The 72,089-nt window shown below is 32.2% G+C and overlaps 1 protein-coding gene and 1 non-coding gene across 2 annotated transcripts; both read left to right on the top strand.

Annotated features, from left to right (window-relative positions):
• Positions 1–44,132: 44,132 nt before the first annotated feature.
• On the top strand, positions 44,133–47,405 carry LOC139854224 (uncharacterized). The gene is made up of 3 exons (XM_071843541.1): positions 44,133–44,541; positions 44,629–45,220; positions 47,402–47,405. The coding sequence occupies exons 1-3, from the start codon at positions 44,133–44,135 to the stop codon at positions 47,403–47,405; spliced, it is 1,005 nt and encodes a 334-aa protein (XP_071699642.1).
• Positions 47,406–53,122: 5,717 nt separating this feature from the next.
• LOC139856512 (small nucleolar RNA R71) lies at positions 53,123–53,229 on the top strand. Its single transcript, XR_011761989.1, has one exon. It is a non-coding gene; the product is annotated as a small nucleolar RNA R71 (small nucleolar RNA).
• Positions 53,230–72,089: the final 18,860 nt, after the last annotated feature.

The following is a 72,089-nucleotide window of genomic DNA, read 5'->3' as shown; positions in this document are numbered from 1 at the left end:
AGTCCAGACTCACTAATGCATCCTAACAAATTCGGTTAGACACACTAATGCAAATTTCTGGTTCTCTAAGACCAATGCTCGGATACCAACTAAAATGTCCCGTTCATATTGATTATAAACGTTCCATATTAATTGATTTCGTTGCGAGGTTTTGACCTCTATATGAGACGTTTTTCAAAGGCTGCATTCGATTTTAAAACAAACCATAACTTTTAAAATATTACGATGATTATCAAATAATGATAATCTAAAATATAGCGTTCTCACACGACGATTACATAATGGTTTACAATAATATTACACATCAATATATGCCTTCGAATGCAGTTTTTAAACAATATTATACAAGTATGGAATCCAAATCTTGTCCTTAATTTGGTATGCAACAGTGGAAGCTCTTAACAATCACTTGAGAATAAACATGCTTAAAACGTCAACAAAAAATGTTGGTGAGTTATAGGTTTAACCTATATATTTATCAAATTGTAATAATAGACCACAAGATTTCATTTCTCATAAATACACATCTCGTATCAGGCATTTCGCAAACTGCATAGAGATAAAAATCATTCATATGGTGAACACCTGGTAACCGATATTAACAAGATGCATATAGAATATCCCCTATCATTCCGGGACACCCTTCGGACATGATAAATTCGAAGTACTAAAGCATCCGGTACTTTGGATGGGGTTTGTTGAGCCCAATAGATCTATCTTTAGGATTCGCGTCAATTAGGGTATCTGTTCCCTAATTCTTAGATTACCACACTAAAAAGGGGCATATTCGGTTTAATAATTCAACCATAGAATGTAGTTTCATGTACTTGTGTCTATTTTGTAAAATATTTATAAAACTGCATGTATTCTCATCCCAAAAATAATAGATTTAAAAAAATGGGACTATAACTCACTTTCACAGATTTTTACTTCGTCGGAAATTTAAGACTTGGCCACGGATCAATTCACGAACCTATAACAAATATGTACATATATATCAAAGTATGATCGAAATATATTCACAACATTTTTTATTACATTTTAATGATTTAAGTTTATTAAGTTAGCGGTCCAACTTTAGTAATCTACAACTAGTTGTTTACAGTTAGTTGTACAGAAATAAATCAATATATATTATCTCGAATCAATCTACGACCGAGTGTATATACAAGTCTCAGGCTAGATCACAACTCAAAGTATATATATTATTTTGGAATCAACCTCAACCCTGTATAGCTAACTCAAGCATTACTGCATATAGAGTGTCTATGGTTATTCCAAATAATATATATAGATGGGTCGATATGATATGTCAAAACAGTGTATACGTGTCTATGGTGTCCCAAGATAACATATTATATGTTAGAATACATGTATAATACAATATAAGTTAGTTAAGTTATGGTTAGTCTAGATTTGTTACAAAATTTTCGTAGCTAAAACTAGCAAATTTATCCAATTTTGTTTTGACCGTCATTTCTTCATTTCAAATCCGTTTTGAGTGATTCAAGTTACTATGGTTTCATAATGAACTGAAATTTATGAAACTAAATAGAAAAAGTATAAGTTTATACTTAGAAATGCAGGTTTGTGTTTAACATACTTCAACTTTGTGTTTAACCATGATTTTTGGATATAGTATCATATTCATATGAAATATCATTTTTCCAGAAAACAAACTTCCAATTCAAAGATTAAGATAGTTTTTATTTTTCTAACCAAAACATCCCCCGGTTTCACTACGACGTCGTATTTATGGTTTTACGGTGTTTTTCGTGTTTCCAGGTTTTAAATCATTAAGTTAGCATATCATATAGATATAGAACATGTGTTTAATTGATTTTAAAAGTTATGTTAGAAGTATTAACTTTGTTTGCGAACAAGTTTAGAATTAACTAAACTATGTTCTAGTGATTACAAGTTTAAATCTTCGAATAAGATAGTTATATATATATATATATATATATATATATATATATATATATATATATATATATATATATATATATATATATATATATATATATATATATATATATATATATATATATATATATATATATATATATATATCGAATGATGTTATGAACATCATTACTACCTTAAGTTTAGTAGGTAAACCTACTGGAAGTGAGAAAAATTGATATAGCTTCAAAGGATCTTGGATGGCTTGAAAGTTCTTGAAGTAGAATCATGACACAAAAATAAGTTCAAGTAAGATTTTTACTCGAATTAAGATAGTTTATAGTTATAGAAATCGAATCAAAGTTTGAATATGAATATTACCTTGAATTAGAATGATAACCTACTGTAAATAACAGAGGTTTCTTGATCTTAGATGATTACTTGGAATGGATTAGAAAGCTTGGAAGTAGACTTGTAAACTTGAAAGTATTCTTGATTTTATGAAACTAGAACTTATAGAATTTATGAAGAACACTTAGAATTTGAAGATAGAACTTGAGAGAGATCAATTAGATGAAGAAAATTGAAGAATGAAAGTGTTTGTAGGCATTTTTGGTCGTTGGTATATGTATTAGATATAAAGGATGTGTAAGTTTGTTTTTTTGTAAATAATTCATGAATGATTTATTATATTTTTTGTAATTTTGTGATATATTTCATACTAGTTGCCAAATGATGATTCCCACATATTTAGGTGACTCACAAAGGATGCTAAGAGCTGATCATTGAAGTGTATATATCAATAGTAAATCATCTAGAAGCTGTGTATTGTACGAGTACGAATACGGGTGCATACGAGTAAAATTGTTGATGAAAATGAATGAGGATGCAATTGTAAGCATTTTTTTTAAGTAGAAGTAATTTTATATGTGTCTTGAAGTCTTTCAAAAGTGTACTAATACATCTAAATACACTACATGTATATACATTTTAACTGAGTCGTTAAGTCATCGTTAGTCGTTACATGTAAGTGTTGTTTTGAAACATTTAAGTTAACGATCTTGTTAAATGTAATTAATTCATTGTTATTATACTTAAATGAGATGTTAAATTGTTATGTTAACATGATAACATGGTGTATGAATATATCTTAACATCAAATATATATGTTAAAATACTATTACAACGATAATCGTTACATATATATATTGTTTCGAAATTCTTAAGTTAGTAGTCTCATCTTACTTGTATAGTTCATTGTTAATACACTCAATGATATACTTAATTATCATTTTATCATGTTAAATATAGTATATCAATATCTTAATACAATACATATGTATTTAGTAAGACGTTGTTATAACGATAATCGTTATGTATATCATTTCGAGCTTTGATAATGCTAAAAACGAACATATATTTCATGGCATTATCCCTCAAGAAAGACAAGCTTTTAGATGCAATTGTTCTATTTACAAGTGATATTCGTTTAAATAATAAAAGGTGAAGACAATAGACAGATTCGACGAATTGAAGACGCAAATGACCAAAAAGCTCAAAAGTACAAAGTACAATCAAAGAGGTTCCAATTATTGATGAGAAACGTCTCAAAATTACAAGAGTACAAGATTCGAAACACAAAATACAAGATATTAAATTGTACGCAAGGACGTTCGAAAATCCGGAACCGGGACCAGAGTCAACTCTCAACGCTCGACGCAACGGACTAAAAATTACAAGTCAACTATGCACATGAATATAATATAATATATAATTAATTCTTAAAATTAATATATATATATATATATATATATTATATTATATTATAAAAACCGTCGGTAGAAGAAAACAACAACATGTGAGCCTCCCCAGCTGGCCATGCGATTGCATGGCCTGGAGGAGCAAAACTCATGCGATCGCATGAGCCCCTTTTCCAGCCCACATGCCTATAAAATTCGCAGTTTGGTGAACATCAAACACATCATTTTCCTTCTTCTTACTCAACGTATAATATATATATATATTATAATTATAATTATAATTTTAATTTTAATTCTAATAATAAGGGTATGTTAGCGAATGTTGTAAGGGTGTAAGTCGAAATTCTGTCCGTGTAACGCTACGCTATTTTTAATCATTGTAAGTTATGTTCAACCTTTTTACATTAATGTCTCGTAGCTAAGTTATTATTATGCTTATTTAATACCGAAGTAATCATGATGTTGGGCTAAAAATATTAAAATTGGGTAATTGGGCTTTGTACCATAATTGGGGTTTGGACAAAAGAACGACACTTGTGGAAATTAGACTATGAGCTATTAATGGGCTTTATATTTGTTTAACTAAATGATAGTTTGTTAATTTTAATATAAAGATTTACAATTGGACGTCCCTATAAATAACCATATACACTCGATCGGACACGATGGGCGGGATATTTATATGTACGAATAATCGTTCATTTAACCGGACACGGGAATGGATTAATAGTCTATGGAATTATTAAAACAGGGGTGAAATTATGTACAAGGACACTTGGCATAATTGATAACAAAGTATTAAAACTTTGGGTTACACGCAGTCGATAACCTGGTGTAATTATTAAACAAAGTATTAAAACCTTGTTACAGATAAAGTCCCCAATTAATTGGAATATTTGACTTCGGGTATAAGGATAATTTGACGAGGACACTCGCACTTTATATTTATAACTGATGGACTATTATGGACAAAAACCAGACGGACATATTAAATAATCCAGGACAAAGGACAATTAACCCATGGGAATAAACTAAAATCAACACGTCAAACATCATGATTACGGAAGTTTAAATACGCATAATTCCTTTATTTTCTTATTTAATTGCACTTCTAATTATCGCTCTTTTATTTATTGTCATTATATTTAATTGCACTTTTAATTATCGTACTTTTTAATTATCGCACTTTTATTTATCGCAATTTTATTATCGTTATTTACTTTACGTTTAAAATTAAGTTGTATTTATTTTTAATATTTTACATTAGGTTTTAACTGCGACTAAAAGTTTAAAAAAAATCGACAAACCGGTCATTAAACGGTAAAAAACCCCTTTTTATAATAATAATATTACTTATATATATTTGTATTTTTATAAATTAAAACTAATATAGCGTTAAGCTTTGTTTAAAAGATTTCCCTATGGAACGAACCGGACTTACTAAAAACTACACTACTGTACGATTAGGTACACTGCCTATAAGTGTTGTAGCAAGGTTTAGGTATATCCATTCTATAAATAAATAAATATCTTGTGTAAAATTGTATCATATTTAATAGTTTTTCCTAGTAAAATATAAGCTATTTCATATACACCTCGCATAACATCAAGTATTTTTGGCGCCGCTGCCGGGGATACAATTCTGCTTAAACGCCGGAAGCGCAACGCTATATATATATAAAAAAAAATATTTTTATTAATTTTTAGTTTCCTTTTGTAAAAATACGTTTTTGTAAAAATACGTTTTAAATTGAAAGAATATAAAAAGAAAAACAAAAATATAAATATTTTTAAGAGTTTGTTAAATATATTAGTTCTATAAAAGTTTCTTTATCTTTATTTTATAAAAATATAAGTTTTATTTAATTTATATAAATATATTATAAATATATAAATCATTAAAACAGAAAAAAAAATATAAAAACTCTCGGCCTGGTACTGTAGCAGCCCGTAACCTGGCCCAAAACCCTGGCTCATGCGATCGCATGAGCCCGAAGGCAATTTCTCATACGATCGCATGAGTGTGTCTGACACGCCAACAGGAAACCCTATTCTGCATTAATTACGGAGTATATATTATTATTATTATCTAAACCCTAATTAGGGTTGTTTTTTTAATATTAATATTTAGTTTAAGTTTTTATTAATTAATTTATATATTTAGTTATATTAAGTTTTATTAAATATATAAAATTAATAGTTTTATATAAAAATAATATTTTTATAAAAATTGTACTTTTTACAACTTTTAGTATATTTTTTATATTTTGTATCTTTTTATTCGTTTTAGCGTAATTTTTGTATTTTTCTCTCGTATTTAGTTTTAAGTCATAGTTTTTGCCATAGTTATTTTTACTTCTAGATTTTTAGGCTTTGCCGTAAAATCCCTTAAGTGCTTTTTCTTTAGACTAAGATTTAGGTGCTTTAGAATTTTGCGACGCTGTTCTAAGTTTTTAGTACCTTTTTAAGATATTGCCATTTGGGATATAGTTTTTCTAATAAGCTTTAATATTTTTAGACGCAACTTTTAATTTTTAGTTTTTAGTGCCTTTTTAAGTTTAGACGCTCTACTTTCTTATATTTATTTTTCGACGCCTATTATTTTTCGCCTTTTTATTTTTCAACGTTTTTCGACGCGCTCTTTTTCTCTCTTATTTCTTGCCATTCTAGTTTTTAGGACTTAGAATTTTCTCTATTTCTTATCTAATATTTCTTTAAATTTCAAACGAAAAATTGTTTTAAGTGGTTAAATTGATAGACATCAAAATTTTCAGGTTCGTAGTAATAGTTGGATTTGTACGTGGACCGGGTTATTGGAGCCAAACAGTACTCAATTATATTGAGACCAAACGAATCATGCTCCTCTGCTGCATCTTTTGGCTATTCGAAACGTGGGCAAAATCAGAAAAGTCTATTAATTGGATAACTTATATAATTTTTCTTTCTTTTTAAAAGCTAATAGGATATTCAGTGAATGCACCGAGCAAAACGTTCACCACCTTTTGTACGATCACCACCTATACTCCAAGACATCTAGCAAATATTGTCGCCGTTGATTTTTCTTTAGAATCGTCATCCAGTCGACCAAGTACTCCAATTCAAATTTCCGATAATCTATTTTTTGAACCCGACCTCACAATTGAGAATCTGGAGGATATTCAGGGACAATTCAGAGATCCTGAACCATTAATCTTTCGTCCGGAACCACCAATCATTCAAACAGAGATTGTTAAGGAACCAACCATTAAATCAGAATCCTCTAGTGATTCAGATTCAACAAATTCAATCATGGAAAATCTGGAACCTCTAAGTATGGAAGACCAAATGAGAGCTAAACGCACCAGCCAAGGTCACGCAATTACTTAACTAGACATTAATGCGCCAGATTATGAAATCAAAGGACAAATTCTACACATGGTAACTAATCAATGCCAATTTAGTGGTGCGCCGAAGGAAGATCCAAACTAACATCTTCGTACCTTTAATAGGATCTGCACTCTATTTAAAATAAGAGAAGTGGAGGATGAACAGATATATCTCATGTTATTTCCGTGGATTTTAAAGGGAGAAGCCAAAGATTGGTTGGAATCGTTACCTGAAGGGGCGATTGATACATGGGACGTTTTAGTTGAAAATTTTCTTAAACAATTCTTTCCGGCATCTAAAGCCGTAAGACTTCAAGGAGAAATTGTTACGTTCACACAGAAACCAAATGAAACTCTATATGAGGCGTGAACCAGATTTGGAAAGTTATTGAGAGGATGTCCGCAACATGGTTTAGACACCTGTCAAATAGTACAAATATTCTACCGAGGATGCGACATCACTACAAGGAAAGACATAGACATAGCAGCTGGTGGTTCCATTATGAAGAAAACAGAAACTGATGCTTATAAAATTATTGATAACACTGCTTCCCACTCACATGAGTGGCACCAAGAAAAAGATATCGTTAGATCATCTAAAGCAGCTAGAGCCGATTCTAGCCATGATTTAGATTCCATTTCTGCAAAGATAGATGCTGTCGAGAGATGAATGGAAAAGATGACTAAGGATATACACTCAATACGAATTAGTTGTGAGCAGTGTGGAGGACCACATTTGACAAAAGATTGTCTCAGTATTGAACTAACAATGGAACAAAGAGAGAATGTTTCATACATAAACCAAAGGTCTGGAAATAATTATCAGAATAATTATCAACCGCCAAGACCGATCTACAATCAAAACCAGAATTATAATCAAAATGTTCCATACAACAACCAACAAGGTCCTAGTAATCAACAAGTATCCAATAATACTTACAATCAGCAAAGACCTAATTTTCAAAACAAACCACCACAAACCGATGATAAAAAGCCAAATTTAGAAGATATGATGACAAAGCTAGTTGAATCTCAAACACAGTTTTTCACATCTCGGAAACAAACCAATGAACAAAATGCTCAAGCATTTAGAAATCAACAAGCTTCTATTTAAAATTTGGAACAAGAAGTAGCAAGGTTAATAGGTGAAAGAAAACCGGGAAGTCTACCTAGTGATACAAATGCTAAGCCCCGGAATGAAACAGCTAAAGCCATTACCACAAGAAGTGGTATTACACCTAAACCACCTGAAATACCTGTAATTTTTGATGAAACTATTCCTACTTCACAAGAACCACAACCTGAACAAGATAAGGAAAAAGAACCGGCAGTTGAAAAGGTTAATGAAGATAACACAGTTAAGGCTAAACCTTATGTTAAACCATACCAACCACCACTTCCTTACCCGAGTAAAATGAGAAAAGAGAGACTTGAAGCCGAGCAATCCAAATTCTTGGATATGTTTAAACAAATAAATGTAAATCTTCCTTTCATTGATGTGATTTCAGGAATGCCTAGATATGTTAAATTTCTGAAAGATCTAATCACAAATAGAAAGAAAATGGAAGAACTCTCGGCTGTTACTATGAATGCTAATTGTTCAGCAGTGCTGTTGAATAAGATACCAGAAAAATTATCAGATCCAGGAAGTTTCACAATTCCATGTTTTCTGGGTAGTCTTAGTTCAATAGAAGCATTGGCAGACTTAGGTGCTAGTATAAATTTAATGCCGTATTCACTATACGCTAAACTAGACCTTGGAGAATTGAAACCAACACGAATAAGTATACAACTAGCCGATAAATCAGTAAAATATCTTAGAGGGATAATGGAGAACATGCTAGTTAAAGTTGGTACTTTAGTATTTCAAGTAGATTTTGTTATTCTGGACATGGAAGAAGATTCTCGAGTTCCTCTCATATTAGGAAGACCATTCTTAAACACGGCTAAAGCAATAATAGACGTGTTCGGTAAGAAATTGACCCTAAGTATAGAGGACGAGAGTGTTACCTTTTCAGTTGATAGAGCAATGCAACAACCTCAATCTGCAGATGATACATGTTATTATATTCAAACTATAGATTCACATGCAGAATTGTTAGAAGAATTTCCATAACTACAAGGAACAGGAGAATGTTCTTTAGGGGAAAGTACTGAACCAATTGATGAAACTGAAATGTTAGCTACACTTATGGCCAATGGATATGAACCAACAACAGAAGAAATTCAAATGCTAAAAGAAGAAGACAGATATCGATACAAATCAATGATAGAAGAACCACCGACATTAGAGTTAAAGCCACTTCCAAACCATTTGGAATATGCTTATTTACATGGTGAATCTGAATTACCTGTAATAATATCGTCTTCTCTTACTGAAAATGAAAAATCTCAACTCATTTCTGTGTTAAAAGTTCATAAACCAGCTATTGCATGGAAGATTCATGACATTAAAGGAATAAGTCCTTCGTATTGCACACATAAAATCCTTATGGAAGAAGGTCATAAAACGTATGTGCAACGCCAACGAAGATTAAATCCTAATATGCAAGATGTTGTTAAGAAAGAAATTATTAAACTGCTTGATGCAGGTTTAATTTATCCAATTTCTGATAGTCCATGGGTAAGCCCAGTTCAATGCGTGCCTAAGAAGGGTGGCATGACTGTCATCACAAATGAGAAAAATTAGCTTATTCCTACAAGAACTGTAACTGGATGGCGTGTTTGTATTGATTATAGAAAATTAAATGACGCCACCAGAAAAGATCACTTTCCCTTACCTTTTATTGATCAAATGTTGGAAAGATTAGCCGAAAATAGTTACTATTGTTTTCTTGATGGTTTTTCCGGATATTTTCAAATTCCAATAGCACCCGAGGATCAAGAGAAAACCACATTCACGTGCCCTTATGGTACTTTTGCTTACAAACGCATGCCATTTGGACTTTGCAACGCCCCTGCAACCTTTCAAAGGTGCATGATGGCGATTTTTCACGACATGATAGAAGAATGCATGGAAGTTTTCATGGATGACTTTTCAGTCTTCGGTGATACTTTTGAATCATGTTTAGTTAATCTTGAATGAATGCTTATTAGATGTGAACAATCAAATCTAGTTCTTAATTGGGAGAAATGTCATTTCATGGTTAAAGAAGGCATCGTTCTTGGACATAAAATTTCAAAGGAAGGAATTGAAGTGGATAGAGCTAAAGTAGATGTAATTGCTAAACTTCCACATCCCACCAATGTTAGAGGAGTTAGGAGTTTTCTAGGGCAAGCCGGTTTTTACCGACGTTTCATAAAAGATTTTTCTAAAATTGCCACTCCTATGAATAAACTCCTAGAAAAGGATGCTCCATTCATCTTTTCAGATGAATGTATTAAATCTTTTAATATTCTTAAAGAAAAACTCACTAATGCGCCGATCATGATAACACCAAATTGGAATTTACCGTTTGAACTTATGTGCGATGCAAGTGATTTTGCAATGGGAGCCATTTTAGGACGAAGGATTGAAAAACGATTTCAACCTATTTATTATGCTAGTAAGACATTACAAGGAGCACAAACAAATTACACAACTACTGAAAAAGAACTCATTGCTATTGTCTTTGCTTTTGACAAATTTCGTTCATATCTCGTTCTAGCTAAAACGGTGGTCTATACCGACCATTCTGCTCTTAGATACCTATTTTCGAAACAAGATGCTAAACCAAGATTAATCCGTTGGATCTTACTCTTACAAGAGTTCGATATTGAAATCCGAGATAAAAAGGGAGCAGAAAATCTCGCCGCTAATCATCTTTCTCGTCTTGAAAATTCCGAATTAGAAGTTCTAAATGAATCGGCCATACAAGACAACTTTCCTGATGAATATCTATTGAAGATAGATTATAATGAAATTCCATGGTTTGCAGACTATGCAAACTACTTAGTATGTGGATTCCTTGAAAAAGGATTGTCGTACCAAAAACGAAATAAATTCTTTAGTGATATAAAACACTATTTCTGGGAAGATCCACATTTGTTTAAAAGTTGTCCCGATGGAATAATACGCCGATGTGTATTCAGAGATGAAGCTAGTCAAATCTTAAACCATTGTCACACAGGACCAACAGGAGGGCATTATGGGCCTCAACTAACAGCAAGAAAAGTTTACGATGCTGGATTCTATTGGCCTACAATTTTTAAAGACGCACACCTTCTTTGCAAATCCTGTGATGCATGTCAAAGGGCCGGAAAAATAAGTCAACGTGATGAAATGCCACAAAATGTCATTCAAGTATGTGAAGTATTTGACATTTGGGGTATTGACTTTATGGGTCCATTTCCAAAATCTCATAATAATCTCTACATTCTCGTAGCCATTGATTATGTATCTAAATGGGCAGAAGCACAAGCTCTCCCAACTAACGATGCACGAGTTGTAGTCAACTTTTTAAAACATCTTTTTGCAACGTTCGGAACACCGAAAGCTTTAATAAGTGATCGGGGAACTCATTTCTGTAATAATCAACTTGAGAAAGTTCTTAAAAGATATGGAGTAACTCATAAAATCTCCACTGCTTATCATCCACAAACAAGTGGACAAGTTGAAAATACCAACCGAGCTTTAAAACGTATTCTAGAGAAAACCGTAGGATCAAATCCGAAGGAATGGTCCATAAAATTGGAGGATGCACTCTGGGCTTTTAGAACAGCCTACAAAACTCCAATTGGAACAACACCTTTTAAACTCGTTTACGGAAAAGCATGTCATCTTCCAGTAGAAATTGAACATAAAGCATTTTGGGCTTTGAAGACATGTAATCTTGATTTACATGAAGCTGGACGTCTACGGTTAAGTCAACTAAACGAATTAGAAGAATTAAGACATGAAGCATACGAAAATTCGTTGATCTATAAGGAAAGAACGAAGAAATGGCATGATAAAAGAATTAGAAGTTCAAAAGAATTTAAAGAAGGAGACAAAGTTCTTCTTTTCAATTCACGATTCAAGCTATTTCCTGGAAAATTGAAATCAAGATGGTCTGGACCATTTATAGTCAAAAGATTTTTCCCATACGGAACAGTAGAATTAATAAATTCAAATGGGATTGAATTTAAGGTTAATGGTCACAGAGTTAAACATTACATAGATAGTCCGATGGAAGTCGACAACGAAGTTAATCACAATTTTGACACCACAGCTAACTAAGTGTGGGGAGAATCAAGTCTTTAAAGGATAATATGTATTTCTGTTAGAGTTAGATTTTCTGTTTTCGTGTAGTTCTCAAAAATGGAACCCGAATGGTCTTTCCCTAGCAGACCCTAACGAACTAGTCTTCTCCCCCCATTCTGAATTTTTATTTTTTTTAGGTTTTACGAGATGAAGACTTCCTGTGAATTAAACCATGGTCTAATGCTACACGCTTTGATCACTAAATGTAATAATGACACCCTTCCAAGTGAAATAGTATCATTAATCAGAGGTAAATTGGACGGAGTAAGAAAAGAATCCAGATGCGAAAATAATAAGTTACAATTTGGTAAAGGAAAATCAAAATCCGCAGCGAAAAGAAGAGCACGACACCTTGAAAGATGTCACAAATGCGGAAAATGGTCACACGAAGGAAAATGCTCGACAAATCAGACATATTCAAATACCGAATTTGTTACTTTATGCAGAGATGGACCGTTCATATGTTTAGAAGAAAAAACGTTGAATGCTCGAGGTTACGCCTATGTAGCTATGGAAAACCAATTAGTCCGACTATCTTATGAGTGGGCTAGAGCATATCACTAAGAAATCTATTTCGCAGGTAAGTATGTACAGTTTTTATTTTTATTTTTATTTTTAACCTTTTGATAATAAACGCTAATTTGTTCGCTATAAAGTATTAAATTGGTATTCGATAAAATTAGGTCTTGCGACCGAAATTATTGATATCATACAAAAATTTATTACATCACTGCGAAATTTACCATTTATTCTTAAGGTATAAATATCTTTAATCAATCAACCCAAAATATTTCAAAAATTCGTCATGAGTTAAACTAGGTTATGGAACCGAAATTACTTTACCAAAAAGAGGGGCGTATATTTTTGATAATATTTGATAGATTAAAGTGGGATAAAAGACCAAAAAGATTTTTAATTCTATTTTTACTTTGTTTTTAAAATTAATATATAAATATTAAATTAAAATTGTAAACTTCTTTAAAATTGTAAATATTTGGAAAATTAATATTTATAATATAAGTTTGTATGTATAAAACAAAATATAAGTTTAGTGTGAATTTTTAAATTTTATTAATATGAATTTTTAATTTTATGCATCTTAAATTTAAGTTTGGTGTGAAAATCAGGCCAGATAGAAAAAGAACCAGCGAGCTATTCTTCAACCACAACACACACACACATACACGAAACTCTCTCAAAACTTCACCAAATTTCACCAAATTTTCACCGTAATTCGTCAGCAAAAAGATAAAAATTACACCCCTAAACTCATAAATTTGCTAGTTTTTGTGAAAATTACCAATATTTTATCTAATGCAATTTTGTTAATTTCTAGTGTAATTAGTGTTAAATTGTTAGTATTTTATGCATGTATAACCTAGATTGATGCTATTTAACATGATTTGAAGCCAAAAACTTCAAAAATTTTAGAAATCTAGGGTTTGTGTTCTTGAGCAATTTGGGGCTTTTTGATATAAACAGGTTATGGCCAATTTTTGTCATAAATTATTACTAAATTAAGTAGTGTAACATGTTTAGGTAGTTAAATGATCTAAACATTGATCCTAAACATGATTTTTGGAGATTAAAGTGGACTTTTTAAGTCTAAAATTCATGAACTTGATTAATTTGATATAATTGCCATTTGAGACTTGTTTAATTATTAGTAATGACTATTTTGACATGTTATTTGAGTTAAATGCTTATGAACTTTGTATACATTTTCATATGTGCTTATTTGAAAAAGTATAGAATTGTAAAAAATGTGAAAATGTGTATAAGTTTAATTTTGATTTAACATGTTATTGTGATTGTTTTAAGTTGTTATTTTGCTAACACTAATGCATATTTGGATGCACAAACTTTGTGTTTAATGTGTTTTGCAGAAAGCCGATACTGGAGGTTCATCATCGTCATCATCTAGACGACCTGCTCCAGCTCCAGAACCAGAACCAGAAATGTAATACAAGCCAGAACCCGAACAAGTGCCACAACAGGAACAACAACATCAGCCTGATCAACATGTACCTTATTATGATCTACTACAGTTACCTAATGAATTCATAGTATTTCCGATGCATCCGCCTGTAGAATACCCAACGATTCCTGAACACACGTTGCATCCTAATCTGAGATTCGATAGACGATGGAGAGATTACCCGGCATATGAAAGTAATAAATTTAAATTGGTAACAAAAGAGGTAGAGGTGCCGAGGGTAATTGATTGGAATCCTTTGAAAACGGTCCATCTAGCTGACCGTGTTAGACAGCATTTGATTCAAAGGTATGGCAGTTCTTCTTTTACAGATTGGGAACGTCTTTTCACCATTCGTAGACTTGTATATAAGGAATGGTGTGTTGAGCTGATGAGTACTATAGCGTTAAATGTAGATGTAGATAGGTTAGATGATAGAAGTTTTCTTAGATTTATCCTTGGCGGTAGGATGTACAGAATGTCCATGATGGACATGGCCAGGGCATTACAGATTTACACTCCTAGTGAATTACTACTACCTGATTGTATGAGTTTGATTTATCGTGGTGAAAGGGTAGATAGGAACTATGACGCGAACGCCGTTTGGAGGAAAACACTCCTACTTACATATTAACAAAGCCGAGCTTCGTGTAATTCATAGATTTTTGGCTAACTCGATTACACAGAGAGGTCACAATAAGGAGAAAATGACCTTACATGATTTATTTTACCTAAAGTGTATTCGAGACCCGAGAAACTTTGTAAATATCCCTTACTGTGTTGGTTTTTATTTATCTAAAATGGTAGAAGGAATGCAGGACGGGAGTATAATAGGAGGAGGTATTTTTGTTACTCTCATTGGAGAGTATTTAGGTGTTGATAGGAACCAAGGGGGTCCATTACAGGTTTGTAGAGAACAGGATGAGACCAAAGGATTGCGGGTTTATGCGGGTGCTAAGGTATTGAAGAGTAGACGCAACCAGGCAGTTCCCTATGAAGGTAATCATCCTCAGGTAGAGAGAGGCTCAGATGAGGAAATGGAGGAAGCGGAAGACATTAGGGATGTCTTTCGAGATGCTATTCTTGACGTCCACGTTCGTATAGACAAGGTTAGCAAGTGGGTGACACAAAACCTTAAGTTTTGAGCTAAAAATTTCAAATATGAAACCCACCAAACCCACAAAAAGAATTTGCAAACACCGGTGAAGGGTTATCCCGAAAAACTTATCTAGGGTAAAAGATAGATTTAATTTTCAAAAGATCAAATGTTTTCATAAAGATCCAATTTCCTTAATGGATCTAAATTTTCATAGTCATGTGAGACTGTAAACCACATCGTTACTACCATTGTTCATAATGCCGTATAGAAATCACTGATGTACAAAGTGTGAAGAATAAAGAAGTGATTCTAGTATATTTCAAGACTATATTGCTTGATGACAAGCAACGCTCAAGTGTGGGAATATTTGATAATGCTAAAAACGAACATATATTTCATAGCATTATCCATCAAGAAAGACAAGCTTTTAGTTGCAATTGTTCTATTTACAAGTGATATTCGTTTAAATAATAAAAGGTGAAGACAAAATACAGATTCGACGAGTTGAAGACGCAAACGACCAAAAAGCTCAAAAGTACAAAGTACAATCAAAGAGGTTCCAATTATTGATGAGAAACGTCTCAAAATTACAAGAGTACAAGATTCGAAACGCAACAAGATATTAAATTGTACGCAAGGACGTTCGAAAATCCGGAACCGGGACCAGAGTCAACTCTCAACGCTCGACGCAACGGACTAAAAATTACAAGTCAAATATGCACATGAATATAATATAATATATAATTAATTCTTAAAATTAATATATATATTATATTATATTATATTATAAAAACCGTCGGCAGAAGAAAACAACAACATGTGAGCCTCCCCAGCTGGCCATGCGATCGCATGGCCTGGAGGAGCAAAACTCATGCGATCGCATGAGCCCCTTTTCCAGCCCACATGCCTATAAAATTCGCAGTTTGGTGAACATCAAACACATCTTTTTCCTTCTTCTTACTCAACGTATAATATATATATATATATATATATATATATATATATATATATATATATATATATATATTATAATTTTAATTTTAATTTTAATTCCAATAATAAGGGTATGTTAGCGAATGTTGTAAGGGTGTAAGTCGAAATTCTGTCCGTGTAACGCTACGCTATTTTTAATCATTGTAAGTTACGTTCAACCTTTTTACATTAATGTCTTGTAGCTAAATTATTATTATGCTTATTTATTACCGAAGTAATCATGATGTTGGGCTAAAAATATTAAAATTGGGTAATTGGGCTTTGTACCATAATTGGGGTTTGGACAAAAGAACGACACTTGTGGAAATTAGACTATGAGCTATTAATGGGCTTTATATTTGTTTAACTAAATGATAGTTTGTTAATTTTAATATAAAGATTTACAATTGGACGTCCCTATAAATAACCATATACACTCGATCGGACACGATGGGCGGGATATTTATATGTACGAATAATCGTTCATTTAACCGGACACGGGAATGGATTAATAGTCTATGGAATTATTAAAACAGGGGTGAAATTATGTACAAGGACACTTGGCATAATTGATAACAAAGTATTAAAACCTTGGGTTACACGCAGTCGATAACCTGGTGTAATTATTAAACAAAATATTAAAACCTTGTTACAGTTTAAGTCCCCAATTAGTTGGAATATTTGACTTCGGGTATAAGGATAATTTGACGAGGACACTCGCACTTTATATTTATGACTGATGGACTGTTATGGACAAAAACCAGACGGACATATTAAATAATCCAGGACAAAGGACAATTAACCCATGGGAATAAACTAAAATCAACACGTCAAACATAATGATTACGGAAGTTTAAATAAGCATAATTCCTTTATTTTCATATTTAATTGCACTTCTAATTATCGCTCTTTTATTTATTGTCATTATATTTAATTGCACTTTTAATTATCGTACTTTTTAATTATCGCACTTTTATTTATCGCAATTTTATTATCGTTATTTACTTTACGTTTAAAATTAAGTTGTATTTATTTTTAATATTTTACATTAGGTTTTAACTGCGACTAAAAGTTTTAAAAAAATCGACAAACCGGTCATTAAACGGTAAAAACCTCCTTTTTATAATAATAATATTACTTATATATATATTTGTATTTTTATAAATTAAAACTAATATAGCGTTAAGCTTTGTTTAAAAGATTTCCCTGTGGAACGAACCGGACTTACTAAAAACTACACTACTGTACGATTAGGTACACTGCCTATAAGTGTTGTAGCAAGGTTTAGGTATATCCATTCTATAAATAAATAAATATCTTGTGTAAAATTGTATCATATTTAATAGTTTTTCCTAGTAAAATATAAGCTATTTCATATACACCTCGCATAACATCAAGCTTCATAATTCAATATTCTCATTTTTTATGTATATCACACATTGTTAGTATACTTAGTGAGATACTTACATATCATAATCTCATGTTAACCATATATATATATATATATATATATATATATATATATATATATATATATATATATATATATATATATATATATATATATATATATATATATATATATATATATATATATATATATCATGTCATATTTACAAGTTTTAACGTTCGTGAATCGCCGGTCAACTTGGGTGGTCAATTATCTACATGAAACTCATTTCAATTAATCAAGTCTTAACAAATTTGATTGCTTAACATGTTGGAAATATTTAATCATGAAAATATATTTTTCATTTAATATATAATCATGGAAAAGTTCGGGTCACTACACCAACCATCGGTGACAATCCATCACCATCAAGAACAACCGTAAACCACCTTGATCACCATAAACCTTACATACATCGACTTTAACCGAGTACCAAACACTTATGATCACTCACCTATGTAAACAACCATCACCCTCCTCATTTTTTTGATCAGCCATCGTAACCACCATTGCACCACCATCACTGCCGGTCACCCTTAACCACCGCTAATATATATATATATATATATATATATATATATATATATATATATATATATATATATATATATATATATATATATATATCGTCTTTAAACGTAGTTCGAACCAAGGAACCATCACACATAACCACCACCTCTATCTAATACAATCATCACAAACTACTATACGGGTTATGCTACTCTTTGAACTTCGAAACCCATTTATTGTTGTTGAACCGAGATCAAGAACCAAAACATCATTAACAATTTATCATCATCAATGCCTCCTAGCTTTCTATTGTTTCTACTCTTCGAACACCTCCATCAATCACTATCAAATCATTCTTGTTTTAGTATTGCTAGATGAAGATCAACTTGACTACTGATGCGATATATTTTTCGGTGTTCTGTCACCTTAAACCACCATCATGATCACCATAACAATCACCATTACAATCGGCGCCTGCTACAACTGTTTTTCTACTTCCCTTTTTGAACCACTTTCTCCATTCGAGTCATCCATTTAAACTCCACTTTCATCAAACACTATCTTTAAACACCACCACATACGCTTGTGTGTATCTTCTGTTTTCTCGAACACCTGCTACTGCTAGTCCTTTGTTTTTTTCAATCGATCGCGGCAAGACCAAACACAATCCAACGAACCTGCTACTCGTTACTATTTCTATTGCAGTGCATACCGCTGTCTTTTTTCTTTCTATTAAATTAAACAAATAATGATGATATTAAAGAGATGATGGGGACGTTTAAGATAAAGATAATAATGATGTATGATGATAGTGAACACAGGTGATGAGTTGTATATACATAATTTTTTTTGCTGCCATCCAATTGCTTTTAAACACCAACGAATTCCACCTCTTTTACTTGGGCTTGTGTTTTGTTGGGCCGAATTCCTTTATTTTTCTACTTGGGCCGAATAGTGCAGTCTGCCATTTGGGCCGAATGTTTTCCTGTTTGGGCTAGGCAATTTGGGGTCGTATAAATCATTGTGTTGTTGAAGACCAAATTTATTTTTCTGTTAAAAAGTATTAAAGATGATACGTGAAAGATACTGTGATGATTCTAAAATGGAGATAATCGATGATGATGATGATGATGGTTATGGATGTTGACAATGATGATGGTGATATATATAATGATAAGGTTATATAGAATTAAGATAGGAATAAGTCGTTGCTTGGATGGTTAAGGGAGTTGATGAGTGTTAAGGTGAGAGGTTGCGGGTTCGAGCCCGGACAAGGGCAGTTATTTCTTTTTGGAGCTTTTTCTTGTGAGGTAGTATTATTATTACTCTTATTGTTATTATTATTATTATTATTATTATTATTATTATTATTATTATTATTATTATTATTATTATTATTATTATTATTATTATTATTATCATTATTATTATTATTATTATTAAGTATTAAGTATTAAGTATTAAGTATTAAGTATTAGTATTAGTATTATTAAGTATTTGGTGTTAGTTATTATTATTATTAATAACACTATTATTATCATTACTATTATTATTATAAGCATTATTATTACTATTCATATCATCCTTATTATCATTGTTAGTAAAAGTATTATTATTATTATTATAGATATTATAGTTATTATTATTATTACTATTATTATTATTATCATTATCATTATTACTAAAAGTATCATTATTACTAAACTTATCATTTTTATTAAAATTATTATTATTATTAAAAATATCATTTTTATTATTAGTGTTAACATTTCTTTTATTATTATTTTTATTATTATTATTATTATTACTATTTTATTAATATTATTATTATTATGATTACTACAAATTAATTTAGTATTATTATAATTATTATTTTTACAAACAAAAGATATTTATATAGAAATATATTTATTACATATATCATAAGTATATCTAATTTACTATTTTAATATAAAAATAACATATATAGATATATACAACATTGAAAATAATAAATAGATTACTATTTTAAATAAGTAATATATTAAATAATTAATATATATATAACCTAGTCTGAATACCATTATATGTTCATTATATGTGTTAATATATATATACATGATATAGGTTCGTGAATCTGAGGCCAACCCTGCGTTGTTCAGTATCGTCGTATGCATATTTTTACTACAAAATATCGTATTGTGAGTTTCATTTGCTCCCTTTTTAAATGCTTTTGCAATATATATTTTTGGAACTGAGAATATATGCGCTGTTTTTATAAATGTTTGACAAAATAGACACAAGTAATTGAAACTACATCCTATGGCTGGATTATTAAACCGAATATGCCCCTTTTTAGTCTGGTAATCTAAGAATTTGGGAACAGACATCGTAATTGATGCGAATCCTAAAGATAGATCTATTGGGCCCAACAAGCCTCATCCAAAGTACCGGATGCTTTAGTACTTCGAATTTATCATGTCCGAAGGGAGTCCCGGAATGATGAGGATATTCTATATGCATCTTGTTAAGGTCGGTTACCAGGTGTTCACCATATGAATGATTTTTATCTCTATGTAGTTTACGAAATGCCTGATATGAGATGTATATTTATGGAAAAATGAAATCTTGTGGTCTATTAAAATTATGGAAATGATTGATTACGATAAACCTATGAACTCACCAACCTTTTGGTTGACACTTTAAAGCATGTTTATTCTCAGGTATGAAAGAAATCTTCCGCTGTGCATTTCCTCATATTACATGGAGTCGTTCATGGCATATTTAAGTCGGTACCCCGCAATAGGACCAAATGTTGAAGACTGTGATGACCCAGAAATTCCCAACCAAATTTAAATTTAATCTTGTATGATTTCAACATGATAAGCAAAGTCTGTAAGGTTGAGTCTCAAAAAGTTTGAACTGTTTTCATGTATGCAATTACCCTTTGACTGCTTTCGACGATTCATAAACCATTAATTGTAAATGTTTATGCGTATGTATATATATATATATATATATATATATATATATATATATATATATAATAATTGGAAAAATATAATTTTAAGTACTATATGTTATTATTATTAATTATGTAAAATAAAATAAAATAGGATATTATAATAATTATGATTTAAAACATATCTATATATAAATAAAGTATATTAGAAATAAATATTAAATGATTGTAATACTCGTTTGATGTTCCGATTGATATTAAGCAAGTTAAATTCAAACTTATATGATTTTACAAATAAACGGTGATCCGAAAATGTGTTATATAAAATTATAGACTTATTAAAAATATATTTAGGATCTATTTGTTTAGTTTTATTACTCTGTGTATTTTACTTGTGATTGAACACTAATAATTAATTAACTTTTATGACTGATTTTTACACCCTAAGAGACCGAAATAATTAAATGCACTTAATTTAAAAATTTGGTATTTTCCGAATATTTTTATCCGCCCTTGATTAACAACGGTTCACGATATAATCTTCATAATTAAAACCGTCGGTAATTAGAATTCAAATGTTCGATGGCTTCACTAGTTATGATTGATATTATGATTGAATGATTAAATTAAATTACTATTAAAAGTTTTGTTTTGTCTCCCCACCATCTCAAATAATTATGGAGTAATATATGCAAAACATGAACTTGAACTGTGTTTTAATTCTATATTCAACCACTCTCACATTTATATATAAATATATGACTAACATATAAAGACCACCAAGAACAAACACCACTTCACGATCACCACCTTTCCATATCCCTCTTCTCTTTCTGTTTCTCTATTATTCGAGTACTATAACCCAGCTGCTGCTGCCGCTCATTACTGTTCTGTTTACAGCTCACAGCCCAACACCAAACCACTTCATCCCCTTAGTCATTAGACTCCATCGCCATTAACCAATACACGCGACGACTTCTGCAGTTGCTACAATACTCTCAGGTTGCACTCACCTCTATTATCTTCATATATATATAAATATATGTATATAACATCTACTATCTATCTGACTCTATATATACATTATATGCATATACATACATCATTACACTTCTTGAACACAAAGAAAAACAAACCCATTACTGTTACTATCAACTAATTTTATTTTGTTTTGAACTCACCATAACCAAATCCACCCTTCTTTCTTTCTTTCTATCTTTCTCTCTTGTCTGAAAACTAAACCGACACCATGTCTCACCATCTTCAAAATTCGGCTTAACACCATATATTTTTCTGTTTTCTGGACATCAAATCACCACCATCACAAACCCACAAGACCGCTGCTATGCTTTTCTGTTCGAACCCACCTCACGAACGAACAATCCATCTATCAAATTCTATCTTCTGTTTATATTCTGTCGAACAACCATCGATAAACCACCTGCTCAATATTTCAAAACACAAATTCAAATTTCGCAATTCAAATCACAATTCAAATTCATCTAACAAGTTCACAGCAACAATATCATATGATTTCAGCTTCTTCAAATAATAGAAATTATAATAGATTCACAACTCTATTTTACTACAGGAAACAATTATATTCATCAAATAATCAATTTCATTCATGAACTTGAATTCTCGGGTTCTTGTTTAATGATTCTTACAACAAATAAAGCTAACTTTTGTGATCAATAATAGAAATCAAACCCTCGTGAACCTTCAGATTCGAATATCAACATCATTATCACAGAAAATTTACCTGATTTCATCTCTTAGCCGAAAACACAATTCGTTGAGGTCCTCAGAGTACTTTGATCTATCTCAGCTCAAACTAAACAGAGATTTTAATTCATAATCCTCCAACAATACTTCGTGATGCTTCAAATTAAGTTAACAAACATTGAATGATTACAAATCTCAAAGTCAAACTAGTGTTTATTGAAGTCAAACATTGTGATTTACAAATTTTAGTATGTTTTTGATATAATTGAAGCTTGACGAGTATTTAGGAGATGAATTACAGTAATCTTCATGAAGTAATACATACCTAAAATGCTTTAGATTTCAGTTTCTGATTTTCATGTTCTTCATCACCGTCGCTACCATTATTAACAAATTGAAGATTGTTGTTGTTCTTAGCCTTGAATTCTTTCACAAAACTCCTTAATCGTGGATCTAAGAAACGAGTTCGTCTGATCTTGTAACTTGATTTTAAAGATTTTAATCTTGGAAAATTGGGGATCGGTTGATTGAGGAATGAACCGATCTGTGGCAACTAAAAGAAACGAATTATATAGACAGTCCATTGATTCAGATTTTAAAAGGGCAATGGGTTGGGTTATAATTTTGGGCTTCAAGTTTTAACATAATGGACTCATTTTTAAGCCCACATTTTTTTTCTTAAATGTAATAATATTGTTATTATTATTATTATTATTATTATTATTATTATTATTATTATTATTATTATTATTATTATTATTATTATTATTATTATTATTATTATTATTATTAATATTATTATAAATATTAAGTATTATTATTATTATCATTAACACATTATTATTAAAAATATTATTATCATTATTATAATTATTAACATTATTGTTATTATTATGATTACAAACATAAAGAATAAAGATACAAATAATATCATGAAAATGATTAAGTTACAATGAATTATTATTATTATTATCATTATTATTATTATAATTTTAACAAACAAATAATATTTATATAAAAATATATTTTTATGGGTATCATAACTATATTGATATTACATATTGTTTTTAAATGAAATGTTATTATTATAAAATATTAATTTAATTACATATGATAGATAAACATATTTTAATATAATCATATATATAAATATTAATTAGTTATCTAAAGTGTATAAAATAAGTTATAACTAATTTATTTATTAATAGCACATACAAATTATTAAGTATAATATATATATATATATATATATATTTATATATATATATATATATATATATATATATATATATATATATATATATATATATATATATATATATATATATATATATACTTGCTTAATTGTTATTATAAGTCTTAATATATACACAAATGATATAGGTTCGTGAATCCGAGGCCAACCCTGCATTGTTCAAAGTCGTCATATGTATTTTTACTACAAAATACAGGATTGTGAGTTCATTTGATTCCCTTTTACTCTTTACATTTTTGGGACTGAGAATACATGCGCTGTTTTTACAACTGCTTTATTAAATGCTTTTGAAATATATTTTGAACTGAGAATACATGAAATGCTTTTATAAATGTTTGACGAGATAGACACAAGCAAAACATTCCTCGAATGAATTATTATGCAGACAGAAGTTCTGTGGATTATTATTGAATTAGTTGGACGTTATAATTGCCACTAATTGTTGTGAATATTTCCCCTGATTATTATTGCTTGGTAACCTAAGAATTAGAAACGGGTATGACCCTAATTTACGCGAATCCTAAAGGTAGCTACCGGGTTTAACACCCCCACCCAGAATGTTCACTAGACGGAAGGGCTAGTGGGCGTGGTGTTTAGTACTTCAAAGTTTATATGATTATTATACAGATGAGATGTTCTATTTTGGGGATATTATGTATGCGTATTATATGTTAAGGTCGGTTACCAAGCCAAGCAATGAATGAAAAGTGAATGTTATGTATCGAGAGAATGATTTTATACACAGGTTATGTGTATGATATTTTTTGTACACGAGATATGTGTACGGTTACTAAGATTTATGAAAAATGGTTTTGTACACGAGATAGGTGTATTGTATTTAAATCTTGTGGTCTATCAAAATGATGAATTTTATTGTTTTATGATAAACTTATGAACTCACCAACCTTTTGGTTGACACTTTAAAGCATGTTTATTCTCAGGTATGAAAGAAATCTTCCGTTGTGCATTTGCTCATATTACATGGAGTCGTTCATGGCATATAGAGGTCAGAACCTCGCAATGGGACCAACTATTGAAGACTTCGTCCTGATGGATTAGGACGGGGTATGACATGTGGCATCAGAGCTAGTTTAACGCCGTCCATGTGTGGCGGGTTAGTAGTAAAGGAGGTTCTCACAGTGTTACCTGTGATGAAGCACTGGCTCTTACTCCTTGCGATCCCTTACGAGGGTTGGTAGTAGCCGAGAGGCAGGCCCTAAAATCAGTATCTGAGGTACACTCAGTGGTCACCATGCGGTTAGCTGGGAAGGCACTGGGTGGGATGGTGGTTGTCCCCACATAATGACATGTGGTATCAGAGCGATGGTCTTAGCGAACCAGGTCTTGCATTAGTGTGTCTAACTGATAGTTGTTTAGATGCATTAGTGGGTCTGGACTTCGACCGTGTCTGCATGTCAAAAGTTTTTCTTATCATTTAGTGTCAAAAATTATTTGCTTATCATCCTTAAAGTCTAGACACGTCTTACTGCCTCTATTGCATAGATAGTGTATAGATAAATTCATATCTTAGCGTATCTGTTATTGTTACCTTTGCCTGGCAGCTTTCGTAGAATCCTCCGTAACTTATGGGATTTTAGCATTATATATGCATATGTAAATTATGTATTGCAGGGTACTAATCTACATCCTATAATCTATTTCTTATCGAAAAATCCTTTATTCAATCGTACGAAATGGAACTCACCACTAGTTCAAGTCCCTCAGATTCCGATATGGAGTTCACCTAAGCTCCGAAAGCAGTGTCACCAGAATGAACCAACCAATCATCCATCCCCAATTCATCTAATGAGTTCGTAGTCGACTTAATCAATGGAGACGTGAAGAAGGCGATCCTTTTCACCAACCGAATTTACCTCTTGGCGATGAACCTGAAGCACTTATCAGCAAACCAGTCCGAATCATCATTTCCCCCCTCATTTCCCGAATATCTCACCACGATTATATTCCATCCACAAATCTAAATCTTATTCATTCGCTCGTTCTTACCGACAATCATCCCGGAGTAATCGAAGAAGTCAACGAAATTCACGCTCGAGTAATCAATTTGGAAAATGAGGTGCAACATTTACCAGCTTCATCAACATCACCGGCACCAACAGTACCATCAGTAACAGCACCAGTATCATCAACAATCCATACCTCAACATCTCATTCTGTACCTCGAGTATAATCATCGTTCTACGTATCGTTCTACATCAATTATCTTCGTTCTTCATGGCGATTATGTAATCTCTAATGTTTTAGGGATTATGTATTCTAGTTATAACGGTAAATCAAATGAGATTAATATTATATTAACTCATTCAATCTATGATTAGATCTGAAGAAAATATATATGTAAGTATATTTTCATAAAGATTGTAATTAAAAATTCTTTCGTACAAACTGTTAATGGTGAAAATATTTTAACGGGTAGGTAATACCCGAGGAATATTTAGATTTCACGTTAATAAGTTACATTGTACATTCTTCGAATCTGATTCAACAGTCATTTACTATCCTATTTACAACCACCGATATACGTAACCGTTCACCAAAGAATAACTATTTTCATTCAAATTCAATTTCATATTTGGATTTTGACCTATCAGAATCCAACAAGTGGCATAATGAAGAAATAATGAACACAATAAAAAATTGATTAGAAACAGACTAATTAACAATATGAAATTTTGTTAAGAAACCACGCTAACAAGATCCTAGCTAACTGTTCCTAGTTAACTGTTAATTCTGTATTACATTTTATTTTATCGCAATTTATTTATCGTAATTTAATTATCGCAATTTATTTATCACAATTTATTTATCGCAGTTTATTTATCGCAATTTATATTCTCGCAATTTTATTGATCGTCATTTAATTTCTGTTATTTATTTTACGCATTTTAAATATTGGGACACGTATACAAGGTTTTGACATATCATATCGACGCATATATATATATATATATATATATATATATATATATATATATATATATATATATATATATATATATATATATATATATATATATATATATATATATATATATATATATAATTTGGAATAACCATAGAACTCTATATGCTGTAATGATCGAGTTCGCTATACAGGATTGAGGTTGATTCTATAATAATATATATACTTTGAGTTGTGATCGAGTCTGAGACATGTACACGGGTTACGATACGTATTAATCAATTCGAATATTATATATTAAACTATATATGAATTATTGGACTATTAACTGTGGACTATCGACTGTGGACGAATAATATGGACAATTAAAATGAATTAAAATATTGATTATAACATATGAAACTAAACAATTCTTCAAGTTTGCCACTTGATTTCATCTTAAACCTCATCTGTATTTTGACGGTTAAAGTCTGCATCAAACCTTTCATAATTCTTGAAAACAACTCAATCGAGAGGGTGAACCAACCGCACTTCATCTACGGAAGAAAAGATTGATACATATAGTTATGCACCTGGAAAACTCTCGGAACCTGAGTAAACGTTTAACACGTATCTGTACTAGCTCCTTTGACATTGTTATTACTGAAAATAACTTTGCATTTCCTTTTCAAATTAGCCAAATTTGTCACAGCTCCAGCAAGTCAACTTTGACTTTTCAAACGGACTAGCCTTACTATAACCTTGATATATATGCGTACTCTTTTATTGTTATCGGGGAACCTTTTATATCCCATCATATTACCAGCAGACGTACCAACAACCTCGTTGCGCCTTGGCTTAAATTTCCCCGACAAATCACTATATTTATCTATTGAAGTCTCAACATATACTCATCCACATCTTGAAACAAGAATTTGCCATACCAATTACCGGGAATCGGCAAAATCTGTATTGTGAGCCTCGCAACGTTTCCACATCAACAGTTATATGTATCCATATAACATTTATCTCTTAGAACTATGATCTTCCATTTTGAAATTCTGAAAAGCACCCAATCTACGAATTAATACTATGAATTTTGAAAAGTTGAATGAAGCAACAAAAACTGTAAACGACCTCAACAGCCAAAAGTTGATGATAAAGAATTGTATATTGGCAAAGCTCAGAAAAAGTTTGAAACTGAAAAACTGATTGAGCAAACTACGAAGGAGTCTCTAAACAAATCACAAGGACTAAACTTGTACATTAAGAATCCTGATGATTCTGTTTCTGATGAAATCTTTAGCAAATACCTTGCTTCTGACTCCAAACTCTTGCGGACAAATTTTCTTCACCATCCTTCGATATTAAAAATTCCAATATATCATCGTATCTGTCATTATAAATATCCTCCATATTTCTAAAGATATTTTCATAACTATTCTTATCTAAAATCATTAATCTCTTCGTGCTATCAGTGTTACATCATATAGAAACTATTAGTTTCTATATTATGTAAACTTTCGAGCTTAAAATATGAATGTTATTGAAGTAATGTTGGGAACTGATGCATGAGTTAGTATAATATAATGACACTTGATCAACGTGATTATATTACAGTAAGTCATGCTGAGTTTCTAAATGGAACATGATAATTCACAGATTATAACGTCATCATGTGTCATGTTACATAACTCTTTCATTCTGATTAACTTCTGAACATATCAAGAAAATATATTCTTGATAGTTCTATTCTCAGCGATTCTGGTAATTTGACAAATCAAATCGTGCTATTACGTTCTTTCTCGTTTAGAACATTAAGTTCATTCGGAACTCCATACTTACGAATTCTGGACCATTACTCGCTTTACTAGAGATCGAGAGGATGATAAAAAGGCAAAGAGCTCCAAAATATAAGAGAAAATATAAAGCCCAATAACAACACGAAGGTTACAAACTACGGATATTAATACGAATAACAATACAAAGAAACAGTATGATTAAGAATAATATCATCCCAAAGTAATAGTATAAGTAAACAGATTTTTCTGGTGGAATATTGAAAAGAAGGATGACAGAAAAGATAATTAGAAAATATTAAGGATTAGAACTGGGTTAAGCATTTTCACAATCTTTTGGATGAATAAACTAAGAAGGAAAGTATAGGAATGATGAGGATAATGGAACGAAAAGAGTTTAATTTATAATGAAAATAACAGACAGAGTAATCGAGGCAGACCATCGTATTAAATAATAGAGATCTTAATTTCCTTACTCACCGAAAAATCAAATCTTTTAGATTTCTAAGATTTTCTTTAAATCCCTTGAATTCCGGAATTCAACCAAGACAACGTCAAAAGTTAAGACACATCTTACTTTCTAAATTCAACCATGACTAGTAAAAAGTTATGATGAAACTTATCTTTCTCATTTCACTATTAAGTGATAGATTCACTCGTAATCTTCGAATAATCGAATTATTTTATCTTTATTACTAAATAATGATAAAACTCTATTTATCAACTCATATTCATCATGAAAACATTTTTATTGTTAGCCATGACCACCTCACTCAAATTTCGGAACGAAATTTCTTTAACGGGTAGGTACTGTGACTACCCGAAAATTCCCAACCAAATTTAAATTTAATCTTGTATGATTTCAACATGATAAGCAAAGTCTGTAAGGTTGAGTCTCAAAAAAGTTTGAACTGTTTTCATGTATGCAATTACCCTTTGTCTGCTCTCGACGATTCACGAACCATTAATTGTAAATGTTTATGCGTATGTATATATATATATAAATAATAATTGGAAAAATATAATTTTAAGTACTATATGTTATTATTATTAATTATGTAAAATAAAATAAAATAGGATATTATAATAATTATGATTTAAAACATATCTATATATAAATAAAGTATATTAGAAATAAATATTAAATGATTGTAATACTCGTTTGATGTTCCGATTGATATTAAGCAAGTTAAATTCAAACTTATATGATTTTACAAATAAACGGTGATCCGAAAATGTGTTATATAAAATTATAGACTTATTAAAAATATATTTAGGATCTATTTGTTTAGTTTTATTACTCTGTGTATTTTACTTGTGATTGAACGCTAATAATTAATTAACTTTTATGACTGATTTTTACACCCTAAGAGACCGAAATAATTAAATGCACTTAATTTAAAAATTTGGTATTTTTCGAATATTTTTATCCGCCCTTGATTAACAACGATTCACGATATAATCTTCGTAATTAAAACAGTCGGTAATTAGAATTCAAATGTTCGATGGCTTCACTAGTTATGATTGATATTATGATTGAATGATTAAATTAAATTACTGTTGAAAGTTTTGTTTTTGTCTCCCCACCATCTCAAATAATTATGGAGTAATATATGCAATACATGAACTTGAACTGTGTTTTAATTCTATATTCAACCACTCTCACATTTATATATAAATATATGACTAACATATAAAGACCACCTAGAACAAACACCACTTCAAGATCACCACCTTTCCATATCCCTCTTCTCTTTCTGTTTCTCTATTATTCAAGTACTACAACCCAGCTGCTGCCACTCATTACTGTTCTGTTTACAGCTCACAGCCCAACACCAAACCACTTCATCCCCTTAGTCATTAGACTTCATCGCCATTAACCAATACACGCGACGACTTCTGCAGCTGCTACAATACTCTCAGGTTGCACTCACCTCTATTATCTTCATATATATATGTATATAACATCTACTATCTCTCTGACTCTATATATACATTATATGCATATACATACATCATTACACTTCTTGAACACAAAGAAAAACAAACCCATTACTGTTACTATCAACTAATTTTATTTTGTTTTGAACTCACCATAACCAAATCCACCCTTCTTTCTTTCTTTCTATCTTTCTCTCTTGTCTGAAAACTAAACCGACACCATGTCTCACCATCTTCAAAATTCGGCTTAACACCATATATTTTTCTGTTTTCTGGACATCAAATCACCACCATCACAAACCCACAAGACCGCTGCTATGCTTTTCTGTTCGAACCCACCTCACGAACGAACAATCCATCTATCAAATTCTGTCTTCTGTTTATATTCTGTCGAACAACCATCGACAAACCACCTGCTCAATATTTCAAAACACAAATTCAAATTTCGCAATTTAAATCACAATTCAAATTCATCTAACAAGTTCACAGCAACAATATCATATGATTTCAGCTTCTTCAAATAATAGAAATTATAATAGATTCACAACTCTATTTTACTACAGGAAACAATTATATTCATCAAATAATCAATTTCATTCATGAACTTGAATTCTCGAGTTCTTGTTTAATGATTCTTACAACAAATAAAGCTAACTTTTGTGATCAATAATAGAAATCAAACCCTCGTGAACCTTCAGATTCGAATATCAACATCATTATCACAGAAAATTTACCTGATTTCATCTCTTAGCCAAAAACACAATTCGTTGAGGTCCTCAGAGTACTTTGATCTATCTCAGCTCAAACTGAACAGAGATTTTAATTCATAATCCTCCAACAATACTTCGTGATGCTTCAAATTAAGTTAACAAACATTGAATGATTACAAATCTCAAAGTCAAACTAGTGTTTATTGAAGTCAAACATTGTGATTTACAAATTTTAGTATGTTTTTGATATAATTGAAGCTTGACGAGTATTTAGGAGATGAATTACAGTAATCTTCATGAAGTAATACATACCTGAAACGCTTTAGATTTCAGTTTTTGATTTTCATGTTCTTCATCACCGTCGCTACCATTCTTAACAAATTGAAGATTGTTGTTATTCTTAGCTTTGAATTCTTTCACAAAACTCCTTAATCGTGGATCTAAGAAACGAGTTCGTCTGATCTTGTAACTTGATTTTAAAGATTTTAATCTTGGAAAATTGGGGATTGGTTGATTGAGGAATGAACCGATCTATGGCAACCAAAAGAAACGAATGATATAGACAGTCCATCGATTCAGATTTTAAAAGGGCAATGGGTTGGGTTATAATTTTGGGCTTCAAGTTTTAACATAATGGACTCATTTTTAAGCCCACATTTTTTTCTTAAATGTAATAATATTGTTGTTATTATTATTATTATTTTTATTATTATTATTATTATTATTATTATTATTATTATTATTATTATTATTATTATTATTATAAATATTAAGTATTATTATTATTATCATTAACACATTATTATTAAAAATATTATTATCATTATTATAATTATTAACATTATTGTTATTATTATGATTACAAACATAAAGAATAAAGATACAAATAATATCATGAAAATGATTAAGTTACAATGAATTATTATTATTATCATTATTATTATTATAATTTTAACAAACAAATGATATTTATATAAAAATATATTTTTATGGGTATCATAACTATATTGATATTACATATTGTTTTTAAATGAAATTTTATTATTATAAAATATTAATTTAATTACATATGATAGATAAACATATTTTAAAGTAATCATATATATATAAATATTAATTAGTTATCTAAAGTATATAAAATAAGTTATAACTAATATATTTATTAATAGCACATATAAATTATTAAGTATATTAATAATATATATATATATATATATATATATATATATATATATATATATATATATACTTGCTTAATTGTTATTATAAGTCTTAATATATACACAAATGATATAGGTTCGTGAATCCGAGGCCAACCCTGCATTGTTCAAAGTCGTCATATGTATTTTTACTACAAAATACAGGATTGTGAGTTCATTTGATTCCCTTTTACTCTTTACATTTTTGGGACTGAGAATACATGCGCTGTTTTTACAACTGCTTTATTAAATGCTTTTGAAATATATTTTGAACTGAGAATACATGAAATGCTTTTATAAATGTTTGACGAGATAGACACAAGCAAAGCATTCCTCGAATGAATTATTATGCAGACAGAAGTTCTGTGGATTATTATTGAATTAGTTGGACGTTATAATTGCCACTAATTGTTGTGAATATTTCCCCTGATTATTATTGCTTGGAAACCTAAGAATTAGAAACGGGTATGACCCTAATTTACGCGAATCCTAAAGGTAGCTACCGGGTTTAACACCCCTACCCAGAATGTTCACTAGACGGAAGGGCTAGTGGGCGTGGTGTTTAGTACTTCGAAGTTTATATGATTATTATACAGACGAGATGTTCTATTTTGGGGATATTATTTATGCGTATTATATGGTAAGTCGGTTACCAAGCCAAGCAATGAATGAAAAGTGAATGTTATGTATCGAGAGAATGATTTTATACACAGGTTATATGTATGATATTTTTGTACACGAGATATGTGTACGGTTACTAAGATTTATGAAAAATGGTTTTGTACACGAGATAGGTGTACTGTATTTAAATCTTGTGGTCTATCAAAATGATGAATTTTATTGTTTTATGATAAACTTATGAACTCACCAACCTTTTGGTTGACACTTTAAAGCATGTTTATTCTCAGGTATGAAAGAAATCTTCCATTGTGCATTTGTTCATATTACATAGAGTCGTTCATGGCATATAGAGGTCAGAACCTCGCAATGGGACCAACTGTTGAAGACTTCGTCCAGATGGATTAGGATGGGGTATGACAAAGACTTCGTCCAGGTGGATTAGGATGGGTTGCTTCAGTTGGTATCAGAGCGGTGGCCTTAGCGAACCAGGTCTTGTATTAGTGTGTCTAAATGATAGTTGTTAGGATGCATTAATGAGTCTGGACTTCGACCTAGTAGTTGTTAGGATACATTAATGAGTCTAGACTTGGACCTTGTCTGCATGTCAAAAGTTTTGATTATCATTCCTTGTCGAAAAATATCTACTTATCATTTTCAGTCTCGACACGTCTTATTGTAATTATTGCATAGATGATGTACAGACAAATTCATATCCCATCACATTAAACCTTGTCTGACACGTTTCCATAATTCCCTCCGTAATCTACGGGATCTTTTGTACTATATATTGGTATTCTATGTAAATAGAATATCATCTGATATCCAAAAATCATTTCATATCGAGAACCCTCTAACTGACCGTGTAAGATGGATTCTGCACAAAGTTCGAGTTCCTATAGTTCCGAAGGTAATTCTGAAAACTCTTAAAGCAGTGTGACCGAAGTGCCCCAACTGGTTGACTATACTCCATTCTGGAGGAAATGGGGATGGGTTCGAGACATACTCACTCGCTGGAGAAATGAAGAGGGAGAACCCTACTGCGAACCGAACTTACCTCCCGACATCGGAGAACTTGACGCACTCACCGGACAACCAATTCGCAATACCATTTTCACACTCTTTGCCAGAATATTTCGCCTCAAAAAACGCATTCACAGAGTTATGTTGGTGATTCAACCTCTACTCCCAACTACTAATCAAGTAGGATTAGTAGAAGAAGTCAGGGAGCTTCGTGCTAGGGTTGAAGAAAGAATGGAGTCTCTGGAAAGTACAGTATGTAATTTGGAAGATAGACTTACGCCTACCACATCATCACCAACACCACACACCTCAACACCACAATCTATATCTCAAGCATAATCATCATTCTACATATCGTTCTACATCATTATTCTTCTTTCTGCATGGCGATTATGTAATCTCTAATGTTTTAGAGATTATGTATCCTAGTTCTAACCATAAATCAAATGAGTTTAATATCACATTGACTCATTAAATCTATGATTACATCTGAAGAAAAATATATATGTATATATATTTTCATAAATATTTTAATTAAAAGTTATCTTGTACAAACTATTAATGATGAGAATATTTTAACGGGTAGGTAATACCCTAGAAATATTTAGATCTTACATTAACATGTTATACTGTACATTCTTCAATTCTGATTCAATAGTCATTTACTATCCTACTTACAACCACAGATATACGTATCCGTTCATCCACGAATAATCATTTTCACTCCAAATCAATTTCATACACGAAATTTTATCGATCAGAATCCAAGTCAAGATTTGACAAGTGGCATAATGAAGAAAATAATGGACAAATAAAATTTGATTAGTAACCAATTAATTAACTACGTAAAATTTTAAATCTATACTAACCAAATCCTAGCTAACTGTTCCTATATCCGTTATGACTATTTCCTTATTATATTTTATTTATTGTCATTTTAATTATCACAATTTTAATACTCGCAATTTTATTTATCGCCATTTAAATACTGTTATTTATCTTACGCATTTTAAATATCGTCATTTAAATACTGTCATAATATACTAGTCTTGGTTAATCTCGAGACAATATAATATAATCTTGATTGATTAGATTATATATTGAATTATTAGACTATTGGACTACTAACATTAGACTACTAACCTTGGACAATTAAAATGTATTAAAAGAGTAAGAAATATTAAATATAACATTTTGATTTAAAATATCGTTAATAAATTACATCTTCTACAGTTAAATATTTTCTTAAGTTTGTCACTTGATTCCATCTAAAACATCATTTGTATCTTGACAATTACAATCTTCATTCAAACCCTTCAAACTCTTGAAAACACCTCGGAATGATAACCAAAGATTCAGATATGAGACTGTTGATGAAGCAGTAAAAGTTATGGATGGTCCTAATGACCAGAAACTTAATAATAAAGAATGGTGTGTTGAAAAGGCTCAGTTTTGGAACTGGAAAATAGATTGAGCAGACTATGAAGGAGGCTGTGGATAAATCACAAAATATGTACTTACAAAATCCAGATGATTCAGTATCTGCTGAAACCTTTAAACAAATATCTTGCTCCTACTTATTATAAATCCTTGCGGACAAATTTCTTCATCATCTTCTGATCTTAAATATTTTAAATTCTAAGATATTATCGTATCTTTCGTTATAAATATATTTGTTCGAAATTATCTATCTCCTAGTGCTATCTATGTTACATCATAAAAGAAACTGTTTTAGTTGCTATCCTTCTATAAAATATGAGTTTAAATTATGAATGATTTCTGGAGAAGTGTTGGGAGTTGAAGCATGAGTTAGTATAATATAATGACGCCCGGCTAACGTGATTATATTACAGTAAGTCATGCTGAATTTCTAATGGAACGTGATGATTCACAGATCATACCCTCATCATGTGCCATGTTACATAACTCTTACATTCTACTTAACCTCTAATCATATCAAGAGAATATATTCTTGATAGTTCCATGCTCCGTGATTCTGGTAATTTAACAAATCAAAACGTGCTATTACATTTCCTTCTGCTTAGTATACTATGATCATTCAAAACTTCATACCTACGAATTCTGGACCATTACTTGCTTTACTTAAAGTCGAGAAGAGAAAATAAAAGCATGGAGCTCCGAAATATAAGGGAAAATAAAAATTCCAACAACAACCCAGAAATTTACAAACTGTGTATATCAATGCATATAGCAATATAAAGACACGGGAGAACTAAAAACACTATAAAACCAAGAGTATATTAGAAGTAAATAGATTCTTCCGGTGACGGATGAAAAAGAAGAATGACAGATATGAAAGTTAGGAGTATATCAAAAATCAGAACTGGATGGAGCATATTGACGAATGCTTTAAAGTATGAAATGAGGGAGAAAGAATAGAAGGTGTGAGTTATGGAAATAAGGAAACGAAAGGGGTGGAATTATAGTGAACTATCCGACAGAACAATCGGAACAGATTATCGCATTTAATCAAAGAAGATCCTAGTTTCCTTAATTACCGAAGAACCAAATCTTATTACGAAGATTTCCTCTAAATTCCATGAATTTCGGAATTCAACCATGACTACGTCAAAAAGTTAAGACGAGACTTTTCACTCTTTTGTGATAACTTCACCCGTACTCTTCGAGTAATCGAATTGTTTTATCCATATTACTCTATGGTAATAAAACTCTATTTATCAACTTATATTCGTCATGAAAACATTCTTATCATTAGCCATGACGACCTCGATCAAATTTTGGAACGAAATTTCTTTAACGGGTAGGTACTGTGACGACCTGAAAAATTTCGACTAATTTTGAACTAAACTCACGATACGATTTCATAATTCTGACATGATAAGCAAAGTCCGTTATGTTGCTTCTCAAAAATTTTTGAACCATTTTCGTACATTCATTTAACTTCAACCATTTCCGACGATTCACGAACAATTAATTGTAAATAGATATGTGTGTATATATATATATATAATAATTGAAAATATAATTTGAAATATTATATGTTGTTGTTATTAAAGCTAATTATGTTAAATAAAATAAAAATATGTTTTTATGATAATTATTATTTAAAACACATCTATATAAATAAAGTATATTAAATATATATTTTGCGATTTCGAACCTATTTAGTAAACGACAGTAACACTCAATTTCCATTCGATGGATATTAAACAAGTTAGGTACAAACTTATATGATTTTAAAATAAACGGTGATCTGAAAATGAGTTATATAAACTATAGGCTTATTAAAAATGTATTTAGGAGCTACTTGTTAAATTTGAACACTTTTCATATTTTACCTGGAATCGAGCGCGGATAGTGAATTACTTTTTAATTAATACTTAATAACCAAATTTCATATCATAATGACTAAAATAAATAAAGATAATTAATGTAAAAATTTGGGATTTTTCCGAATACTTTTATTCATCACAAATGATCAACGGACCACGATATACTATTCAAAATAAAACTGTCGGTAAGAAAGATACAAAAATAGAGGCTGCTAATATATTTTTATTATTTTATATTATTACACGTTGGATATTAATATCTTTATATATCTCTGTAACTTTGAAATTTTGATCACACACCCACTTGTTTAACATTCATGCACCACACCTTTTATATATATATATATATATATATATATATATATATATATATATATATATATATATATATATATATATATATATATATATATATATATATTTGTCTTCTTTTCTCTTACCCAATTCTCTGCATCTTCATTCTTTTATACCTCTAAAACAACGTACCTCTCAGCAAGTAGAATCTCTGAAAGTCCCATTAGTCTATTTGTATTAGGAACACGTGCATACAAATGTTGCCATTTTTTTCTCTCTCTTATGACCAATCCACATTTACAGAAAAACATCGAGCATATTTATATCACGGGTAGTGGTGTGAGGTCCAAGAAATCGACCGATTGTTGTTCCAACGATTCAACACTCCCATTCGCCACCCATGTCAACCACCATCGTCACTCCAAGCTACCACCATGCCCAACCATCGGTGACAACCCATCACCATCAAGAACAACCGTAAACCACCTTGATCACCATAAACCTTACATACATCGACTTTAACCGAGCACCAAACACTTATGATCACTCACCTATGTAAACAAGCATCACCCTCCTCATTTTTTTTGATCAACCATCGTAACCACCATTGCACCACCATCACCGCCGATCACCCTTAACCACCGCTACTATATATATATATATATATATATATATATATATATATATATATATATATATATATATATATATATATCGTCTTTAAACGTAGTTCAAACCAAGGAACCATCACACATAACCACCACCTCTATCTAATACAATCATCACAAACTACTATACGGGTTATGCTACTCTTCGAACTTTGAAACCCATTTATTGTTGTTAAACTGAGATCAAGAACCAAAACATATTAACAATTTATCATCATCAATGCCTCCTAGCTTGCTATTGTTTCTACTCTTCGAACACCTCCATCAATCACTATCAAATCATTCTTGTTTTAGTATTGCTAGATGAAGATCAACTTGACTATTGATGCGATATATTTTTCTGTGTTCTGTCACCTTAAACCACCATCATGATCACCATAACAATCACCATTACAATCGGCACCTGATACAACTGTTTTTCTACTTCCCTTTTTGAACCACTTTCTCCATTCGAGTCATCCATTTAAACTCCACTTTCATCAAACACTATCTTTAAACACCACCACATACGCTTGTATATATCTTCTGTTTTCTCGAACACCTGCTACTGCTAGTCCTTTGTTTTTTTCAATCGATCGCAGCAAGACCAAACACAATCCAACGAACCTGCTACTCGTTACGATTTCTATTGCAGTGCATACCGCTGTATTTTTTTCCATTAAATTAAACAAATAATGATGATATTGAAGATATGATGGGGACATTTAAGATAAAGATAATAATGATGTATGATGATCGTGAACACTGGTGATGAGTTGTATATACATATTTTTTTTGCTGCCATCCAATTGCTTTTAAACACCAATGAAATCCACCTCTTTTACTTGGGCTTGTATTTTGTTGGGCCGAATTCCTTTACTTTTCTACTTGGGTCGAATAGTGTAGTCTGCCATTTGGGCTGAATGTTTTCCTGTTCGGTTAGGAAATTTGGAGCCGTATAAATCATTGTGTTATTGAAGACCAAATTTATTTTTCTGTTAAAATGTATTAAAGATGATACGTGAAGGATATTGTGATGATTCTAAAATGGAGATAATCGATGATGATGATGATGGTTATGAATGTTGACAATGATGATGGTGATATATATAATGATAAGGTTATATAGAATTAAGATAGGAATAAGTCATTGCTTGGATGGTTAAGGGAGTTGATGAGTGTTAAGATGAGAGGTTGCGGGTTCGAGCCCGGGCAAGGGCAGTTATTTCTTTTTGGAGCTTTTTCTTGTGAGGTAGTATTATTATTACTCTTATTGTTATTATTATTATTATTATTATTATTATTATTATTATTATTATTATTATTATTATTATTATTATTATTATTATTATTAAGTATTAAGTATTAGTGTTAGTATTATTAAGTATTAGGTATTAGTTATTATTATTATTAATAGCACTATTATTATCATTACTATTATTATTATAAGCATTATTATTACTATTCATATCATCCTTATTATCATTGTTAGTAAAAGTATTATTATTATTATAGATATTATAGTTATTATTATTATTATTACTATTATTATTATTATTATCATTATCATTATTACTAAAAGTATCATTATTATTAAACTTATCATTTTTATTAAAATTATTATTATTATTAAAAATATCATTTTTATTATTAGTATTAACATTTCTTTTATTATTATTTTTATTATTATTATTATCATTATTACTATTTTATTAATATTATTATTATTATGATTACTACAAATTAATTTAGTATTATTATAATTATTATTTTTACAAACAAAAGATATTTATACAGAAATATATTTATTACATATATCATAAGTATATCTAATTTACTATTTTAATATAAAAATAACATATATAGATATATACAACATTGAAAATAATAAATAGATTACTATTTTAAATAAGTAATATATTAAATAATTAATATATATATATATATATATATATATATATATATATATATATATATATATATATATATATATATATATATATATATGTATATATATTTATATAACCTAGTCTGAATACCATTATATGTTCATTATATGTGTTAATATATATATACATGATATAGGTTCGTGAATCTGAGGCCAATCCTGCGTTGTTCAGTATCGTCATATGCATATTTTTACTACAAAATATTGTATTGTGAGTTTCATTTGCTCCCTTTTTAAATGCTTTTGCAATATATATTTTTGGGACTGAGAATACATGCGCTGTTTTTATAAATGTTTGACGAAATAGACACAAGTAATTGAAACTACATTCTATTGCTGGATTATTAAACCGAATATGCCCCTTTTAGTCTGGTAATCTAAGAATTTGGGAACAGACACCGTAATTGACGCGAATCCTAAAGATAGATCTATTGGGCCCAACAAGCCTCATCCAAAATACCGGATGCTTTAGTACTTTGAATTTATCATGTCCGAAGGGAGTCCCGGAATGATGGAGATATTCTATATGCATCTTGTTAAGGTCGGTTACCAGGTGTTCACCATATGAATGATTTTTATCTCTATGCAGTTTGCGAAATGCCTGATATGAGATGTATATTTATGGAAAAATGAAATATTGTGGTCTATTAAAATTATGGAAATGATTGATTATGATAAACCTATGAACTCACCAACCTTTTGGTTGACACTTTAAACCATGTTTATTCTCAGGTATGAAAGAAATCTTCCGCTGTGCATTTGCTCATATTACATGGAGTCGTTCATGGCATATTTAAGTCGGTACCTCGCAATGGGACCAAATGTTGAAGACTTCGTCCAGGTGGATTAGGACGGGTCGCTTCACCCCCTACTCAAATAGTTACCGGAGACGCTGCTTCTCCTAATCCTGATTTCGTTAAATGGCAGTAAGAAGATCGACATGCTCTCATCATTGTGCAATCCTCCTTGTCTGAAGAATACATGGCTGTTGATGTGCATGATCGTGTCCTTTTATTTTGAACGGATTTGGATTGAATTTATTACAGGAATTGGTTGTGATTATATGGCGTTTTTATGATTTCGGATTGATTTCACACATATAGGCAACTAGTCCCATTCGTATAGTAATATTTTATTTGGTAAATTCGGTTCGTTCCACAGGGAAATGGAGTTTTCAAGTGTTTTAATCGTTAAAAGTTAAACTATTTAAAAGGGGGATTTTGGATTAGGCTTTAATTATAACTAAACGCAATTTGAATTTAACTAAAACTAAATAACTAAATTAACGAAAATAAAAATACAGTTTATACTAATTTGACAAAATAAAAGAAATAAGGTTTTTCATGGCAATATAGTAAAATAGTAAAAAGTAATTAAAATTTACTATATGATAAAAAGTAATACGGTAAAAAGTAAATAGAATTTATCTACGTAGTAAAAAGTGAAATTGATGAGATTTAAAATAAAGTAAAGTAGTGGTTACTAAAATATGTCCCCTCTGGATTATGGATTGTTTTTAAGTCCGATTACGATGTTTTAATATATATCCTTATATTTTATATTTCGATTTATAAAGATTTAATTAACTAAAATTAAATCTAACTTTCATTAGATCTCGTTTTAACGAATTATATTATACCCCGACTATTCAAATTGAGATTTAAATCTGGTTTTAACTTTCGCTAATACCAAAATTATAACGGTATTCCATTTTTATAATTACACGATTATATAAACTATAATATTACCCAAACCACCGAATCACACTTCTAAATTGTTGTCAATAATTTGTCCATATGTCCATCTAGATCACTAAGGTGTTGAAGCATAATTTATGTAAATTTAATTAACTTTCGCTAATCAATTTAATAAATTATGTGATAGGGGTGAAAATATCAAATTATATAACAATGGGTCAGTGATTAAGCTCAATATTAAAAATAGTCAACGTTACATCATAATATTATAATATGGTTCAATCCATTCGTCCAGAGGTTCTACATTTTAGCCACCATTGTGGGTATTTAGTTGGATATTATAACGGCATAAAAATATAAATTATATAAAGTGGACATGGGTACAATAATAATAATAATAATAATAATAATAATAATAAACGATAACAATAATAATAATAAATAACGATAATAACGACGATAATAATAAATATTACGATAAAAATAACAACAATAATAATAATAATAACAATAATAATAATAATAACGATACATGAATATAATAAAGTTGGGACGTGGAGACTTACAGCGAGTTGGAATGGAAAAAAGCTATATTATTAGCGTAGCGTTACACGGACAGAGCTTCAACTTAAAACCCGTAAATTAAACGTTACAATACCCAAACTAAACTTAACTTAAATTTAAACTTAAAACTTTAAATTATAAATATATATTATGTAGAGAGAAAGAGAATGAAATCCTCTGTAAAAATTGTGTGTTGAACTCGGCAGAAAACAGCTCAATTTATAGGACTTTTTGGATTATTGTAGCCCATGTGATCGCATGGGCTTTGTGTGCTTTTGCCATGCGATCGCATGGCCCTCCTGGCTAGCTCACATTACTTTGGCTCCTAGCTTGTCGACATATTTTATATATATATATATATATATATGTATATATATATATATATATATATATATGTATATATATATATGTATATATATATGTATATATATGTATATATATGTATATATATATATGTATATATATATATATGTATATATATATATGTATATATATATATATATATATGTATATATATATATGTATATATATGTATATATATATATTATATAATTTATATAATTATATATATTATATTATATTCTTGTGCATAGTTGACTTGTAATTTTCGCTCCGTTGTCTCGTACATTTACGTTCTCTGACTTACCCCACCCCAAAAAGCAAACAACCACCCTAAAATTTGTACATAAATTGCTCATAATTTCGAGTGTATTAAAAGCCATAACCGGCTCCATTAAACTCGTGGCATCTTCCCGAACCTGAGAGTACAACTTTCGCCGACAAACGTCCCCAAAATGCGCCGCCAAGCGCCGCTTCTCAGGTCGCCGGATTTCATTTTTTCTAGTCACTTTCTTCTGCTCTTTTTAGCAGTCAAGCGCAGCTGCTGCCGGAAATTCCTTGTTTACACAAGGCTGTGTTAGATCTCTGAACGTTATATCCTTTTTTTTCTTTTTTCTATAATCTTACTTACTATCTCTATTTGGTGATATCTAGCGCTTTTCAAATTTTTAACAGGCCCTAATTGTTTGTTGGTAGGAAGTATATTCAGCTTTTCATATTATTTGATCTCTATCACTATATTATTTTCTTGCCTATTTATCACTGTATTATTATCTTTATCAAATTTTTGAACAGGCACTTTATATAATTGTCTTGCCTATTTATTTCATTTTCTTTCCTAAGTATTTTAAGCAACTATATATACTAATTTAACATATTCATATTTTTATAGCTAGTAGTCATCTTTTTGGTGTTTAAGTTAATATAGACCCTACACATATTTATGGTTACTTGAGGTCATGTCCTCTTCTTTAGGGGTAGGTAGGCCTAGAGGGGTTAGAGGAGGTAGTAGGGTAGCCACCCTTGGTAAGATTAGAGTGGGTAGTTGGAATATAGGAACCTTGACGGGCAAGAGGATTGAGCTCGTTGATACTTTTCTTAAGAGTAATGTGGACATAGGGTGTGTTCAAGAGACTAGATGGAAGGGTGAAGAGGTGGTAGACATTATGGACTATAGGTTGTGGTACTCGGGTTCTAGGCTAGCACGGAACGGGGTAGGTATCTTTTTGGGAAATCCACATAAGGATAACGTTGTTGACGTGGGTAGGTTTAGCGATATGTCGGTTACTCTTATAATTAAGGAGGAGGCTTTCACGGTCATTAGCGCATACGCACCTCATGCGGGGTTAAGTGATGCGGAAAAGAAGAGTTTTTGAGAATTGTTAGATGAGGTAGTGAGGGGGTGCCCAGTGGATCATCGATTGATTATAGGGGGTGATCTGAATGGACATATAGGAGCGGAGGCAGAAGGTTACGAGGGAGCCCATGGGGGCTTTGGGTTTGGTCCTAGAAACGAAGAAGGGCGCTCAATTCTTGAGTTTGCCATTGCCCACAAGTTGGTTGTTGCAAACCCTTTCATCAAGAAGAGGGATTCTCAGTTTGCCACTTTTCATAGCGGGGGTCATTACACCCAAATTGACTTTCTGCTCCTTCGTAAAGGGGAACTTAGGACGTGTAAGGACTGTAAGGTCCTTCCAGCCTTCACGTGCTCCTCCCAGCATAGATTTTTGGTCATGGACTTAGTCACCCGGGGAAGAGTTGGTAGGAGGGCCAGGGTTGTACAACATAGAATCCTTTGGAAGGACCTACATGGAGTGAAGGCGGAGACGTTTAGAGCGACTGTTACGGAGAGATTGAGTGTAGAAGGGGATAACGTAGCCCCTACTAACGTAGACCAGATATGGAACCGCATGGCATCCATAATCAGAGAGGTGGAAAAAGAAGCTTTAGGGGTGACATTAGGGACATCGAGAGCTAATAAGAGTAGTAGAGAATCATGGTGGCTTAGTGATGATGTCCAAACGAAAGTCGCGTTAAAGCAGACGAGGTTTAGGGAGCTCATTACTTTTGGAGAAGGGACACCTGCAGAGAGAACTAGGGTAGAAGAAAGATATAAAGAAGCTAAAAGAGAAGCAAAGAAGGCCGTAGCAATGGCAAAAGACAAAGCCTATGAAGATTTATATAAGAAACTTGACTCTAAAGAGGGAGCAAATGACATATATAGGATAGCTAAAGCTAGGAGAGGCAGAGACTTAGTTAACGTCAAATATATCAAGGATGTAGCAGGTCAAAGTATAGTGAGAAAAGACCTTATTAGGAAAAGATGGGGAGAGTATTTTTCCTCCCTTTTCGGTAGGGAAAGACCAGAGCGGAACGGGGAACTCAACGGCGAGGTTCGTGAATATCAAAACAACTGTTTCTGCACGAGGATCAACCATGAGGAAGTTAGATCGGCCCTACAAAAAATGGGGAGAAACAAAGCAGTAGGACCAGACCAAATCCCGATCGAGGTGTGGAGGTGCCTAGGAGACGATGGGGTTAGATGGTTGACAAACCTTTTCAACACGACGTTTAGAAGTGCAAAGATGCCTATGGAATGGAGACTCAGTAAGGTTATTCCCATTTACAAGAACAAGGGAGATGCGCAAATATGTAGTAATTACAGAGGCGTAAAGTTACTTAGTCATACTATGAAGCTTTGGGAGAGAGTGATTGAGACGAGGCTCCGATGCGAGACAAAGGTTTCAGAGAACCAATTCGGTTTCATGCCAGGACGCTCGTCGATGGAGGCGATTCGCATCGTTAGAAGTCTTATGGAGAAGTATAGGGAAAAACAAAAGAACCTACACATGGCGTTCTTGGACTTGGAAAAGGCTTATGACTGTGTCCTGCGCGAGCTGATTTGGAAGACTCTTAATGTTAGGGGTGTCCCAAGTAGATATATAAGAACTATCAGAGATATGTACGAGGGGGCTAAGACGCGAGTACGTACGACGGTAGGAAACACAGAATTTTTCCCTGTAGAGGTAGGTTTACATCAGGGATCGGCCCTTAGCCCTTATCTTTTTGCTCTGATCTTAGACGAACTAACCCAAAGGATTCAAGATAACATCCCATGGTACCTTGTATTCGCCGACGATATTGTATTAGTTTTGGATTCCCAGGATGAGCTTAACAGAAGGCTAGAGCAATGGAGGATCACCCTAGAATCAAATGGCCTACGGATTAGCAGACTTAAATCGGAGTACCTTAGATGTGATTTCAAGAAGAGCGAAGAGGAACAAGATGATATAGTGGATGTCCGAATTGGGGATCAGACTTTACCTCCATAAGATTCCTTCAGATATTTAGGCTCGATGCTTCACAAATCGGGAAAGATAGATGAGGACGTGGCATATCGTATTCGAGTAGGATGGTTGAAATGGAAGGCAGCGAAAGGTGTGTTGTGTGACAAGAAGATACCCCTCAAATTGAAAGGGAAATTCTACAAGGTGGCAATCAGACCAGCCATGTTGTACGGATCAGAGTGTTGGCCAATGACGAAAGCTCAAGAGAGGAGGATGGAGGTGGTAGAAATGAGGATGCTTAGGTGGACGTGTGGTAAGACCATGCTAGATATGATACCAAATGGAGTGTTTAGGGAGAACTTGGAAGTTGGGAACATAACCAACAAGCTGAGGGAAGGACGACTTAGATGGTTTGGGCATGTTATGAGGCGCCCACTTTTAGCCCCGGTTAGGAGAGTCGAGACCCTCGCTGTTGGGGGTGTAAGGAGAAGAGGTAGACCCAGACGTAGGTTGGAGGATAGATTGAAGCTTGACATGAAAGAGCTTCTACTGATGGAGGACATGACTTCTGATAGGAACCTGTGGAGGAGTAGAATTAGTGTAATTGAGTAAGACTCGATATAGGCCCTAGAATTTTTATTTTTATTTTTATTTTTATTTTTCATTTTTTTTAAAAGTGTAGTATATATTTATTTTACAACCATATATATATAAATATTACTATATTTTATATTGCTACACTACATATTATATATAAACATATCCCTCTACATGGTATCTGTTTTTGCCTGTATATCTGTATTTTACATTATTGTTTTTATATTTCCACGTCGTATTTACGGTCTATTCATTAGTCTGTATATGTACCTACGTAGCAGTTTTTGTACTTTTGTTTATGTGTATACGTGTATATGCCTCTGTATCTATGTGTTTTTATCTAGGTGATATATAGGGTCCCGTGTATATGTTTGTATATGTATATGTATGTATGTATCTAGGTACATGTATCTAAGTGTATATATGTTTGTCTATATCGGTATCTAGGTATATACTCCTATGAAAGTTTCTATATGTATACGTGTTTAGGTATAGGTATTTATTCATGCTTATGTGTGTGTGGGAGCATATACACATACATGCTTATAGGACTGTGTGTGTGTGGGTGGGTGGGTGTAGGTAGGCGTGTGGTTGTGTGTGTGTGTGTGTGTGTGGGTGGTGTGTGACTGTGTTTTTTGTTTATTTGTATGCCTACTTGAAACTACATATTACTGCGCATTATGTCTTTCATGTTGTCTGTCATACTGTTGTGCATTTCTGCTATATGTGTTTGGTTTTATGGCTACTTTGTATGGTTGCATCTTCCTAGGCGCACATAACTCTTACAGGTACGTATGCCCACACTATCGTATTTTGATGAGCATTCCTGGCCGGAGGTCCTTTAGGAAGCAATCTCTTGGCTCTCGAGTAGAGGGAGGGACGATCTTATCTAGTCGCGGGTTCTATACCCACGGGTGGAGTAGTGACTTCCTTCTAATCTAGGGTTCGAGGAATGATTGTCTACACTCCACCTCCCCCATACCCGACATCTGTGGGATTAGGTATTGTTGTTGTTTTTGTTGTCTCGTACATTTACGCCCGATTTATGTCTCGGTTCCGGTTTCTCGAACGTCTTTTCGTGTGCTTTAAAATCTTGTACTTTGTGTTCCGCGACTTGTAATCTTGTCAATTTTTAGACGTTATTCATCGATAAATTAAACCACTTGGAGTGTAACTTGTACGTTTGAGCATTTTGGACGTTTTCGTCTTCAAATCTTTATTTTCGTCTTTAAATCTTCATTTTCGAGCGATCTTCGTCTTTCATCTTTGCACTTATTTATTTAAACGATTACAACTAAAAATAAGGAAATTACCATTAAATTCTTTACATATTGGAACGATATTGCGTCTAAATATATGATCGTTTTGAGCAATATCAAATATCCCTACACTTGAACGTTGCTTGTCCTCAAGCAATATAGAACTTAAAATAGAACATACTTCACTCGAATCACTTTTTTTATTCTCACACTTTATACATTCAGTGATTTTGATACGGTGGTATAAACAATGATAGTAACGATGTGGTTTACAGTCCCACATGACTATGAAAATTTAGATCCTTAAGGAAATTGGATCTTTATGAAAACTTTTGATCTTTTGAAAATTCAAGCTAGATTCTACCCTAGACAAGTTTTCCGAAATAACCCTTTACCGGTATTTGCAAAATATTTTTGTGAGTTTTGTGGGTTTCAGATTTTAAAATTTTAGCTCAAAACTTGTGGTTTTGTGTCATCCACTTGCTAACCGTGTATTAGGAAAGCAACACTGCCAGTATACTTATCTCGTATATTACCTTTCGGTAAACTACCGTCCGGTTGTAAAGGAAAGCATTGAACAAGCCACTGTTAAGGCAATGTCTAATGACATGAAGATAATCATGGTCCAAAAACATATCGGATGCAATTACTATCCTTTGTAGGAGAAATAGTAAAGATCACCCTATAATTTTTCGGTCTGGCACAAGGTCCTGTCTTCGACCATGCTATGCAACCACCGTTCTTATAGTTGACACCCGATTTGGTTCAGGTGACCTAATGAATTTCGATGAATTCTCGGGATTTTACATTCAATGGTAATGAACGCATTGAAAATAGGTTTACAGAAAACAAATCGGTTTAAATTTGATCAAAATATTTTCTCGTTCAAGCTCAAGTTTAGATATCATTGAATTCCATGAGTTCGTAATTCTCAATCTTTAAAGTCAATCTCAAGGATTGAGTAATATCAGGCTTAAATGCTGATTTTTTAATCTTTAAGGAGATTATCCTTTCTGGGGGTCTGATTCATTAGTCTTATCAAGCTAATTTGCACAGCGCCCTCCCTATTTTACGGGACAGATCCTCTCATGGTTAGGATAAGTCTGACCACTTGGTGACCCTGTTTGATGCTGAGGTCCGTGGATTTCCAGCTGATTTTCGAGAAAACTTTTCAAGGTTTTTTGTTGACTCTACAACTGGTCTGGATGGCAACTTCTTGACCTAAATCAAGAAGCGCATTTCTTTTTCTGAAGACTTTACTTCATTTTAATGATAAAATTGATTCATTGTGTAGATCCATCTTTTCTTTAATTTTCACAATTTAATGGGTAAAACAAATTTATACAGCCCAAAGCAAAAGTACCTACAATAAACTTCGCACAAACATGTGATAACAGTTCATATATATTGACAAATCTCCCCACACTTGGCTTTTTTTTCTTGAATCTTTTTATTCTTGATTTAATCAAATAAATTCATAAATTTGGTAGTTTCTCAGTTTATGTTTTTCTTGAGGCAAAAATAATTTCGGCTTTAACACCTAGTTTTATCGTTCATAAACATATTAAACAAGATTTGAATTCATTTAGTTAAAAAAAATTTAAAATTTTTCACAAAATTTAGAAAATAAGCCAAGTGTATAAACCCGAGAGAATTTATAACCCCTCCCCACACTTGAGGTCATGCAATGCCCTCATTTGCAATGAAATCAGACAAGATAAAATTCACGAGGGCAATTAGTATAGAAAGGGAGTTAAAACCTCTTTAGTTAAAAAGTTGTAACTTAATACCAGTGTTTGAAAATGCGTCTTTTACCCTTATTAGTACATAATATAAACTACAAACATATATACATATTTCTGAAGTTTGGTATATTACCCCACATTCATATAATATTTTTGGCATACTTTAGATCAATAATATTAAAATAATGATAACAAAATTTTTTGCCCCGTTCTTGGGTAAAGCAATTTCGGTTCTACGACCTAGTGTTTAACTCACGACGAATTTTAGAAATTATTTTTTTAACTTAATGAAATAAAGTAAATTTTGTTTTTAAATTCACACAAAAACATAAATTTAAAAAGCATATTAATTTCATACAAAACTAAAAAAAAAAAAAAAAAAAAAATTTCAGAATGGAGGGAGAAGACTAGTTCTTTAGTGTCTGCTAGGAAAAGACCAATCGGGCTCCACCCTCAAAATAATTTGAAACGTATTAAGAAGGCGAGTGGTTAGCTAAAATTACCCTGTATTCATTTATCCTTAAGGTAGAATGTGATGTCATCTCTTTCAGTGATGTTGAACCCTTCATAATAGAATTTAAGTCTATGACCAATCACATTGAAAATACCACCATTCTTTTCATATAACTCAACGTATCCAGATGGAAATGCGTGTTTTACTTCATACAGTCCTGTCCATCGGGACTTAAGTTTCCCAGGTGAAAACTTAAAACGTGATTGAAAAACTAGAACTTTGTCTCCCGGTTCAAATGTTTTTTTCTCTTTTAAGTGTGCATCGTGCCATTTCTTAGTTTTCTCTTTCTTTGACAAGATGGAAACTAAACAGTTTCTTAAATGATCGTCTTTTTCATATACTGCTTTATGAACCCTATTGTATAATTTTCTCATGGATTTCGTAAGGGTCACATCGTCAGGCAGTTTACCTATGGGCTCTTTGTCAACCACCCCGCACTTAGTTGGATTAAAATATTTACTATTTCCCTTAACATCATTAATTGTCACAATACTAGCACAAATGTTTACGGAACCTACGGGTGTCGGTGGTGTTGACTTAGTGAGTATATCATCCTTAAAATTTCTTGTGGCTTCCTTACTGGGTTTATTAGAAACATCATATGTGGTCTCTACGGGTTTCGGTGAGTTGTTCGAGAAATACCTAGTCTGAAAACTAAGTTGTTTTTCCCGGTCCCTAAGAGTTAATTTTCCATCCTTAATATCTATCAAAGCACTTGCAGTTGCAAGAAATGGTCTACCAAGAACAAGTGGTATATCTTTATCTTCTTCTAGGTCAACAACTATAAAATCTGCCAGAAAATCAAGTTCACCTACTTTGACTATCAAATTTTCAACAATCCCAACAGGGTGGCTAACAGATCTGTTGATAAACCTAACACCCATGTTGGTTGGCTTAAGGTCACTTAAGTTTAACTGTGAGTATAAGGAGTATGGCATTAAATTAATACTTGCACCTGAATCAGCTAAAGCTTTCAAGATATCTGATCCACCTACTTGGCAAGGAATTGCAAATGGTCCTGGATCACCTAATTTGGTCGGCATTGACCTCTTTTTCAGAATAGCATCACATTCCGTGTTTAGAAAAGTGGTGGATGCATGCTCGTGCTCTCCCTTCCGTGCCATTAGATTCTTAATGAATTTGCCATAATTGGGCATACTCGCAAGGACATCAATCACAGGAACATTTACACAAATATCGTTGGTATTATTCAAAACATTAACAGTTTGTTCCTCCAGTTTTTCAGACTTAATTCGCTGTGGATATGGGATAGGTGGTCGATACACATTCAGTTTAGGCGGGGATTTCACCTCATCCTTCATTTTCACATCTAAATCATCTTCCTTTAACACAACCTTCAATTTAAGATTAGGAGACACGGTAGTCTCCACTGTCTTCATATCCGAAACATGCAGATCCGAATAAGGTGTATAGTTCGATACATCAGATATGTCAGACATCACAAAGTCACCATACTCCGTTGAGATGGTGTGAACCTTAACCTCATCATTTTTCCCTAATTCTGCATCTTTTAAATTCTCCATCTCAATCTCTTCATCGAACTCTTCATCATCATAATCATACCCGAGTGGATTTGTATAAATCGTCTCATACCCCTCAAAACTAGATATGGCATTGACGTGTGCATAATTAGAACTCTAGGGTTCTTTGTTCTTCGGATCACTTCGAGTGGCACTAGTATTCACATGTTCATTTCGGGTCGGTCCATGGTTCGAGTTAACTTGGGTATTTGATGGGAGAGTACCCGGTGGTCTCTCCGATAGCAACTGCAATATACGTCCTACATTCCTTTCTAAATTCTGGATTGTAGCTTGTTGATTCCTCATTTGTTGCTTCATTTGCTCTTCATTTTCGGTTGATCGCTTCATAAATCCTATCAAAATTTCTTCGATTGTAGGTATCTTCTCCATTTGGGGTTGATTCGATTGCGAGTATTGGTTTTGAAGTAAAGGTTGTTGAAAATTTTATTGAGGTGGAAAGAGAGGTTGGTTTTTATTGTGAAAACCAGGTGGTCCATTTCTTTTAAAAGTAAAAGTTTTCGGGTTTTGGTACCCAGGGTTTTGGTACCCAGGGTTTTCGAGTTGATAACCAGAACTTCCTCCTTGAAAATTGCTTTGTCTTTGATTAGCCAAAAAATTAACTTGCGCTACTGAGTTCATTGGCCGATCATTGACATCACAATCTTTCGTGAGATGTGGTTGTCTACAGATTTCACATCCTACTTACAAAGCTAAAACCGTTGAATTCAGTTTCTCTATTTCCCTTCCAAACTTTTTGAATTGATTCGACAGTGAAGCTATAGTTGTATTGTTGTCTTCATTTTCTTCAAGGCTTGCCACCGTCCTTCTAGGTTGTTGATCTCTAGACGGTGTCCATTCAAAAGTATGAATTGACATGTCTTCCAACATATCATACACTTGATTTGCTAATTTGTACATAAATACTCCTCCAGCGTAGGAATCTAATATACCACGAGTATGTTCATCAATACCACGATAAAAAATTTGTACTATTTGCCCCTTTTGCAATCCATGTTGCAGACAATTTCATAACATTCTTTTTAGTCTTTCCCATGAATCATAAAGAGTTTCATCCGACTTTTGTTTAAAAGTGGTGATTTCAGTTCTAAGCCTTTCGGCTTTTGCCGGTGGGAAAAATCGGGTAATGAATTTATCTCTTAATTCGTTGAAAGTTGTGATAGAATCAGGTTTTGATGCTTTCAACCATGCTTTTGCGTCTCCGAATAACGATTATGGAAAATTTCTTAACTTAAATGCATCTGAAGAAACGAAAGCATGTTTTATACAGTTCACATAAATCTTCAAAAGCTTCTAGATGTTCTATCGAATTATTATTAAGTCTTCTGTCGAATTGGTTCTCACGTACCATGTGCATAAACTGCCCCTTGACTTCCCAGTTTTCAGCCTCAATTTCAGGTCTTCTTATACGTGCAAGAGCGAGAGGGGGAGCAGGTATTCCACATTGGTAGGTCATTTGGATCAGGTGTTACTTCAGCCATTTCTTCTTTAATGATGATAGTTTCAGGATCAGTTTTGATTTCTAGTTGACCACTAGTGTTTCCTACTTGTTTTTTTTGATATTTTTTGGTGTTTTCGGTTTACTAGTACTACCTAATTTTTTTTGTTTTTCCTGTTTTAATCTTTTGATCAAGTCTCTTTCAGGTTTTGGATTAAGTGTAACGAGTTTAGGATTTCCTGAACGGGTCATACAATTAAAAAATTGTATGTAGTCTTGAAGGATTTATTCACTAAGTGTATAAACATTGAACTTTCTTGAAAATGAATTTTCACGAAAGGATCGAATAACTAAAAACAAATAAAAACCTTTGAACAAACAGACGTTTTTCCAATTTTTCCTCACGTTTCGAATAGCCAAAAGATGTAGCAGGTAGCCAGGACCCTTTAAATCGGAAATCCACAACTCGCCACTAACAAATCCAACTATTACTATGAAGCAGAAAAATTATCTATTTATTTAACTGCCAACTGTCCCCGACGGCGGTGCCAAAAAGTTGATGTGCGTGATCGTGTCCTTTTATTTTGAACGGATTTGGATTGAATTTATTACATGAATTGGTTGTGATTATATGGCGTTTTTATGATTTCGGATTGATTTCACACATATAGGCAACTAGTCCCATTCGTATAGTAATATTTTATTTGGTAAATCCGGTTCGTTCTACAGAAAAATGGAGTTTTCAAGTGTTTTAATCGTTAAAAGTTAAACTATTTAAAAGGGGGATTTTGGATTAGGCTTTAATTATAACTAAACGCAATTTAAATTTAACTAAAACGAAATAACTAAATTAACGAAAATAAAAATACAATTTATACTAATTTGACAAAATAAAAGAAATAAGGTTTTTCATGGCAATATAGTAAAATAATAAAAAGTAATTAAAATTTACAATTAATATGTTATACTGTACATTCTTCAACTTTGATTCAAAAATTATTAACTATGCTCACAGCGATATACAATCGTTTCCATACAAATTCAATTACATATTCTGATATTGACGGATCAGAATCCAAGTCAAGATTTAACGGGTGACATCATTCTTAGATCTCTACATCTTTCAAAGCTATACTTTGACTTCAAAAATGTGAAATATCCTTTAGCATTGTCATTACTGAAAATATTCTTGCAATCCCTTTTCAAAGTATCCAGTTTTACCACACTTTCAACCAGTCAACTTCGACTTTTCAAATTAACCTTATTATAACCTTGACATATACGTTCTTGTTACTGGGGAACCTTTCATGTTCCACCACATTAGTAGTAAATTTACCAACAACTTCATTGATCTGTGACCTTCCGAAAAATCATTATACTCATTGAAACCCCATCATGTACTCACCTACATCTTGTAACAATAATTGCCATACCAACTACCGGGAATTAGCAATCAGTATTTTGAATTTCGCAGCAATTCTACGCCAACAGTTATATATATACATATAATGTCTATCTTCTAGACTTACGTACTTCGAATGTGAAGTTTCTGAAAAACACCCCAAACTACGAAACTAGTTCTCCGAATTTTGAAAAAATGCTGATGAAGCAGCAAAAACTGTAAACGACCTTAACAGTCAAAAGTTTGATGATAAAGAATAGTATGGTGGTAAAGCTGAGAAAAGAGAAGGTTTGGAACTAGAAAACGGATTGAGCAGACCATGAAGGTGGCTGTGGACAAATCACAAAGACGAAATCTACCTTCAAAAAATACAAATGATTCAGTGTCTGCTGAAATCCTTAGCAAATACCTTGCTCCTTACTCTAAAACCTTTGCTGACAATATTCTTCATCATCATCTTATCTTAAATATTCTAAGATATCATCGTATCTTCCATTATAAATATCCTCCATATTTCTGAAGATATTTTCATAACTATTCTTATCTGAAATCATTCATCTCTTCGCGCTATCTGTGTTACATCATAAAAGAAACTATTTTAGTTTTTAAAATCTGAAAAATTCAAAAAATGTATGTTTTAGAGTAATGTTGGGAATTGAAGCATGAGTTAGTATAATATAATGACACTTGATCAACGTGATTATATTACAGTAAGTCATGTTGAGTTTCTAATGGAACGTGATAAAAGTTCATAGATCATACCCTCATCATGAACCATATTACATAACTCTTTCATTCTATATACTCTCTAAATATATCAAGAAAATATATTTCTTGATGATTCGGTCTTTTCTAGATATTCTGGTAATTTGACAAATCAAGATCATGCCATTACAATTTCTTTCTTAGAACATTAAATATGTTCATTTCAAGATCCATACCTACGAATTCTGGACCATTACTCGCTTGACTTGAAGTCGGGAAGAGAAAACGAAAGCATGAAGCTCCGAAATATAAAGGAGAATATAAACCCAATAACAAACCCAAAATTACAAACCGTGTATATCAATGCGTATAGAAATATAAAGACAGGGTAGAATGAAAAACACTATAACCCCAAGGTAATGGTAGAAGAAAATAACTTCCTCTGGTGGTAGATGAAAAAGAAGAATGACAGATATGAAAGTTAGGAGTATATCAAGAATCAGAACTGGTTGAAGCATTTCAAAATCTTTTGAAAGTATGAAATAAGGAAGAAGATGTAGGAGTGGTGAAAATAATAAAACGGAAGTGATTAATTTATAGCGAAATATCAGACATCGCAATCGAGGCAGATTACGCATTTAATCAAAGGAAATCCTAATTTCCGCAATTACCGAAGAATCAAATCTTATTTAGATTATGAAGATTTTCTATTCCTTAAATTCCGAAAATCAATCGTTACTACATCAAGAGTTAAAACGAATCTATATTCTCCATTTCACTCTATTACGATAACTTCCCTCATACGCTTCGAGTAATCGGATTGTTTTGTCCATATTATTCAACGGTGATAAAATTCTATTTATCAACTCATATTCATCACGAAAATATTTTTATTATTAGCCATGACGACCTCACTCAAATTTCGGGACAAAATTTCTTTAACGGGTAGGTACTGTATGACCCGGAAATTTCTGACCAAATTTAAACTTAATCTATAACGTTTCCGACACAATAAGTAAAGTCTGTAATGTTGAGTCATGAAAGTTTTGGAACTATATTCATGTAATCAATTATTCTTTGACTATTCTTGAAGATTCACGAACAATATATATATATATATATATATATATATATATATATATATATATATATATATATATATATATATATATATATATATATATATATATATATATATATGATTTTAAGTTATTTAATAAACGATAGTAACATTCGAGTATTGATTCGATTGATATTTAGATAAGTTAACCAAAACGTTTAAGATGAACCAGTAAAACACTAATTTGCTACAGTATTTTTGAATTGCTACAGTACCCGAAAAACTACAGTGTTTTCGAAAATCACTATTTGCTACAGTAAAAAAACTTTGCTACGGTAAATACTATTTCAAAATGAAAATGTATATATGCATATGTATATACTACGAGATGATGATTTATAGAAGCAAATAACTAAAACACTTAATTGATTAAAGCTACACTTCGAGTGACATAGTTTATCAATGATTAAGTCTAATTATTGACAAAGGTACGAGTCACGAAACGTAAAGTGCTAATTTTCTAAGCGTACGAAAATGCGTTTGAGAAACCGGAACCGGGACATGAGTCGGGTGATAACGTACGAGTCATCGGAACAAAAATTACAAATCAACTGTACACGTAAATATAATATAATATATAATTAATTATATAAATTAAATATATTATATATATTATATTAATATAAAAATATGTCGACAAGCGTAGGACAAAAAGGTTTGTGAGCTGGAACTGAAGGCCATGCGATCGCATGGCCATAAGCCTTCAGACCCATGCGATCGTATGGGCATGTTAAGTGAGCCAGGTCCTTTAAATATCGAACGTTTCAGTTTTTCTGATTCAATTATCCATCTATCTCGATCTATTTCTCTATTATATTTATATTTATATTTATTATTATTATTATTATTATTATTATTATTATTATTATTATTATTATTATTATTAAGATTAATATTATTATTAATCTTAATATTATTAGTAGTAATATTATTAATTAGTATTATACATAAAATACTACGACGAGGTCATGAGCATGTCACTTTGAGCTAAGGAAATTATGGGTTATAGCTATGGAAGTTATGGGTAATGTACGTGGGTATTATTGGCAAATCAAACCTAGTGTTTATCATCTCTGTTGCGTCTACGTACTTTCCTGCAATATTGAATCTCAATATTGATACGTTGAGATCTACGGTTATTTGGTAATCCGAGTTACGGTAACATTTTGGTGAACAACTTTATATGCTGCTAAGGTGAGTTTTATTTGCTCCCTTTTTAAATGCTTTTGCATTATATATTTTTGGGCTGAGAATACATGCACTTTATTTTAAACACAATGGATACAAGTACATACTAAATTCTACACTGAGTTTGAACTGAAAATTCCTTAGCTTTGGTAACTAGTAACTGCCAGTTATAAGAACTGGTGGGCGCGAGTAGTAGTATATGGATTCATAGGGCTTGACATCCCCGTCTGTTCCAAGTATAGAAACCCTAGCCTGAACTATAAAACAGACGTATGCTATTTGAGTTTAGTACACGTTGGTTTGCGTGTATTGTACATGTTGGTTGCATGTATGTTAAAACATGGGTACTTATTATAACGTTAAAGCTTAGTTACAAGGGTGCTCTGTTATGTAGAATCTATTGATAAACGTTTCTGGATGATACAACTGAAATCTTGTGATCCACTTTTATATACAGATTATGCGAAACACTAAAACTATGAACTCACCAACCTTTGTGTTGACACTTGTTAGCATGTTTATTCTCAGGTTCCCTAGAAGTCTTCCGCTGTTTGCTTATATGTTAGACAAGCTATGTGCATGGAGTCTTACATGGCATATTTTTCAAGGAAACGTCGCATTCACCAAATCATCACCATGTATCTTATTTTGACTGCATTGTCAATAGAAGTACTATTGTAAACTATTATTTACGGTGATTGTCTATATGTATAAATCATCAGATGTCGAAAACCTTTGATTTAAATTTTCATTTATGGTGTGCCTTTTCAAAAGAATGCAATGTTTACAAAACGTATCATATAGAGGTCAAATACCTCGCAATGAAATCGATGAATGACGTGTTCATCCATATGGATTTGGAGCGATCGTCACAATTTTTCTTTAGAATCATCATCAAGTCGAACGAGTACTCCAATTCAAATTTCCGATAATCCATTTTTTGAACCCGACTTCACAATTGAGAACCCGGAGGATATTCAAGAACAATTCCAATATCCAGAACCACTAATCATTCCTCCTGAAGGACAAACCGTTAAATCAGAATCTTCTAGTGATTCGTATTCAACAAATTCAATTATGGAAGTAACGGAACCTCAAAGTATGGAAGACCGAATGAGATCTACACGCACTGGCCAAGGTCATGCCATTACTCAACTAGACATTAATGCGCCAGATTATGAAATCAAAGGACAAATCCTACACATGGTAACTAATCAATGCCAATATAGTGGTACGCTAAAAGAAGATCCAAACGAACATCTTCGAACCTTTAATAGGATCTGTACTCTATTTAAAATCAGAGAAGTTGAGGATGAACAGATCTATCTCATGTTGTTTCCCTGGACTTTAAAGGGAGAAGCCAAAGATTGGTTAGAATCGTTACCTGAAGGAGCGATTGATTCATGGGATGTTTTAGTTGAGAAACTTCTTAAAAGATTCTTTTCAGCATCTAAAGCTGTGAGACTTCAAGGAGAAATTGTTACGTTCGCGCAAAAGCTAAATGAAACTCTATTTGAGGCGTGGACAAGATTCGGAAAGTTGTAGAGAGGATGTCCTCAACACGGTTTAGATACTTATCAAATAATACAAATATTCTACCAAGGTGTCGACGTTGCTATACGAAAAGACATCGACACAGTAGCTGGTGGTTCCATTATGAAGAAAACCGCAACTGAAGCTCACAAAATTATTGATAACACAGCCTCCCACTCACATGAGTGGCACCAGGAAAAAGATATCCTTCGTTCATCTAAAGTGGCTAAAGCCGATTCTAGCCATGACTTTGATTCCGTTTCCGCAAAAATAGATGCTTTCGAGAGACGAATGGAAAAGATGACTAAAGATATTCACGCAATACGAATCAGTTGTGAGCAATGCGGTGGACCACACTTAACGAAAGATTGTCACATTGAGCAAACGATGGAACAACGTGAAAATGTTTCCTACATGAACCAAAGGCCGGGAAATAATATCAAAATAATTATCAACCGCCAAGGCCAAACTTCAATCGAAATCAAAACATTCTTTACAATTCAAATGGACCCAACAATAACTCGTATAACCAACAAGGTCCGAATAACCAACCAACTCAAAACAACACTTTCAATCAACAAAGACCTAGCTTGTATAAACCACCACAACAAACCGAAGAGAAAAATTCAAATCTGGAAGAAATGATGGCAAAGATAATGGAATCTCAAACACAATTTATTACATCTCAAACCCAAATGAATGAGAGGTTTGATTAGTCATTAAGAACTCAACAAGCTTCCATTTTGAATCTAGAAAAACACGTAGGTACTCTTGCTAGCATGATGAGTGAGAGGGAACAAGGAAAGCTACTGAGTGATACTGAAGTAAATCCTCGGAATGAGAATGTTAATATGGTGTCAACAAATTCTAAAAAACCAGCACTAGAAGATGGGAAGGTTTTAGATGTAAGTAACAATGAAGAAGTTACAACACCACCACCACCCGAGTATGTAAAGCCAGTGGTGGCACCATACAGACCACCCATCCCGTTTCCAAGAAAAGGAGTTGAGTATGAGCAATTAATAGGTAATAAAGTTTGTGATACCTCTGGAAAGAAGAATAAAAATAAGAAAGTACAAGAAACAAAAACCGTAAAAGCAAACCCGATGAAGACAGTTCCACCAAAACTTCCACTAAGGTTGGGTGATCCGGGTGAATTTATTGTTCCTTGTCTACTTAGTGATTGTGTCATGTATGATGCACTAGCAGATTTAGGTGCGAGTGTGAGTGTTATGCCTCTTTCATTATATAAGAGATTAGGAGTATGTGAGTTAAGTCCAACGGAGATGAGTGTTCGACTCTTTGATCAAACCATTAGGCACCCAGTTGGAATTGCTGACAACCTACCCGTTCAAGTGGGTAATTTAACCTTTCTAGTCGAATTTATTGTCATTGACATAGAAGAGGACTCAAACATTCCTCTAATTTTAGGTCGACCATTCTTAGCGTCCATCGGGGCGTTATTTGATGTAAGAGATGGTAGAATGACACTTAGTAATGGTGAAAAATCGATCACCTTTGTGAGTCGAAAGGGTAAATCTCCACCAACCAAAATCGTTGAACCAACAAAAACGATTGGTAAGAACCATGTTGTTTTACCAACTCCAACGGTAGTGCTTAACAATAATAAAACGCCTAAGTGTGGGGAAGATGAAGTAACACCTAATGATGACCTAATAACAACGAACCCCGTTGTTGATACGAAATTAAATGACCCCGTTATTAATAGTTCAATGAAGAAACTTATTAAACGGATTCGCGATGCTAGAACCAAGGGGAACTTTAAGTTATGTAATCGGTTAGTATCCAATCTATCGCCTAAAGAAAAGGCGAAACTAGTTGAATTTGTGGATATTACACAGGAATCCGACTAATGGCTTAAAGCAAAAGTCACAGATATGCAAGTTGATTATGGTCCAAAAGAAATTGACGATGAAGTTAATCACAATTTCGACACCACAGCTACCTAACTGTGGAGAGATTCAAAAGTTATAAAAAGAAAATGTTGTCTAGAGTTAGTTGTTCTGTTCTCGTGTAGTTTCGAGAATGGAATCCGATTGGTCTTTTCCACTAGCAGACACTAAAGAACTAGTTTTTTTCCCCATTCTGAATTTGTTTTTGTTTTGTAGGTTTTATATGAAATTAATATGCATTTTTAAATTTAAATTTTGTGTGAATTTAAAAACAAAAATTACTTTATTTCATTAAGTTTAAAAAATGATTTCTAAAATTCGTCGTGAGTTAAACACTAGGTCGTAGAACTGAAATTGCTTTACCCAAGGGCGGGACGAAAAATTTTGTTATCATTATTTTTAATTTTATTGATCTAAAGTATGCAAAAAAAAATAGATTTTATAAATTTTTGAACATGGTGTTATATACCAAACCTTAAAAATATGTATATATATGTTTGTATTTTATCATGAACACAACAGGGTAAAACAGCGCACTTTCAAAGACTGACATTAAGTTCAGCAAAAGCTATTAATTTTGACGACAAGACGAAAAACAAATGTGATATAACAACTGCAGGAATGAACAAATGATGTGCATCATTTATCATTCAAACAAAGAACAATATATTTGGAAACTTTGGTAAATCTTAATCATATTTCTACGCTAATCACCCTCAATAATTAAAATTGTTACTGATTTCTTGCAAATGAGAGCATTGCAAGATCTTAAGTGTGGGAAGGGATTAAATTCTTTCGGATTTTAAAACATTTGACTTATACACTTGGTTTAATAGCCACCGTTAAATTTTACTAGTAATGCAGTAGTTGTATTAGAATCTAGTGCTCTCTGATAATAAAGAACAGCCCTAGTCTTATATACTGACTACCCACTTCTAGTAAAAATTTTAAAAATTTTCAACTAAATGAACTCAAAATCATGTTTATACATATTTATGAACGATAAAACTAGGTATTAACACCGAAATTATTATTACCTCGGAAATGACATAAATTGAGAAACAACCCAAAACGCTTGAATTCATTGAAAATGAAATAGAAGAGAATAAAAAGGTAAAGAAAGAAAGAAATAAAAGCTAAGTGTGAGAAGAATTTACCAAGTTCTTCAAAACACATATCACATATTTGGTACAAGATTATTGCAGGTGCTTTTGTTTTGGACTCAAATTAACTGTTTTACCTGGTATATTGTAATAAAGATGAAAGAAAAGATGGATCTACACGATGAATCAATTCCATCATTAAAAGGAAGTAAAGTCTTCCGAAAAAGAAATGCACTTCTTGATTTAGGTCAGAAAGTTGTCATTCAGACCAGCTGTAGGTTGACGAAAAATCTAGAAAAAGTCATCTATAAAATCAGCAGGAAATCCACGGACCTCAGCATCAAACAGGGTCGCCAAGTGGTCAGACTTATCCTAACCATGAGAGGATCTGTCTCGTAAAATGGGGAGGGCGCCGTGCAAATTAGCTTGATAAGACTAATGAATCATACCCCCAGAAAGGATAATCTCCTTAAAAATTAAAAATCAGCTTTTAAGCCTGATATTACTCAATCCTTGAGATTGACCTTAAAGATTGAGAATTACAAACTCATGGAATTCGATGATATCTAAACTCGAGCTTGAGCGAGAAAATATTTTGATCAAATTAAAACCGATTTGTTTCCTGAAATCTATTTTCAATGCGTTCATTACCATTGAACGTAAAATCCTGAGAATTCATCAGAATTCATTAGGTCACCTAAACCAAATCGGGTGTCAACCGTAAGAACGGTGGTTGCATAGCATGGTTGAAGACAGGACCTTGTGCCAGACCGAAAAATTATAGGGTGATCTTTGCTATTTCTCCTACAAAGGATAGTAATTGCATCCGACATGTTGTGGACCATGATTAACTGCATGTCATTAGACATTACCTTAACAGTTTCTTATTCATCGCTTTCCTTTACAACCGGACGGTAGTTTACCGAAAGGTAATATACAGAACAAGTATACTGGACGTGTGCTTTCCTAATACAAGGTTAGCAAGTGGGTGACACAAAACCGCAAGTTTTGAGCTAAAATTTTAAAATATGAAACCCACACAACCCACAAAAATATTTTGCAACACCGATGGTGGGTCAAGTCAGAAAACTTATCTAGGGTAAAAGCTAGAATGAATTTTCAAAAGATCAAATGTTTTCATAAAGATCCAATTTCCTAAAGGATCTAAATTTTTATAGTCAAGTGGGACTGTAAACCACATCGTTACTATCATTATTTATACCACCGTATCAAAATCACTGATGTATAAAGTGTGAGAATAAAAAAAGTGATTCGAGTGAAGTGTGATTTAATTTCCAGATCTGTATTTCTTGAGGGCAAGCAACGTTCATGTGTGGGGATATTTGATAGTACTCCAAATGAACATATATTTAGGCGCAATATCCTTCCAATATATAAAACTTTTAGTTACTATTGTTCTATTTTTATGTAATATTCGTTTAAATAAATAAGTGCGAAGACAAAAGAAGAAAATGACGATTTGAAGACGCAAATGACCAAAACGCTAAAAAGTACAAAGTATAATCCAAGTGGTTCAATTTATTGATGAGGAACGTCTCAAAATTACAAGAGCACAAACTGCAAAACGCAAAGTACAAGATATTAAATTATACGAAAAGGCGTTCGAAAATCCGGAACCGAGACATGAACCAACTATCAACGTACGACTCAACGGAGCTAAAAATACAAGTCAACTATGCACAAGAATATAATATAATATATAATTAATTATAAATATATTATATTATAAAATATTCAGCAGCCCACGTTTTGGAATTGTGTGATGAGCTGGAAACCAAAGCTCCGCGACTGCGGAGCTGTGAGGAACAAATCTATCGCAATCGCGGAGCACACCAGGATCCAGCTTCTCCTAAAAATAGCCAACGAATTCGACGAATTATATATACCTTTTCTCTTCTCTTCTCTGTAAACATAATATATATATTATATTTATAATTTTAATTTTAATTTAAGTTTAATAATAATTGGGTTATTATAGCGAATGTTTTAAGGTTTTGTAAGTCGAAACTCTGTCCGTGTAACACTACGCGATTAATAACCACTGTAAGCTATGTTTTTCCTTTTTAAATTAATGTCTCGTAACTAAGTTATTATTATGCTTATTTGAGCCGAAGTAATCGTGATGTTGGGCTAAATATTAAGACGGGGTTATTGGATTTTGTACCATAATTAGGGTTTGGACAAAAGACCGACACTTGTGAACATTGGACTATTAACTATTAATAGGTGGAGGGGTATTGTCTAATTGAATGACAACTCATTGGAACCTGTCGAACCTATCTTCAAATTAGTTAATCTAATAATTATTAAAATGATTACGAATGTCCTATTTAGTGACATTTATACGACATCGTTTACAATCATTTAATTAATCAATTGGATTGGGTAATTGATTATTCATTTTGGCCAAGTGGATAAATTAATATATCATGGACTAATTAAAACAGGGGTGGATTACATACAAGGGTAATTGGTGTAATTGTTAACAAGTATTAAGACCTTGGATTACACTCAGTCGATAACCTGGTGTATTCATTAAACAAAGTATTAAGACCTTGTTACAGTTTGAACCCCCAATTAGTTGGAATATTTGACTTCGGGTATAAGGTTAATTTGGCGAAGACTCTCGCACTTTATAATTATGAGCGATGGACTATTATGGACAAAACCAGATGGACATATCGAATAATCCAGGACAAAGGACAATTAACCCATGGTAATACATTAAAATCAACACGTCAAACATCATGATTACAGAAGTTTAAATAAGCATAATTCCTTTATTTTATATCTCATCGCACTTTTATTTACCGTCATTTTATTTATCGTACTTCAAATTATCACACTTTTAATTATCGCACTTTTATTTATCGTCATTTACTTTACGCTTTAAATTAAGTTATATTTAATATTTTGCATTAGGACTTGAAATCGACAAACCGGTCATTAAACGGTAAACCCCCCTTTTATAATAATATTACTACTTATATATATATATATATATATATATATATATATATATATATATATATATATATATATATATATATATATATATATATATATATATATATAAGTACAAATATAGTTTTTAAAAAATATAGCGTTAAACTCAGCTAGCTCCCTGTGGAACGAACCGGGCTTACTAAAAACTACAATACTCTACGATTAAGTACACTGCCTATAAGTGTTGTAGCAAGGTTTAGGTATATCCATTCTATAAATAAATAAATAACTTGTGTAAATTGTATCGTATTTAATATTATTTTGTAGTAAAAATTAATAGTATTTCGTATACACCGCTGCATACATCAGTTACAATACCCGAACTAAACTTAACTTAAATTTAAACTTAAAACTTTAAATTATAAATATATATTATGTAGAGAGAAAGAGAATGAAATTCTCTGTAAAAATTGTGTGTTGAACTCGGCAGAAAACAGCTCAATTTATAGGACTTTTTGGATTAGTGTAGCCCATACGATGGCATGGGCTTTGTGTGCTTATGCCATGCGATCACATGGCCCTCCTGGCCAGCTCACATTGCTTTGGCTCCTAGCTTATCGACATATTATATATATATATATATATATATATATATATATATATATATATATATATATATATATATATATATATATATATATAATTTATATAATTATATATATATATTATATTATATTCTTGTGCATAGTTGACTTGTAATTTTTGCTCCGTTGTCTTGTACATTTACGCCCGGTTTATGTCTCGGTTTCGGTTTCTTGAACGTCTTTTCGTTTGGTTTAAAATCTTGTACTTTGCGTTTCGCGACTTGTAATCTTGATAATTTTTAGACGTTATTCATCGATAAATTAAACCACTTGGAGTGTAACTTATACGTTTGAGCAGTTTGGACGTTTTCGTCTTCAAATCTTCGTTTTTGTCTTTAAATCTTCATTTTCGAGCGATCTTCGTCTTTCGTCTTCGCACTTATTTATTTAAACGGTTACAACTAAAAATAAGGAAATTACCATTAAATTCTTTACATATTGGAACGATATTGCGTCTAAATATATGATCGTTTTGAGCAATATCAGTTGTTGTTTTAGGTCTTGAAACAAGCTGTGAGGTTTGGGCTGCACTTGAACAATTTTATCGACATGATTCGTTGGATCGAATGCACACTCTTCGGGACTCCTTGTGTCAACTACAAAAAGGCACATCTTCTGTCAGTGATTATAGCCGAAACTTTAAAGCTTTGTGTGACCAACTCGCTGCAATTGGTCATCCAGTTGAAGACACAGATAAAAGTCATTGGTTCCTGTGTGGTTTGGGTTCATCGTTCGAAACCTTTTCTACCACCTATCGAGCGATTAAACCACGCCCCACTTTTCGCGATTTGTTATCACAAGCTGAGAGTCATGAATTGTTTCTCAATTCAGTCCAACCTGCTTCTCATACTCAAGCTGCATTTAATGCTTCATCTTACGGTCCTCGTGAAAATTACAGCCCACGTGACTCGCCTTCTGCCTCACGTGGTCATGGCATTAGTAGCTCTTTTCGTGGCTGTGGGATACGTTCATCACTTGGATCGAGGGGGTTCGTTTACAGACTTCCTCTAAGGATCAGATCGTTGTAGTCATGGCTACCCTTCTATGGGCTATTTGGCGTTTCTGGAATGATGTTGTTTTTCATGATTCTTTTTGTAGTGGAAGTAGTCTTTATAATTTTGTTAGATTAGTTTCTTTTCGTTGAATTAAAAATAAAGGTCATCTAATTACAAATTGGAACTTATGATTGTCTATACCGTTGTAATTATCTCTTAGCGTTTTGTTAGGGATCGCTTATTAATATATTTGATTCTTTAGCTGTTAAAAAAAAAAGAAACATCACGTAATTTAATGAGGAAATGTATTTAATTCAAGTTGTTGCACCAATAGATATGATAGCTATTTATAATTTAATTCTTGAGTATACTTATTGAAATTATTCCATAAAGTAATAGGTTTACTTATTGACATGTAATTTTGTTTCGATTATACTCACCGATAAATAAAGTTGTCATATGCATCAAAGCCAACGTAAATCATACTTTTTATAATTTAAGTTATGTTTATAAAAATAAAAAAATAATAAGTTATGTTTGTAGATGCAATAGAGTAAAAAAATTCGATTGACAATAGTTTGTAGGAAATAATATGTTCTTTGTATATGTCATTCTTTATTATTAGACACTAAATGCCGGTTTTTTTTTTTTTTTCCTATTAAGTAATCTTTAATTGAATGAAATATACGATATTTGGACAATAAAGGTCCCGTTTGCTCACGGAATTCAATAGGATTCCGGTGAAAATGTAGAATTGGAATTGAATTTAGACACGAGCGTGTCTAAATTTAATTTAGGGTGATGATGAATCCAACAATGATTTTGATAAATCCACTCATTTTATGTATTGCTTGTTTGTACAGTACAATCTGTCAATGCGCAGAATGAGTGGATTTATCAAAATCATTGTTGTATATATCACTATCCTTTAATTTAAATTCTACCGGAATCCTATTGGATTCCGTAAGCCAAATGGGACGTAAGAGATTACTAATAAATAATCATTATTTATTTTATATGTTGAATACCCATATGAATAACTAAAGTTACCAAATTAACTCTGAATTGTTAAAACATCGGTTATTAAAATGTAAGAACATGTGTAAAAATGTACACTTGTTTAATTTTTTTTACTAATAAGTTTAAAGCAAACAGTCAAATACAGTATTATATTTATTAGATGTAAACCTATTCTAAACAAAACAGAATTTATACTTTAGAATCTAGGGATGAGATCGGTACGGATACCGTACCGAATCATACCGAACCCGAAATTGTCCAAAATCAAGAACCGAATACCGAACCGAGTTAACAAAACGGTACCGGTTCGGTACCGGTACCGGTATTTTTAGTATAGTACCGAATGGAACCGAATTTGAAATGCAACCAAGCAAGCATCATTTCCAACTTTTGTGTGATACGTTCATATTCTAAGAGCATGTTGAGATATGGATAGCCATCTTCATTTCTAGTAATTAAATTGTATCAATAGATTACCAGAAAGGTTAACATACAGTCAGCATCTTGGTTCTCATTTCATATATATGTGGGAAAATTTAGCTTACTTTTTGGTGTTGGTCAAACAGTGAAACTGAACATCACTCGGTTATATTTGTGATATACTTTAGATATAGTATCTATATCTATGTTTGATTTATTTACCATGATGCTCTAGAAAGTATATGCACACCTTAGTATGTAGCAATTTCTACTCATTAAGTTTAGAGTTAGAATTTTAAATTATGAACAATAGGATCATGATATGTTACGAGTGAAAAATAATTGGTGAAAATTTTTCATAATAAATTGGACACATCACATTTTGAATAACAAATAGGCCGACCTATCAGGCTATCACGTAGCTAAAACCTTAATTAAGAATCAAAAATTTAGAAATATCGGTACTACAAATTGCAGGAAATTTTACTATTTAACAATCATTTTAATTAATTGCGATTTAGTTGAAAGCGGTAGTTATCTATCTATACTTAAAACATATGAGAGGTGATTTTTACACACCACTTTTTGATCCATATATACACTTTTGTCTCATAAAATTACAGTTATGTCCCTAGAAGGTTAAACTTATATTATTATTATAAGTATAATTAAAAGTAAATTAGGTAATTTGATGTACATGAATCAAAAAGTAGTGTGTGAGGATCACCCCCTTAATACATTGGTGGAGGATGCAAAGTACACATCCATGATAATTTACAATACACTGTCACAGGAAATAGTGAAAGTCAAAAGAGTCACGACCCTTTGCGAGACTCAAGGTGCAACGTCCCTTGAGGGGTCTAGAGGCAGCGCCCTAATTAGAGTCACGTTCCCAAGTGAGTGGGCGAAGGTCGAGGGAAGCCACCCCAAGCGGGGTGGGAGGGCAACACCCCCGCCGATGTTTGACACTTAGATGTTCGACACAGTATGGATTGTGAGTTGACTAAGAATGAAGTGATGTTTGTAAATTTTGTTAGATCACAACAAATTTGACGAATCACTTGACAAAAGGATTAGCCAGAGAGTTGGTGCACAAGTCGGCTATTAGCGTGGGATTGAAGTCCAGTTAGATCTTCTAAAGTAAGATACCCAATTCCCTTATGCAACGTTAGAAACTGAATTCAGTATGAAACGCTAATTTTTTAAAAAAATTGAAACACGTGCATTTTATGATCCCAAGGTATGTGTTTGGACCACCAAGTTAAAGTTAGCTTGTTATCTTCTTGTAGTTCTTTTTGAAAAAAATTGTATATGCAAGTGCAAAATTAAAAATAGGGACCTATGTGAGCATAAACTTTTGCCGCTTCGAGGATATTGACAATAATTATCAGAAATAATTGTGTTACCTTATGTAAGTTTTCTTGGTCCTTAGGAATTGGATTGTTTGTTGTAACTTATCTCCATTGTAATTTGTACAATAAATATTGATGCATATCAATTCGACAATTGTGGTGATTTATTTTAAAACATCTCACATGGTATCAGACTAAATTGATCCATCATTCCTTTTCCTAATTGTCGACTGCTTCTTCTCCTTTTCTTTTATCATCGACGGTTTACCTAACATCACGATGACAAATTCACCGTCTACCTCCACAAATCCTACCAATGGAACCCTACCACTCAATACTATCTTACACATGATCACAATCAAAGTTTCCTCTACCAACTATCTAATATTGCGGCATCAATTGCTTCCACTACTCACATATCAAAAACTCTCGAGTTATATCAATGGTAAACTTCTTGCCCCGCCTTCTACAATTCTTGTCGATAACATCTCCTCCACTAATTCGATGTTTGCTGAAAGGAAAGATGGTAATGCATTAATTATCATCCAATCTTCTTTATCAAAGGTATCCATGTCAGTCATACTTAGGCTCAAATCATCGCAAGCTATACCCTAGAATATTACTACATCCATGATTCAGTCAAGAGAATGCACACTTTGCGTTATAATCTTAGACAATTTAAGAAAAGGCACGAATTCCATTTCAGTATATGATCGAAAATTTAGACTTAATTGTGATCAACTTGCGGGTACTTGACACCATGTTATTGATGTTGACAAGACTCATGGTTCCTTTGTGGTCTAGGTAACTCTTTTGAAACTTTTTCGACCACTTAACGCGCGATCAAACCACGACCTTCATTTCGTGATTTAATTTCTCAAGCGGAAAGTCATGAGCTCTTCTTTACTTTGATTCAAAGAACTCCTCCACTAGCTGCTTCTGTCACTCAACCTGGTCGTGGACAAACTATTTCTAATCATGGTCGAAGTTGAATCGCACCTGTGGTCGTGGTCGTAGACCACCACATTGTAAACTTTGTCGTAAGGATGGTCATTATGCGAGTCAGTGTCCTGAACTCGCAACCTATGCTATGTGCACCTCTCCTCTTAGTTAAATATTGTAAATGAAGTCTAGCCTACTTCAATGGATCTTCTAGTGTAAGAAGATGGTGGTTCTAAAATTGAGATGGCCCAAGCTAGTAATTAAGAGATTGGATTATCACTCAGCGGAGTCTTTTGATGTTGAAAGATTTTCTCCCCTATAGTACAACGATGTGGAAGTACGTCGTGACCCAAATAGTTTATCAGGTGGTATCAAAAAGAGTTATTAATTAGCTAATAGGGAGTTGCTGTGGATGTGTTTGAGCAACGATGAAAGTTGAGGCGTTTTCTAATTTCCTATTTCGACTAGGTAGGTTGAAGAACTCTTTATCGAAAGTCTGCCATCTCGTTGTAGTTGGAGTGTGCGTGTCCCAAGTGGTCTTGGCGGTATATATGGGGTTTCTTGACGGAGTTGAAATGGAGATCGGTGTTCTGGGTTTGTTAAAAATCTTCAAGTAGAAGATTGTTGAGGTCGAAGATTTTAAACAACTGAAAAATGAAGGACCTGCAGGAGTCTCACGGAACACGAGATGTAAGTTTCAAATGCGAGAATTTGCACGTGGTTTTAAATCGTGCAGATGTTGAAATCTCGCGAAACACCAACAACTGGTTTGGGCAGCAAGTTACACGATGTTGTTTCCTTATTTGTTTACTCATATAAATTGTGAACCTAGTCTCCTTAAACATTGTGCACGAAAATAATGGGGAAAAATCTTTGGTTCCTACCCGTAGGCTAAACCCTTCTCGATGTTGGAGTTGAAATATAACCACGTTAAATTCTTGCATCGTATACATTTACTTCATCGTTCTATGCTTTAATTATTAGTTTGTTGTCGTGGATTATTGATTGTAATAAATCACTTGTCTTGTTTCGGGTCCGTAATTTCTAACAATTTAAATGTTTGGTGTTTAAATCACCATCTTAACCAAATAACACTTTCAAAGTGCATTTAGTGCACTTAAATCAAGTAACAAACATGGTCATTCGTTTTGTGAAAAGGGAGAAAGAGAGAAAAAAGATACAACACTAGGATTTTCATTAGAAAAGGTCTGGG

The sequence above is a fragment of the Rutidosis leptorrhynchoides genome, chromosome 6 (assembly GCF_046630445.1).
Source record: "Rutidosis leptorrhynchoides isolate AG116_Rl617_1_P2 chromosome 6, CSIRO_AGI_Rlap_v1, whole genome shotgun sequence".
Classification (NCBI taxonomy): domain Eukaryota; kingdom Viridiplantae; phylum Streptophyta; class Magnoliopsida; order Asterales; family Asteraceae; genus Rutidosis; species Rutidosis leptorrhynchoides.
This window is presented reverse-complemented; position numbering and strand designations above follow the sequence as displayed.

What these genes read in the sequence shown, in the direction of transcription:
- LOC139854224 (XM_071843541.1), top strand. Translation starts at nt 44,133, where the DNA reads ATGTCCTCTTCTTTAGGGGTAGGTAGGCCTAGAGGGGTTAGAGGAGGT. An exon ending in AAGTGATGCGGAAAAGAAGA is followed by an intron (nt 44,542 to 44,628) that starts GTTTTTGAGAAT and finishes ATGGACATATAG; the next exon opens with GAGCGGAGGCAGAAGGTTAC.